The 71,684-nt window shown below is 36.6% G+C and overlaps 6 protein-coding genes across 8 annotated transcripts; 1 reads left to right on the forward strand and 5 right to left on the reverse strand.

The window, feature by feature from the left end:
• Positions 1 to 872: 872 nt before the first annotated feature.
• On the forward strand, positions 873 to 6,727 carry LOC132309166 (microtubule-associated protein 70-5). The gene is made up of 11 exons (XM_059807504.1): positions 873 to 1,169; positions 3,398 to 3,483; positions 3,860 to 3,925; positions 4,031 to 4,201; positions 4,324 to 4,494; positions 4,578 to 4,733; positions 4,881 to 5,027; positions 5,274 to 5,345; positions 5,446 to 6,030; positions 6,129 to 6,277; positions 6,449 to 6,727. Exons 1-11 carry the CDS (start codon positions 1,085 to 1,087, stop codon positions 6,465 to 6,467), a joined length of 1,707 nt encoding a protein of 568 aa, XP_059663487.1. The 5' UTR covers positions 873 to 1,084; the 3' UTR covers positions 6,468 to 6,727.
• Positions 6,728 to 7,057: 330 nt separating this feature from the next.
• Positions 7,058 to 7,495, reverse strand: LOC132278846 (uncharacterized). The gene has a single exon (XM_059780749.1). The coding sequence runs from the start codon at positions 7,493 to 7,495 to the stop codon at positions 7,058 to 7,060; it is 438 nt and encodes a 145-aa protein (XP_059636732.1).
• A 3,034-nt stretch (positions 7,496 to 10,529) lies between these two features.
• On the reverse strand, positions 10,530 to 12,909 carry LOC132309173 (pentatricopeptide repeat-containing protein At4g16390, chloroplastic). Its single transcript, XM_059807511.1, has one exon. The coding sequence runs from the start codon at positions 12,847 to 12,849 to the stop codon at positions 10,723 to 10,725; it is 2,127 nt and encodes a 708-aa protein (XP_059663494.1). The 5' UTR covers positions 12,850 to 12,909; the 3' UTR covers positions 10,530 to 10,722.
• An 11,242-nt stretch (positions 12,910 to 24,151) lies between these two features.
• LOC132309182 (probable N-acetyl-gamma-glutamyl-phosphate reductase, chloroplastic) lies at positions 24,152 to 33,229 on the reverse strand. Of its 2 annotated transcripts, none has more exons than XM_059807518.1 (15): positions 33,091 to 33,229; positions 32,913 to 32,989; positions 32,331 to 32,489; positions 31,330 to 31,437; positions 29,632 to 29,718; positions 29,336 to 29,386; positions 29,142 to 29,213; positions 28,808 to 28,927; positions 27,670 to 27,730; positions 27,493 to 27,573; positions 26,983 to 27,062; positions 26,818 to 26,907; positions 25,385 to 25,513; positions 25,139 to 25,275; positions 24,152 to 24,464 (listed from the first exon to the last, which is right to left on the reverse strand). In XM_059807518.1, exons 2-14 carry the CDS (start codon positions 32,967 to 32,969, stop codon positions 25,168 to 25,170), a joined length of 1,203 nt encoding a protein of 400 aa, XP_059663501.1. In that variant the 5' UTR covers positions 32,970 to 32,989; positions 33,091 to 33,229; the 3' UTR covers positions 24,152 to 24,464; positions 25,139 to 25,167. The 2 variants fall into 2 exon arrangements, with proteins under 2 accessions (XP_059663501.1, XP_059663498.1); XM_059807515.1 differs by having other exon boundaries at positions 25,131 to 25,275.
• Positions 33,230 to 38,000: 4,771 nt separating this feature from the next.
• Positions 38,001 to 39,422, reverse strand: LOC132309190 (protein PYRICULARIA ORYZAE RESISTANCE 21-like). Of its 2 annotated transcripts, none has more exons than XM_059807525.1 (3): positions 39,226 to 39,422; positions 39,040 to 39,121; positions 38,001 to 38,801 (listed from the first exon to the last, which is right to left on the reverse strand). In XM_059807525.1, exons 1-3 carry the CDS (start codon positions 39,235 to 39,237, stop codon positions 38,077 to 38,079), a joined length of 819 nt encoding a protein of 272 aa, XP_059663508.1. In that variant the 5' UTR covers positions 39,238 to 39,422; the 3' UTR covers positions 38,001 to 38,076. The 2 variants fall into 2 exon arrangements, with proteins under 2 accessions (XP_059663508.1, XP_059663513.1); XM_059807530.1 differs by having other exon boundaries at positions 39,213 to 39,422.
• Positions 39,423 to 54,679: 15,257 nt separating this feature from the next.
• LOC132309204 (protein PYRICULARIA ORYZAE RESISTANCE 21-like) lies at positions 54,680 to 55,715 on the reverse strand. Its single transcript, XM_059807538.1, has 3 exons — positions 55,560 to 55,715; positions 55,364 to 55,445; positions 54,680 to 55,107 (listed from the first exon to the last, which is right to left on the reverse strand). The coding sequence occupies exons 1-3, from the start codon at positions 55,569 to 55,571 to the stop codon at positions 54,767 to 54,769; spliced, it is 435 nt and encodes a 144-aa protein (XP_059663521.1). The 5' UTR covers positions 55,572 to 55,715; the 3' UTR covers positions 54,680 to 54,766.
• Between the last annotated feature and the right edge of the window lie 15,969 nt (positions 55,716 to 71,684).

Raw genomic sequence — 71,684 nt, forward strand, 5'->3', positions numbered from 1 at the left:
GAAGCATCAAATGAAACCTACCATGGTTGCTTTGTACCAACATTGAAAGAGAAAACTCAAATGATCAAACGGGTATGAATAAATTATTTGCTTCCTTGTTTAGTTTTATATTTTCTCTTATTAATCCTATGCATATGCACCTAGAACCCCACAATACAAGTAGATTCCTTGGACACTTCACTATCACATGTACTATTCAACTGTATGGTTCTATGCTTCAGGTGTAACTAATCACGTATAAATTATAAAAAAATAAATATAATTTTTCGTTTTCCTTTTTTATTTTATTATGTATATATATATATATATATAAAAGTCGGGATTAAGTGGGTTTTGAAATTGAAAATAAAATTTATATTGTTCGGAACTAACCGAATTTAAATTGAAATTGATTTTTTTATAATTTGAAATCTCGAAGAATACTGTGTCTTCAACCATACTTGCATTTTTCATCAACTTTTAGTGGGGTTTAATGAGATTTATAAATTAATTAAATGACAAATTTTGTAACTTACCCAGTTTGTCTCTCTCTTATAAATATAAATAAATATGAAAGATAATATTAAAAATCTAATCAATAAGGGTAAAACGATAAATAAAAAAGAAAATCCTTTAAATTCCAATCCAAATACAAATCCCATTAAGATTTGGTTCTGAACAAGTCTGAAAAAAAAAAAAAAAAAACAGTTTTTGAAATGTTTTTCAAGAGATAGAGTTGGTGGTGTATCATATAGTTAAGATAATGTGATTAAGATTTATATATATATATATATATTATGAAAAATATAACCGTTACTGTCGAAGTGTAAATAGAGAGAAAGGAGGCTGGTTAGCCGGCTTGGGCGGCTTTGATTTGTTCCTGTCAGTTTTGCTTCATAACAGGGGAAGCCCATCTCTCTCTTTGCGGTCAATTCCTTGGAAGAATGGACTCTTTCTCTTTGTCTTTCTCTTTCTCTCTCACTCATACAAAAAAAACAAAAAAACCAAAGCTAACCCCTTTTAATAGCACCCTTAAACCTGCTTACCTTGTAATACATTGGGGTTGTGTTCTTTGCATTAGTAACCACCAAGAAAGAAGCCAAAAATGTCGGGTTTTGAAGAACAGCTTTCTCTTGCCCATCCTGACCCTCTTGTCTTAGAGCTCAATAGATTGCATAACCAACTCAAAGGTTTATCCACTCTCTTTCTCTCTCTCTCTCTCATACTGTTTGTATGTGTTTGTGTTTATGTTTGTGTTTGTGTTTGTGTGTGTGTGTCAGTGTGTGAGTTTCTGTGTGTTTTCCTAGTGTATAAGAATAGCTCTGAAAATTAAAGGGTTTGTTTAGAATTGGTTTATAGTAATTGGGTTGATTGAAGTTATAACTCTTAATAGTGCTTAAGTTCTGTTACACCATTTGGTTAATTGTTCTGTTCTGAAGCTTTTTGGCCTCTTTTGTTCTGTTTCTTCTGTAATTTAAAGTATAAAAATGTTTTGAATGTTTTAACTTTAGTATGATTATTGAATTGAACTGGTTTGAAGGCAATCTTGGTTATAGTTACTTGTAAAATGCAATTTGTTTGTTATCCTAAGATTTTGAACATACTTGTCTCTATTAAAACATTTTAAAAGGTACCACTTTCTGTAATTGATGATATTGTTGGTAATGGTATATAATGCTGCAATGGTCTTTAGACATTCACTTGTTATTAAAACACTCTGTTTAAAGACTAAACCAGATATGAAGCAAACATAGGAATGATTAATGAGAGCTGATAATGGGACTAAAGCACTTGTGAGTCAGTTGTCAAAGGCTGTCCCAACTTTTGCATAACATGCTGAAGATGGCCCTAATAATGTGGGCCAAACATTATGAGCTGGTAATCTTTTGATGTTGGGTACTGATTAGGCCTTTCCACCTCTAGATATCATTTTAGGGCCAAATTGCACTAAACCCCCCATGAATTATCAAAAAGTTGCAAAATACCTCTTTCTATCATTATTATTTTTGGCTACGAACCCCCTCAATTTATCAAAAGTTACAAATTTTCCCCCTCTACAACTGGAAGTTGAAATTTCTGGGGTTAAAGTGGTCACATGCAAGCAACGCATGTAACCCATGAATTGATTGTTTTGACGAAAATATCTTTAGGCATGCAACAAATACCCTCTTCTCATATCTAAAATCAATTGTAAAGGGTAAAATGGGCAAGAGTATTTTCACCAACATAATCAAACCATGTGTCACATGCACGTAACCACTTTAGCAACAAAATTCTAACTATTGGCTGTCACGGGATAATTTGTAAGTTTTGATAAATTGATGATGTTTGTTGCAACGAAGAAAAAAAAAAAAAAAAAAGAGGAAAAAAAAGAGGAAAAAAAAGGAAAAAAGGGTATTAGAGTGTATTTTGCAACTTTTTAATAGTTGGTATTTGAACCCAAGATATTTTGGATAATTCATGCATCTCTTGGATTTCTGTCACATCCCCTGGAGGAGACACTAGCTTTTAGGTGGTCATGTATATCAAAAAGATGGTATGTCCAAATAATTGACCATAATGATTCAAATGATCTAATTCATTTAATTTTGTTGCCTGTTTTATTGGTGGCATGTACCCTAGTTCAATTAATAGACCGCAGTTCTATCACTCTCTCTAATTAAAGATTAGCTAGCTATATTAGAAAGTTGGTCATCTGGTTCTATATTGGAGAATGAAGTACTAAAATAGCGGCCTTCTGCCTATAGTTTTAGCTTGCATCCTTTAAAATAGTTCTGGAACTCAGAAAGTTGTTTTTGTAGAACTATAAAAGAGAGTTTTATGAAAACAAGTCTTTTTTCAACTGTGTTTTCATAAAACAGTCCTAAAAAACTCTAAACCAATTAGATTTTTGTATAGTTTTATGGTTTTCAATTCTCAAAAAACTAAACCAAATATGCCCTAAGTTTGAAGGTTTTCCATTTTCACTTTCTAACCGATGAAAAGGACAGTAAAGAGCAGATGCACAGTCTGGTTCTACAAAGAACTGCTATGTTCCATAAAGCCTGTTGGAGATGGAAATATTTTAATCTAGAAGTGTAGTATGAACTGATGATTTTCTCACATCATATGGAGCTAGAAGTGACTGTTGGCTTTTGCTGCTTGAGATTCAAGTGCAAATACATCTAAAGAGATAAAGCAAAACTTTAAAAGTGCATATTAGTTTTAGGCTTGTGCAGACAATGATATAACACATCTAATAAAAAGAAATTTTTTTAATTAGTTTTTTAGTGGAATAATTACACTTGATTACTTGATTACCAAGCAGACAATGGAAGACAAGTTATCAATGAACATTCTAGTTTTTTGTGATCTCTCTTATTAGTCACATATTCTAACAAGTTTAATGTTACATGATACTCATTTTAATTTATTCCAGAAAAGGATAGGGAGTTGGGACATGCTCATAACGAAATCAAAGCATTGAGAGCAACTGAATTCCTGAAGGATAAGGCTGTGGAAGAGGTACTAAAATAAATTTATGCATCATCATAAGAATTTCATCACATATTCATTCATGAACATGCATATCAAGAGATGATTGATACATGGAAAATTCTGATTATTGTGTCATACACTTTTGGCTCTGCATTAAGTTTAGAATTGTAGGGAAATTTAATGCTAGGTTAAGTGTAATTTTCTTAATACTTTTTTTGTTTCAATGGAGTGATATCTTCACAATATGCAGTACATATTTTTTGACAGAAGTTAAAAAAAGAAACTATAAACACATTTTATTTGGCCATACCGAAAGCATAAACACCTATGTCTACTGTGTTTATACAGTTGTGTATGCCTCCATCATACTCTATTTATAAGTTATATATATGTGTTTTGTCAGCTTACAAATGAACTTAATAAATTGGATGAGAAGCTGAGTCTCTCTGAAGATCTTATAGAGCAAAAGGTGTGGTCAAATTTTATGTTTCCTGTTTTTCAGTTTCCTGTAGCATCATATAACTGTAAAGTAACCTTTTAAGAGACTCGTTTTGTGTAAATCTGAACAATGCAGAAACTTGAAAACAAGAGACTAACTGATGAGAAGAAAGATGCATTTGCTGCACAATATGCTGCAGAAGCAACTCTTAGAAGGGTGTATGCAGAGCAGAAGGATGATGATCCTGTTCCTATTGAGTCCGTAATTGCTCCTCTTGAGGCTGAAATCAAAATGTACAAGAACGAGGTATATAGACGAAAATTAGAACAATTTATTTAAAAATTCAATGCAGCATGAAACATTAATTTCAATTGCTGCAACACTGTAACACTAGATACTCACACACATGCCTCCTTTGGTTTTTTCAGATTGCAGCACTACAGGAAGATAAGAAAGCTTCTGAATGGCTCACAAAGTCGAAAGAAGCAGCTTTGCTTGAAGCAGAGAGGATTCTGAGAAGTGCTCTTGAAAGGGCTTTGATAGTAGAGGAGGTTCAGAATCAAAACTTTGAGCTGAGGAGACAGATTGAGATTTGCCAGGTACGATTTCCACCTGAACTTTGTATGATTGATGTATGTACTGAATTTGATTTAATTAATCCATTTCAAAATCCCAAATGCAGGAGGAGAACAGAATTCTTGAAAAAACCAATCGTCAAAAGGTTTTAGAGGTTGAAAAGTTGAGCCAAACCATTAAGGAACTTGAGGAGGCCATTTTGGCTGGTGGGGCAGCTGCAAATGCAATTCGTGACTACCAGCGACAGATTTCTGAACTAAATGTGAGACTGATGCTAAATCTAGTAATTGCTAGCATGCCTTAAAAAAATTAAAACCAACCTAGTGTTTTAGGGTTGCTATTACTGACATATTGGATGGGGCTCTACATTTATCTAGTAATTGACCTTGGTTTTGCAACATTTTTGTAGGAGGAGAAGAGGACTCTGGAGAGAGAACTAGCAAGGGTTAAAGTTTCTGCTAATCGAGTTGCCACTGTCGTGGCTAATGAATGGAAGGATGAGAATGACAAAGTTATGCCTGTCAAACAATGGCTGGAAGAGAGAAGGCTGTTGCAGGTATGTGTTCCAGCAGAAAATCCAATTTCACAATTCTCGGAAATCCAATTTCTCAATTCTCAATCCAAAAATATGCAATTAAAACAACTAAATTAAATTTCCAATCTTAAAGATTACAGATGTAGATATGAAATCTTAAAAAGTATAAACATGCATAGCCAACATTATTAACAATTTAGAAAGATTTAAGATGGATCAATAACCTTTTGTATTTCATTCTTATGAATTTTATCCTTGCATATTTAGGCAGAGATGCAACGTCTTAGAGACAAACTAGCTATATCAGAAAGAACAGCTAAGGCAGAAGCACAACTCAAGGTGAACATTTCTTGTCTTGAGTTCAGAATATATGCACTGTTTCTGGCTTTCTGCCCTTTTGAAGCAGCAGACTGCGTTTACTAATGTAAATTTTACCCAGGAAAAACTGAAGTTGCGGCTAAAGACCTTAGAAGAAGGCTTAAAGCATGTGTCAAGCTTATCTGTCAATCCTAATGCATTTTGTGCATCACCAAAACCTGAAAAATCCAACATCTTCTTTGGGATCCTATCAAATAAAAGCGGACTAAAGAAGAGGTCTACATCACAGCCAAGGGCTTCCATGATGAGTAACAAATCTCCTCTGCAGCAACCCAATGTAGAAAATGAAACAAAAGATGCTGGTAGAGAACTGAAACGAGTAAATAGCTTGAATAAGAAAAATGCTTCCAAAGAAAATCTGCTGAGAAAAAGTTTATGGGCATCTAGAAGTAAAGTGGTTGACAGTGATGAGAAAGAGAATACAGAAATGAAAGGGAACACTATCGTGAATCTTGATAGGTTTCATGACAATGAAACCAAAGGTGGCAGCATTGAAGGGTCACAAAATCTAGGAAGTGGAAATCCTGATAGAGATGATATAGTGTCAGGGTTTCTGTATGATAGGCTTCAGAAAGAGGTCCTCAGTTTGAGAAAGTATTGTGAGGTGAAAGACAACAGTTTGAAAACCAAAGATGAAGAAATCAAGGTCACGATCACAAAATACCTCTCTCTCTCTCTCTCACACACACACACACACACACACAAATAAACAAAATACTAAATAAATGTTAAATTTATTTCCAGATGCTCATGAAGAAGGTCGACACACTGACAAAAGCAATAGAAGTAGAGACTAAGAAAATGAAAAGAGAAGCAGCGATGCGGGAAAAAGATTCATTGTCAACTAAGGTAGACAACAACAAAAAGAGTGAAAAAACAAACTCCTCAAAAAGGTAGATAAATTGGCCATCTTTCAGACAGCTTAAATCCTTTTTTTTCTATGTTGATTTCTATCTCTACTTTCCCTATTTCATTATGCTTTGATGATGTGGATTTGATTTTCTTTTGGGGCTGCACTTCCAATGCCATTTGTTAACCTTCAGATATATTTGCGATTGTATTAGGCTCACAAAAGCATCTTGAGGATACTATCGGTCATGAAAAGCTGAAGGTGATCTGGAAATCAGTTGGTTCATCAACCATGTTCAGTGATTCTTTGGATGTATATATGTGAATAAAATTTGATTTGAGTGATGAGCTAAGTCAAAATATTGTTGTGGTATGTTATGAAAATGGAAATGAGCTTGTAAGTTGTAACATCTTGAGGGTGTGTTCATTACAGTCATGTTACGAAGATTTCACATGGATGATATTCAATACAATGTTTAATTGCTTATGTTTTTGAATTACCATATGGTCATCTGCTTCTCAAATGGAAGAATTTAGGTGGTGTGGGAAATGGAAACGAATTTGTAAAAGAACTGGAACAGGAACAACTGAGAAAAGTACGAAGAAAATCTTGAGGGATTTCATATAAACATTGTGAAAAGCACTGGAACCAAAGTCAGGAATACTACATTTGAACCAAATTTCCTTCAATTCCAACGCGCAACATGACTTATTCTACTTTTTTCCATATCCTGATGTGGATGCTATACCTATTTTCTGAAATACAAACCTCACAACTGGTTTCATTCAGTAAACTAGAAGTAACAGAGACTCCAACAATTCTACTATTCTGGAATGGTAGCTAAAAGTGGCCGCCATTTCTCACACTCTTCTTTCAACCAAGAAGACTGAGCTATCTTTTGTTTAAATTGAAACTTCTTTCCACTTCTCAACATCAACTCCAACTGCTGCCTTGTCAACACAATTTTTACTTTCCAGCGTCTGCGACTACTTTCGTCAACCACTTTCTGGTAAAGTGGAGGGCTAAAATGTTGTCGCAACTCAGGCACAAGATAGTAAACCTCCCCGACTTCTAGCTTGGCATCCGGTGGCAATGGTAGGTAAGGCTGGGCATGGTGTACAAGCTTATAGCCATGGTAAAGGCCAGAGGTGATCTTTTTAACCGTTGTCGAGGCCTTGAACACTGCTTCTCCTCCACCAAGAATTAAAACTCTAATCTTCTTCTGTGGCTGTGACAACATTAGATCTATGCAATTGCCCATCTTTTCTTGACCTTAGGACTAAGGACTGTTACATATATATACAAGTTTTGTACATATTGACATCACAAAGTAGACAGTTTAACGTGCAAACCACCTTACCATTTTCTATTAGTTCCTAATTCCTAAAGAAAAGGAATTAAAAAGTTTCTATATGTGAACAAGCAATATTAATCTATTTGACTTTGCTTAGTAATTTTTTTAACACACTATGCTTGGTATTCAGTCATATATATACATAAATTTTTATTTTGAGCTTATTGTAGACGGCTATTCTTGCTATTATATATTAGCGGTGGTCTTCAGAATATAATTTTCCAACTCAATAAAGAAGTGAGTCTTGAAAGAAAATTCACTCCAGAGGTTGACTATTACATTTTCAAAGGAGTATTCTATTCATCTCTACAAAGTCAAAACAGTTGTTCATCATTCATTGCACATTGCACCCAAATAGCACGTGACATGCCAAAGTCAACTTCCATATGGGATTGGGATCATCAGAAGTCGGCAAACATGGTAGTTTGGCACCCAAAACCTCAAAGAACTAAGAACCAAACAGAACCCTTTCCCCAATATACTCCCTGAGGCCACCAACCACCATTCAAGACCATAAAAGCTTACCAAACCATTGGCCACTCATGCCATTTCTAGGCAACGGCCATTTGATTTAAGAGTCATGATATGGACTGTGACAGAGTCAGACAACTCAGACTATTTTGTGAATGTCGACTCTAAATGATTTTCCTTGATTTAAATCAGCAGCCTATCTAGAATTTCTTTGTCTTACATTGGCTTTCTTCATGTCAATCATCCACAAAATGTCTACAAAAGAACACAATTTGTTGCTTAAGAAAGAATGCCAAAAGCTCAATTCGATTCCTCTAGAATCCAAGGCAATCATCATAAAAGGAGCAGCTAGGTTTGCTAAGAGGTGAGATTGGTAACTTTCAATTTTATGCAAGATAAGAATTAATTTAGGGGTTGAAACCATTACCCCAGTCTAATGTAATATAAGTACATGCTACAAGTAAATGTTCTATTTATACAAGTCCATGTATAATGTAAGAGTCGTGTACGCATATTTATACAAGTCTCCTTTCTCATCCAACATAATTCTTCCATTGGAGCATCTTCTGCAGGGAGAGCCAAAGAGAACCTGCAGTTGACTACTCCACAACCATCCGCTTCGTCAATTGCTCCTAGGGATGTCAATTGACCACCCTGCCCACCCGGTTTGACTCTATTAGGATGGGTTTGGGTATATTATGATTCCTGTAGGGCAGCATTTGAAGGGAGAGCGCATCACAAAGCTGCTCTGGTTACTTATAAATTAATATTACAACCACTGATCTAGAATGCAGATTTTCTAACATTACTAGTAATTATTTTTTTAAAAGTAAATATCAAATTAATTTCAATCTAAAATTCAAAAATCACTTTTTACTAAACTGAGCTTTTGTTGTGCCTTAATCCTTCAGCTTCCTCAAGATGTTTACTAAAAATTGTTCACCGACACAATTAATGGGAAGATAATTTTAAATTTGTAACCTGTCTAAACCTCTTGAGACTGCCAAGGAGAACATTTTTGACCATGTCCCTTCCATCCTCGGAAATAGCTTCCATCTATGGGGTAGTACGACTGATGAAAGATTCTCCACTAAATCTGCTAATAAACTCCTTACAGAGCAAGACACTAGCAGGCATTCCTATGACTGGAATTGGATCCGGGGACTACAGATTCTGCAAAAGCTAAAGACCTTATGGATTGCTCACCGTGATAGAGCAGTTACCGACCAATTGCAGGGTTATGTCCAGTTGTAGCATCTGCCAGTTGTTGCGACTCTATTGATACCAATATTCATACCTGCTCAGGAGCCCTGAAGGATATCCTTCAAAGAGGTACAGATTGCTTGACATAATTCTCAACGATTCAACAATCTTTGTTGCCTCCCTAGCAGATTTGAAAAACCAGGGACACCCAACTCTCTCATTTTTAAATCTCCCACCTGCAGGATTTTTGAAGCTCAACACTCAGAGATGTGGTAGAGGTAATCCTGGACTGGCACGATTTGGTGGAATTCTTACAGACAAAAGCAAGTTCTGGATGCGAGGCTTCATTGGGAATATTGGCTATTGCTCTAGATTTGGAGATAGAGAAGGGCTACAGTGGTTAAAGAGAGAGAAAATCAGAGTAGTTATCTTGGAACCCTCTTTGTGGGAAAATGACTAATATGTTGAAGGAAAGAGGTGCGAAGATGAGATCCAGGGTCTGTTAGAGGAAGTAGACTCCTTGTGTCTAACTATTCTATTTACAAGCTATAGCACAAACTTGCATCATGGTTAAGAGGGAAGAAGCCCAGACAATTAGATTTGTGGAGATTGATCTTCCATGGAGCTGACTGCAGGCCCTCTTGCTGATACAGTGGCTGTCTCTTTTGAGAGGACTCCTCTTTTGAAGGTGGTTGTGTTCCTTACCATTAACCAAAAATAAGAAAGAAGAAACTCACCTCCAAGGAAGAAACATAGTGTTGCACAATTGCCTATTAACTTCTACATAATGTATTATAACTAATTCACTAGCAGATATATGGAAGTAATATTCCTGAAACTGATTAGTTTAGCAAGCTTTTTAACGATTTATTTTTTCTCAAGAATGAAATCAAATGCCACCATAGTGCAAAGCAATTACTTTTAAGCTTGGAACCCACTATTAGGCATTGCAAAACTTGGATGATGATAATAAAATCATCTAGTAAATGCTCTCTCATATTGCATTATAGGCACCAAAAAGCAGTGGTGGATGGCAAAGTTTGGCACCCCTAACTGCAGGTAGATAAACCACTCAATCACTGCCACTTAGCTGTCCCTAGGTACCTTACTGCGTTTAACTCTCAAAATTGTAGCATCCCTCTTCCGCATCCCGACAACTATTGCCCAGTTCAATTGTGGCCGATTAATGATACTTTTGCAGGGTCCCAATGCAACCACAGTAGAAATTAGAAATTGACTCAATAATTCAACTTCGGGAACTAGAATCTTAGAAAACAAATCAGCCAATATATAAATAGCCTTTTCTTTTTCATGTATTAATAGAAAATTTTCTCTACCACAATAGCTATATAAGGCCAAAAACATGGGAAAGAAAAATTTGAAAACAGCTTATACCATTTTTATCATGCATCAACATCAGAAGCCAATCCTAGAATATTAAACCCTCATAAGCACATAATCTAAGCAGCAACTAGTCTGGACTCCAACCATGACTTGGCTGCAACCTTGGTCGTCAAAAACCAGCCAACCTTGTCAGGAGCCTCATGGAAAGGGGCATTTAGATCCTTGAGATGCGACTCAAATACACCTGCCAAACCTTTGTCCGAATATTTGTGTTTCCCATGCCCGGTATTGATCCCAAGGAGTGATGGAAGCTCTTCCCCATTCTTCAGTGCATTGGACAAGTCATTCATCCAGACATGTAATGCAGTCAAAGCTGCCCCAAGGGAAAGACTCTTCAGATGTAGAGACCACTGGGTTGGAGATTTGGACTGTATATCTGTATATATTTCAAGTGTAAGCCCAAGGTCTAATAACTCGCAAGCTCTCTCCAACTGATTGAGGTTGACACAGAGATCGATTAAGCAATTGCAGTACGCTTTTGTTACATCAGCACTTATAGAATCAAAGAGTTCAGCAGCTTCCCTCTTAAAGGCATCTCCAATGTTTTCCCCCACCACCAGGAGTTTCACCAGAAAGCCAAGTTTTGAATTAGCCTTCTCAATGCAATCAGCGAGCTTACTGAGTTCTTCTGTCGGTGTTTGTGTCATCACATTAAGAAGACAACCACAGAATCGCTCATCAGGAGTTATCCCCAACTCCAGCAGCCGATTAAATGTCCTCACAACATCATCAGTTTGGTTGGTTTTCCCATAGCACTGAATGAGTGAGGTCAGGACAAAAATATTAGGCTCAAAACCTGCTTCTGACATCTCATTCAGTGTGGCCTCTGCTTCTGAGACTCTTCCACTACAGGAATATATGGTAATCATGGAAGAAAATGTCCAACTGTCAGGTTTGCAAGTCTCCGTACTCTTCATATCCTCAAAAATCTGGACAGCTTCTTCAGCATAGCCCACATCAGCACACATAGCTAAAAGTGTATTGTAAAGAACAACGTTCAACTCCATCCCCTTCTCCTTCATTTCTTTATACACATTGAGAGCATCTTCACCATAGCGAGCTCTACCATAAGCCCTTAAGAGTGCGGCATAAGTTGCATGATTCGGGAAAAACCCATTGTCTATCATCTCCTTGTAGATGGTCTTAGCTTGCCAAGGCCTCTTGGCTCTTCCCATGGAATCCAACAAAGCGTTGTATAAAACCACGTTTGGCTTCACTTTAAGAGCTTTCATCTCTTCATACACGTTCAAGGATCCATCAAAATTCCCAGACATCCCATAAATTTTAATCAGTGTTGAAAATGTCACAGCATCAATGCGCCATTTCTCTGTTCTCGCACGATCATACAGGCTCAATGCCATATTGACATTACCAGCACGGCCATAGGCATCAATCATCACGGAGTAAGTAACATCATCAGGTTCACATCCAAATTGGGGCATTTTCTCAAACCACTCCACAGCCCTTTCTGGCAATGAACACCTCCTTGCACAGCTAATTATTGTAGAAAACGTCACATTATCAGGCTTAATCCCTCTCTCAAGCATTTCATCAAAAAGCTTCTCTGCTTTATCCAAATCCTTATTCTTCCTAAACACCTTAATTGTCACATTATAAAGAATCACCTCTTTATTCAACTTCAACCTCTGCCGGAAGTACTCAAGCACAATCGGTGCTGTATCGGGGTTCGACATGTTATTAAGAACAACTACAGCGTCTTGCTCTATAATCTTATCACCCAAATCAACCAATACATTAAAAACATCTTCTTGAGTTGGGTTACATGAATCCAAAGACTCAGAAACTTTGATGAGAGAAGCATACCTGGAATCATAGGATCGCCGGCGAAGTTGTGAAGCTCTGGGACTTCTGGGGTTGACCCAGGCGTAGCTTTTCGATGAAAATCCGATTTTTTCATCTGGGGATTGAGAATTCGGTGGTTTTGAGGGATTAAGGTCATGGGTTTGTTGTGAATTTGGGTTTTGGAGATTGACTTGGGTGATACGTAGAGAACGTCTTGAAAGAGAAGAGAGGAGTGAGAGAGTTGCAGAAGACTTGGTGGTCATGAGAGTGTAGCTTAAACTTGTGGGTCGCGAAACTGGTTGGAGAGGAGTGAGAGAGTTGCAGAAGACTTGGTGGTCATGAGAGAAAGATGGAGAAGAGAGTTGCAGACAGTGAGCCATTTCTTGCTACCCCTGTTGGCTCGCTCGCTCGCTCGCTCTGCGTGTTTGGCCTTTGCTGGCTCTGGAGTTCTTATCAGGCGAAAATATTTCTAAAACTGCGGTTTTACCTTATTAGCCTTATCTACAAAATACAGCTTCCAACATCTGCAAAAAAAAAAATTTATTTAAAAAATTAAATGAAAAAAAAAAATTAAAGTTAGCTTAAACCAGCTTAATTTTTTTAGTTTTTAAAATTAGTTTCTAACAAATCGTTACCTAGCCAAACTTGATTTGGCAGAGCCAAAAACACTGCTTTTTAGACAGGGCGAGTCTTGACTTGATTTATTTATAGTTCATTTAATTAAAGAGAGTGATTCTGGTTATGAACTTAAGTTCTTTTTCGTTCATCAATATTCACTTGAGAGGATTTTTTCTCTGGGTTGAAAAAGGAGTAGCACAAATAATAATAGCATAGCTAATAAAATTGGAGTAGTTCGGTTTTGCAGAATGAACTTACTGTAATATAGTTAATAATGATTAAGTTAGCTAAATTAATTCTTAAACCCCGTTTGGGATCCTACATTTAAGGGTGTTTTTATTTTAAAATTTTACTTATAAATATATTTCCTAACCGGTGAAAGCACTTTTAAATGGCAAAGATGGCAAAGATTTTAGCTACTAAAGCTTCTGAATAAAGTTAAAAATTTTAATTTTTAAAAATTCGTCCAAGTAAAGTTAATTATTTTATGTAACTGTGTTAATCTTTAAACAATTCTAATCTTTTTTTTTTTTAATTTTTTTTGATAAAGTTATTTTTTTTCCCCTTCTTTTATAAAGAGTTATTTTGTAAAATGCATCACCAATTTACCAAGTACTCTTTCATCGACATCAATTTTGCGACAAAAATATTTTAAAATTGAATTTATAGTTTCTAAACTAGTAACATCACAACAATATATTTACCAAAAAAAACATGAATATTATTTTATTGGCAAGTTTATGTGAACGAGGGTCAAGATTATAAGAAAGCCAAAAAAACATGAATATAATATTATTGGCAAGTTTATGTGAACGAGGGTTAAGATTATAAGAAAGTCGTAGTTTTAAATTGTTTTATTGTAGTTTTATATAAAGTTTGTTATCTTTTCCCACAAATTCTGAGCGCAGAAAAGATTTGTTTTGAATGCAGAAACAATTTATTGATCTACAAGACCGAACTAGACTGTTTGGTTTGGTTTGATTTAGGTTACATTGACAATTTCAACAGGTTTATGTACACATGTAGGTTAAAACAAAGAATACACATCTATCACAGAAACATAATAACGGCTTTTCTTAACCAGTGACAATTTCATACAAAAATGTTGAATCCATTAAGGGTTCTACCATCCAAAACTTTCCAAATCCAGTCATAGAAGCTTAGAACCTTCAATTATAATATTTATAAGCCCTTTAGATGATAATAACAAGGGCAGAATAAGTAAATAATCACTCTCAGATTTTTTTATTTATTTACTTTTTTTAACTAAAGAACCACTAATTCAACGGTTGCCGGTAATATTGTTTCTAGCTGCCTGGCACGCTTTCTAGTGTCTTCCATCTTCTTGGCTTCCATTTCCGGAAGATAATTATAATCTAACAAAGGGCGGGGATCAATAATTATCTTCTCCAGTGATGCCGCAACCTCAAGCAAGTGCAAAATGAGATCAACTTCGCTGCAGCTACTACCATCAAACCCAACCAATTCCACCACCTTAAGACATTGATGATGACATTTAGTTGCCTCTTTTTCAGCCTCTATATTTGCAATTTGATCATGATCATCCCTTATTGCCTGCCAGCACCACAAGAGAAGGCATTATTTGCAGACAAGGTTAAGAATATAACAAACTCTTAAGACCAGTACAGATTTGTAATTTTCAGTACCTGTCTATTCCCTAGCAGAATCAGCTGTCATAGAGGAAGATAGTCAGATAAAAATTATTTACACAAAAAGATTAAATAAAATTAAAAAGAACATACTTACCCAAACTTGTTTCCAACATGCATTTGGTTAATATGAATTTTTTCCAAAAAAGTTGTAAGAAAATATTATTTTGTTAATTTGGATAGCATCAAAGTGAAAAGAAAATGATCATACTTACCAAAACAAACTACCCTTATGATTTCAACTACTAGAAAAATAAATGAATTTGTATTAAAATGAGTTTAAAGTATGATTATTTGTGGATCTACACACGCATGCTTCATGTTGATGCTTAATGAAGAACTTGGAATCCCTGTAGATGAAATTATTTTTGTTGTTAGTGTTATTCCTTGGAGAGACATTGTTTTGCTATATATCGGTTATCACATGCTATGTAAAACTGTGTAAAGCATACTCTAAGAATGACAAGTGCTGGACTTTTCTTGTTTTGTAAACCCTACATGCCCGGTATTTGTATACTAAACACCCATGTCTTTTATATTATGGAGAACATGTAGTATTGCAATAACCTGTGTAGTGTTTGACAAGCTTTTTAAAAAAATATTTGGAACATGTTATCTTTCATTTTCACTGCTTGAATATGATGAGAGTCAACTTGTAGGAAATTAAATTAAACATGTTCATGCCTGAAAGATTGTTACTTGGGGTGCCCAAATGAGGTTTGGTTTAGTTTCATGAATCATTAGAGGTGGTGTTGCTAAAATTCTTTAAACCCTATATCTTACACCTCGGGCTTGGTGTTAAAGATCTGGGGCACAATTTAAAGTCATACACATAATTAAAAAATTAAAAAATAAATCAATAATAATACGTCCATTGAAAAGCATACCTTAAATTACAAAGAAAGGATACTTACCTGAAGAGTAAACTTAGACAAATTAGGAGACGCGTTAATCACAGAAGTTAAACTAAGAAGGCTACCACCAATTTCTCCCACAACAAACAATTCCACTTGCTTGAGATTACTTAGCTCACGGAAATGTCTGGGAAACCGACGAAAGTCCTAACCAAAAGCAAGCAATAGTTGATAATGATGTTTAAAAAAAAAACAAAGAACGGACGGACGAAAGAAAAGCATACAATCACGCAATGATCGTGTATTCTAACCTCAGGAAACACTCTTAACTTGAGCTTTTGTATTTGAGGAGTATAGCTGGAATGTTCGGAAGATCCAGAAACAAAGGATGAGCAGAACTCTCCCCCAATAGATAGCTCAGAGAGAAGAGGGGGGACGTTTTTAAAAGGCACACTTCTATCTCGTCCAATGTAGGTGAATGAAACAAGATTTATTGCAGAAATTTCCAGATTTTCCAAGAAGTGGCAGAAAGATATCTCTAAGCACTTCAATTTGAGTGATGGGCCAGCAATTTTTAGATTCACTAGACATGTTGAACCCACAATGGATAATTCTTCAAGAAACACACAGATGGATAGGAAATTCTCAAGCACCTCCTCCATGATATTAACACCAACCAACCGAAGCGCGGTTAGGGAACAAAAGCCAGCTGCAGAACCAATAGTCCGTGACACATGAAGACTGTTTGGAGTCATAAACCAGAATTTGAAGTTTTCCATGATTGGAAAATTGTAATATTGATTCCATGAACTGAGATGCATGCCAGCCATCACATCCAATTCAAACCTTTGAACACCCTTTTCCATTGCAAACTTAATCCAATCTTCGATATCACGAGGGAATTGCCCACGGAAACAAAAATAAATCCTCATTTCATCTATAAAGGTGCCAAGATGCAATTTCAAGACTTCGTTCACCCAATTTACAAACTTAGTAGACCCTTCATGTGCACGACCATCTACTGTAGGAGATCCTGACTTTGAATAGAAGGTGAAACTACCAGTTACATATCTCCATAAATATCTCCATCTGCGCGACAGAACACTAGTACATGCAGTTTCCTTAAGCGCCAAAAGAGACAGAATGTCAATGAGGATGTCGTCTGGCAATCCACTAATTCCATTATTCATGTGATCATTTCTCTGAACATCCAAATAATTTTAAACACAAGAAAAAGAAACCATCATCAACAAAAAATAATTGAAGCCACTACTTTACTAAAAAAAAAAATTTAAGGGCCACCATACAAACATCACGATTAGGAAAAAACAATTTTATAATTTTAAAAATAAATAAATAAGTACTAGTTTGTCAAAAATTTAAAAGAACCACCACATTAGCAATAACCAATAGAAAATCATAAGAGTTTCGGGTTGTCCATGTAAGCAATAAGGTTTCTTTTGATACGTAAGACAAACGCCCATTGTTAGGACTCAAACATCAATATCCCATATGCGGGGAGGAGTTAATAGCGGTGGAGTTAAGAACTTGATAGTTATGAATGAAAATTGAACTAAAACAAAAGCAATAACTTTTTCAACTGACAGTTAATTTCTGAGGCCGTTGGAAAGAGAACTCACCTTCTGTTGCTTGAAAGAAGATGTACGCCGTGCTATCTTCCACAGTTTTATGGAACTGGCAGGATTCTATAATTCCAACAGAACAAACCAACCAATTAGCACCCTCAATGTTTATTTTTTATCACCCTCGATGTTTCAAACAAACCACATCCCCATCGCAAAACCCTGCAACCGATTAGCCCCACACTCCCTGAAACCCTAACATTCGAAACCCTCTGTCCTGAGTCTCAAAGTCACACAAAAAATATTTAAATAATAACAGAGAGAAGGAGAAGAACAGGAGAGACGCGAATAGAAGAGAAGAGGTACCTGCAATCTTTCCGGAACCTCTCGCCGGTCGTTGCTTTTTCTTATCCGTCAGTAACAGTAAAAGTGCTTTTGTCTGTCATTAAATTAAATTAAAACTATGTTAGGCGCTTAATGCAAAGAATTTAGGATAAAGTATAGCCACACCTCCTGAAATTTGGCAAAAGGACACTCAAATGAAATTTACCTATTTTTTGAATAAAGACACCTTAAAGATTCAAAAATGGACAAAGACACCCTTTTACATGAGAAATTGACCAAATTACCCTTTGACCGTTTAGGAGACCTTTTTAACTTTACAATTTAATAAATTGGACCGATCTACCCTCATAATTAATTTATGCATAAAAAAAAAAGTAACCAAAAAAACAAAAAAAAACTTTATATTGTTCACTTTTTATTTTTATTTACTTTATAAATGTCCCAACTTCTTAAAAATGTATATGTCTAAAATGATTTTTTGATCCAATACATATATTTTCAAATAAATTATATTTTGTTATTACTTCTTTTCTTTTTCTTTTTTATTTTTAAATTAAGATGCTTAATTCTTTCATCTAAAAAAATTAAATCAATCTCTTTCCCTTAAAAATAAAAAAATATGGTACCAATATAACTTTATGCATCTTAAATTATATATCAAATATTATGCATTTCCCAACATAAAAGGGAAAAAAAATTATAATAAAACAAAGGAAGAAAAAAAAAAACAAAGACATGCATAAAGTTATACTGGTAGCTATTTTCTTTTATGTTTGGAAATGCATAATATTTAATATATAATTTAAGATGTATAAAAAAAAAAAAACAAAGGCATGCATAAAGTTATACTGGTAGCTATTTTCTTTTATGTTGGGAAATGCATAATATTTAATATATAATTTAAGATGCATAAAGTTATACTGGTACCATATTTTTTTATTTTTAAGGAAAAGAGATTGGTTTAATTTTTTTAGATGAAAGAATTAAGTATCTTAATTTAAAAATAAAAAAGAAAAAGAAAAGAAGTAATAACAAAATATAATTTATGAAATATATGTATTGAATCAAAAAAATCATTTTAGACGTTTACATTTTTAAGAAGTTGGGACATTTATAAAGTAAATAAAAAAAAAAAAAAAACCACAATATAAAGTTTTTTTTTTTAATACTTTTTTTGTATGCATAAATTATTCATGAGGGTAGATTGGTCCAATTTATTAAATTGTAAAGTTAAAAAAGTCTCCTAAACGGTCAAAGGGTATTTTGGTCAATTTTTCATGTAAAGGGGTGTCTTTGTCCATTTTTTAACCTTCAGGGGGTGTCTTTGTCCAAAAAATAGGTAAGTTTCCTCTGAGTATCCTTTTGCCAAACCTCAAGGGGTGTACTTTACCCTAGAATTTATTTAGGGAAAAAGTTTGAACTAATTACAACTAAACTATGTGTGTTGCCCTTAGGTTTGCCTTTTTTTTGCAAAGACCTCCCATACAGTAATTTTTTTTTTGTCAAACAAATGGTTGAAGTGACCAAAATATCTGTCAATTACAGAGTAAGTCAAAAAGACTGTATTACCTGCGTTTGGTGTGTAGGAATGAAATGCAAGTGGAAATGGAATGGAATGGTCATTCTCATTCTATTGTTTGGTTGTAAATATGAAATATGTAGGAATGAAATGATAATAACCATTTTAGTATTTGGTTGAACTAATTTAAAATTTAGAATAGAATAAATTTCAAATTGAATTCTCCAAAATATCCATATTAGTAACAAATAAATTAAATTAACAAAATGACATTCTCTAACAATTTTAAAAAAATAAATGGTAGCAGTGGTTGTGGTGGATGGTGGTGGAGGCAGAAAGTGGTAGTGGTGTAAGTGGTGGTGTTAGAAGGCGGCGGTAGTGGAAATGGTGGAAGGCGGTAGCGGCGGTGGTGGTGGAAGGCGGTGGGAATAGTGTGGTAATGGTGGTGGAAGAAGATAATGGTGTAGGTAGCGGTGGTAAAAGGTGGTGGCGGTGGCGGTGGTGGTGGTGGAAGGGGGTGGTGGCAGTGGTAGAAGGCGATGGCAGTGGTGGAAGGTGGTGACAGTGGTAGAAAACGATAGCGGTAGTGGTGGTGGAAGGTGGTGGCAGTCGTAGGAGGCGATGGTGATGGAAGGTGGTGAAAGGCAATGACAGTGGTAGTAGTGGAAGGTGGTGGAAGACGATGGTGGCATTGGAAGGGAGTAACGATCAAAGGCGGTGGCTGTGGTGAAAAGCAATGGTGTAAGGTGGTAGTGGTGGTAAAAGGCGGTGGCAGTGATGGAAGGTGGTGGTGGTAGTGGAAGGCAGTAGTAGTGGCGGTGGTGGAAGGTGGTGGAAGGTGGTGGCAGTGGTGGTGGAAGCGGTGGTGAAAGGCGGTGGTAGCGGCGGCGGTGGTTGCGGCAAAAGAAGGAGGCATTGGTGGTGAAAGACGGTGGCGATGGTGGTGGTTGTGAAAAACGGAAGTGATTGTAGTGGAAGGTATGTAGTGGTGGTTTTTGAACTTAGAATATAAGGGTGTTTTGGGAAGTTGATTTTTAAAAAAAAAATTTACTTAGGAATGACCATTTCATATGTTTAGTTGTGGAATGGATTTTCATTCCAATGGAATGGTCATTCCCACTTTAAATTGCATACCAAACAAATGAATGGTTGGAATGGGCATTTCATTCCTATACACCAAATGCAGCGTAAAAATGTCTTGAAATAATAAAATAATCATGCATTAGTAGACCAAAATACCCTTGATGAGTAAATGAGTGACAATACTAATGTATTATTGTGCGTCCTTCTCCCCATAACTGTCTCTAACAACGTTGTTTTTGGGGATTTTTTGTGGCTTTGATGCGTCTGTTACATTCTGGATTGGAGAAGATACATGAAGATTGGGTAGTTGAAGATGACAATAGATGTTTCGGCTTACGATTCTGAACTGAGAAGTGAGTGCGTCTGCAACGACGAGCAGGAATGGGATTTGTAGGTTTAACACAGTAGTTTTTACTCAAGATTTCCCAAATTGGGCCCGGATCAGAGAAGGAAACAAATGAGAGAGGATCCAACTGGGTTACATAGAAAGAGGGTGGTAGTTGGTCGATGGTGGTCGAATGGTTCCCAGTCGGCGCGTAGAGGACAGATGTGGGACGAATGCTGAGGAGAATCACGCCATCCCTGGGGCAGATGTAGTTTTGTACTGTCCACTGAATGACGAAGGCACTCTCATCGTTGAGGTTAATAGCGATGGCGAAGCGGTGGTGAGCTTTGAGCAAATATGGCGATACGGCAGTGAGCTCCGAGCGGCGATAACGATTCGGCGGTGAGCTCTGAGCAATGATGGCGTTCCTCAAGAGCTGTCACGTCATCATCGGCACTCTCAGGGAAGTCCACGTTGTGTCCGGGCTTTCATGACCAGGTTTCTTCATTTTTTCGGCGACAAGGGTCGCCTTTTCCCTTCGCTAATATCGAGACATCGATGATAACGATGGTCGTTGTTTGTTCCATATACTAGGTCACGTTGCCATAAGAGCGGATGAGGCGTTTGTAGATTGTAATTGGGTGTGTTGGATTTTGTCCTCATCATTGACAGTGCGTTCTTTGGTGAGAATTGCAAAGATGGAGAGAGGAGTGAAGGAGATGAATAGTGGAAAAAGGGAAAAAAATGTAAAATATTTTTTGCGACAAATATTAGTGACAAAAGGGTCATTCTTTTTTCTTACTCCCTCCGTCTCATAATAGATGTCCCTTATGGGGAGTAAAACTTTTTAAGGGGACATGCAATTATTGCATTATCCCCTTTAAAAATTACAAAGTTACTCTTTCAAGTTTAAATATATATATATCTAATCAAGTTTGAAATTTTTTAAAATTTTAAGAGTATTTTATGGAAAGATGTGAAATATGTTGTTTAAATTTGGTAAGTGGACAAATATTTTAGTACAACCCAAAAAGGAAAGATGGACAACTATGATGGGACGGAGGGAGTAGATATTTTGCCCATTTGCAATAATATACTAATAAGGGTATATACGTAAATTCATAATCAAATCTGACATTAGGGTGTCTTTGCAACAAAATAACAAATCTCGAGTTTAGTTACAATTAGTCCAAACCTTAGGGGAGGTCATTGTAATTTACCCAATTTTTTACATTTAAAACACTTGTAAATCTGTTTGGTAATAATTTGCTTAATACACTTTTTATTATCAAGTGCATTACTTAAATATAAATATAAAAAAATTCTTATGCTTTGTTTGGTAGAAATGAAGGAAAAATGGTAGAGAGAAAACAGGAAGGAAAAAACAAAAGGGTCTGCTTGTTTTGTAATTTTGAAAATAATTTTTAAGAACTCAGAAAATAAAAAACTGTTAGAACAACCTTTTATAGTTCTCTGAAAATATGCATTTTTATAACTGTGTTTTTAAAAAATAATTTTTAAAAAACTGAACCAAGCAAAAATTTTGTACAATTTTCTATTTTCAATTCTCTGAGAACAGAAAACTGTTTTTACAGTTGCAAACCAAGTATGCCCAAACTTTCTTCCTTCGGTAGAGATGGGACAAGGAGAAAAGAAAAATAAAATAAAATAAATAAATCATCCTTCCTCTTTCACAAATTTTTTGTAATGTCTGTAAAAAAAAAAAAAAAAAAAAAAAAGAAAAGTCAAAGGGTGGTGGTGGGACCCACCACCCACTCACTTTTAATGGTCTAGAGACCATTTTTTTGGATCTCACTTTCTCTCTCCCCGTCAATTTCCTTCTTCCTCTCATTTCACATTATTTTTCTTCCCTTCTTGGAAGCCAACTTTGAATCAGGATTCTAGCTTTATTTCTTGCCGGATTTAAGTGCCGTTTGAGGCAAAATGACGAGCACGACGAGCTCTACGTGCTAGTAGCAGAAATTCCAGCTTTTGGTCTTCTTTGGGAGCTCGAATTTAAGAACCCATTTCTAGGGATTTTGCTCGTTTTGAGGTAGGGGCATCTTAATCCACTCCTTTCTTATTCTATTGTGAATTACACCTCCTTGTTGTGTCAAACATGTTTAATTCGGAGTTAATTGTATCTATGATTGTATGAATGATGTCTAGAGAATTTTCAAGAGCTTGATTATGACTTGTTTCATGTGTAAAGTATGTTTAGATGTTGTTTTATCATGCCCACTATGTGTTAACATGTTGAAAATGACTAATGAGAACATGTTTATTTAGATTGTGCCAAATTTTCCATTGTCATAATATTGAGATTATATGTACATCCATGTACATGTCATTGAGATGCATGAAATAGGAGAATTTGTCTTGAAATGAAAATGGGGGAAATTTTGGGAGAAGAGTTTTGTCAAATAGTTTTGATAAACCCGGTCGCTGCGGGGTTACCAACAGGCCGGAGGTTAATATAGCCTAGAGGGGACTAGGGAGTCGCCCTAGCGTGATTGAGCTATTCGTGCCCCTCGATGAAGCTGCGGGGTTATCAAAGGTCTAGGGACGATAGCCAATCCTCCTCTCGTGTTGCGGCGGGGTTACCAAAGGGCGGGCTGTATTAACATTTGAAAGTGATGGTTTTGTGAATGAAAATGGGGAGTGGCATTAGCATGCATTGCATTTCATTGCATTGCATGGTTTATAATTGGAATTGACGTGCATATTGTTTTAATTCCCTATATTGCATGATCCCTATTTCCCATTGGCCTATGCTTTATTTGGATTCACAAGAACACAAGAATTGTATCTTAAGTGTCACCTACTGAGCTTTATGCTCACCCTACTATTTATATTATTTTTTTCAGGTCTTGGAAATGAACCGGTGGACGACAATCCACCTCAAGTTTGAAAGTTGTTAGAAGGTTATTTGCTATTTTGTATTTTGACCGTTTTATGTATATTCATAGTTGTGGGGATGTAACTAAGTTAGTATTCATGGCCTTGTAACTTAAGAACGAACTTATCTTTTGTTTGATGTAAATAAAACTAATGAAATTATGATATATGCTTCCATGCAATTGTATCATGTAACGTTATAAGACAATCTTAACCATGTATTTTGGGACTATAATTATGATAATTTAGATTAATTGGTGTGTGGATATTCTATCATGACAGGAACTATGTTGAGGTATAATGAATTGATGAATGGGATGCTGGATGATATTATGTGTTTTGTATTTTGGGACAGGTTGTTGAAGGCCCATTTTTAGGGGAGGTTATGCCGAATTTTTTTTTTTTAAATTTTAGCATCAACTAGGGTCGTTATATTTTTTTCCATCCAAATGTAAAGAGAAGACACAAAGGAAGAAAGACAATGATACTATGAATATTTATGCACACCTTCGTGCATAAATATTTCTAGTAGGAACCATTGTGAAAGCTTCTATGTCATAACTTCACTCGAAATTAGTTTTTTTAAATGATATAAGTAGTCAATGCCAAAGTGCTGGTAAATATAAGGATGATTAAGCTTGATAGCACAATTTCTATAAGAATAGCAGTGTGGTAGTTGGAATCAATCTTCCTTTGATTTAAACAGTACATTGGAATCAATCTTCCTTTGATATTTAAATATTTTGTGACATTTTATATTGAATAAGGTTACTAAGATCAGTAAAAATAAGAGTACTGAATGAGACATTTCACACACTTTATATTGAATAAGATTACTAAACAAGATTGTTAATCCTTCTAAACCACAAGGAAAACCTAAGCCCTAACAAGCACATCAGCTACTGCCTTATGACAAAAGGCCTCAGCCCTAACACGCACATCAGCTCACTTTATGATACCATCAGAAGTTTATAAATAAAACTCACAAAAAGTCACTACACATCAGCTCACTTAATGATAACGTAAATTGTTTCTAAATAAAACCTACTTAAGAGTTCACGGTGTATTTCAAACAGTAGCATGAAGCATTCCGTATAGACCTGCAAAAAACCAGTTCAGTAACAGCCCATCAAAGCAGATGCAATTTATGTGGGTCCGACTTTCATACTTGAATATAAGAAGTTTCAATATCAGCCTTACAAAATTGTCAATTTATGGAAAATATTGGAATTTCACAAATATAAAACAGCATGAATGCAATAAGAAGTATGGTTATGTGAATTAATGCCATTGGAGGAGGTATAGGGCGTTGGATGTACAACAAGGAACTAATCAATTTCGTGGTTCCATATTGTGAACGCTGGATGCCCTACCCATAAGACAGAAAATTATAGAATACTTTATTATAGAGCACAGGTACCTATATCTCCTAATTAGCCCAACTTGCGTCTAACGTAAAACTAGGTTCACTAACAGACACATCATGCTACGGAGTATTAATTAGAGGCAGAACCAATGGACAACAGGAAGTTGCAAAGATGGTCTGTCATGTACAACAAGGATGGACGAACTGTGGAAATGCCGAGGGACTTTGTTTAATTCGATGGGGCTCAAGGGAAAGGGAACGCCAAAAAGGTGGATTGAGGCAGTTTCATAGACACAGTGACCTAACTAATAGGCCTTTAAGAGTACAACAGTGCAAAGAGTTCATGTAGCTAATCATAATAAGCTAAAATGAGGCTTTAACAAGTTGAGTTGAGACTCACCTACTTACTCATTGCCAGGATAAAACAGAAGAATATGTTAAGGAAACAACGGCAAGTATTGAAGCCCCGTGTTCTCCGGAATTCCCATCATCAAGTTAAGATTTTGTACAGCTTGACCGGAAGCTCCTTTTACTAGATTATCGATCTGCAATGAAGTTTAAGAATAGCCATCATAAATAATAGCACAAGATGTCCTTTTTTATAGAACTGCAGTAAAATTTTAACATATAAGCATGCTGAAAATTCAGACGTACAACAGATATTATAATTGCTCTTCCAGGTATCCGATCGGGAAACACATTCATAACACAGTAATTGGATCCACGAACATGTCGGGTATGAGGAATTTGACCTTTCTTTAGCAATACTATGAATTCTTCATCCTGCACATACCAATAAACAGAAGAGAAAATTCCACCCATCACCAATGAAAACAAATAAGCTCTCAGAAAATCAGTAAGTGATGTACGCAGATCAAAAATCAATAAGTGATATTACTGATGTATGCAGATCAACCCATCTTGTCTGCACTTTGGATTGCATTCCAAAGATGCCTGGGAAGATGGAGTGGCATGAACAATCACTTAGGTTTGTCCGTCCATTTAAGAAATACAAAACAGGATATATATAGTTGATCAACTGCCATTTATGGGTTTCCACACAGGAGATTTTTTATTTTATTTTTTTCATTGCAAATAATAGCACAACCAATTAAGACAGTCTCCTTGGCCATGCCTTTGAGCATTGACACATACTTGAAAGGTGTAGATGAGCATACCGCGGCAACACGCCAGGTGGCATCATTTTTGAAATATTACATTTGGTCAATGCCGACTAGACCACGCCAGTACCTGCCTGGCATCCCTCTGAAGGAGACCAAGTAACCTCGAGCTACTTGTCCCAAAACGGCATATCTTGTGCGAGGAAGGGGTCGCCACCCTTCCCTCTCCTGTGGAGGGACCCCACTCCAATAGGATGGGTCCCACCTCTCATGCTGCTTTCGAAGCTCTTTCCTGTAGATAGAGCTTCAATCCTGAAAAAGGATCTTCCACCTCGAGTCCATCTGCTTACGAGACTCTGGGTGCGGAGCAGGGATGGGGGTCTGGGGAAATCTAGAAGGCAGAACCCCGAGGGATCCCTCCCCTCATTTCTGGCGTCGGGAATCTGAGGTATAGCGGACAGGTGGCTGGAATCTAAGGAAGTGCCTCGAGGTGAGGCCAGCACAAGGGGGAAAGGATGATTGTTTCCTAGGATCGAGCTCCTACCAGAGGACAGATGGCGCATTAATGTGCCAACCTGTTGACATGACCAGCATTAAATGCAAGATATGACCACTCCCTCGAACTAAGATATAAGGTGCCTCAGGCCACCTGCCGGTGTCCCATCTGTCAAACGTATGGCCATTAAACCTATAGGTAAAAGAGAACCATCATCTAACTTCAGTATTCTTAATCTACGTGAAATAATCTCCTCACTTCAAAGAACTTTCATCAACAAAAGGTTAATAGATGATAGCTTCCTACCCACCGAGATAAGTTTTGCATTGTGAATGTGCACATATGTGTGACCCAAAACTACAGAAAATAAATACATCTAGCCCTATGTGGTCATTTAACTCTGGTGATAGTTGGTAATGGACTAGAGAACAAGTGAGCAAGAGTTGATAGTCATGATGTGCTCCACATACCTCATAGAAGCTCCTCAACTGTTGGTACAAATCTTCAATTGACACTCCCAGAGCCATTTCCACATATATAGTTGATTGCATACCACGGCTCTGTGAGAAAGCATAGTGAGTTAAAAAAAAGGTAAATAAGTTAATTTACACCATAAAATTGAGGGTAACTAATACCATTGGCATCAAGTGAGGAGTGAAGCTGACAGTTATTTTTGAACTTGCAGCATCACATAATCCCTGTTCAATTTCTGGCACTGAAAATACCAATATAAACCAGATTACTGCCTCTTGTACTCTAGGAATAATGATATGCAATTGCTTTAATGTTTCAAGCAATTTAAACGTCTCCTCAACGAACAATTAGAATTTTCAGACAATAATAAACCTTTATATAGATCCGAAAAAGGAAAAGAAGAGGGAAACAAGAGACAAGTTACAACTACAGAGACTATCAATCCACGGATCTAAGAGATCAAATAGCAAACTCCAGTACAAATCCTCCGAGGTGATAACCATTTGGAAACCAGTAATTAAAATGGCTTCTCTTAGTTGATCTTGGAATATCTTTTACAGGACTTTAAGTGAATAAGACAGTGAGGGCACTATAAGAAACTTTAGTTACAATGTAAGACTAAGTTTCTTTTATCACATCCTAATGGTTTGGTTATGAGTATAAATACTTACCATGGCGATGGCTAGTAACACCATAAGAATGAATCCCTTCAGCTATTTCAGTGTATAAATTTGCCTCCTTGGCGCCACGTCCTGCATGGCGTACCAAGTATCAGAAGCTTCTCCAGCATTGTAGCAAGTACAATCAAGAATATATTGCCAAGGAAAGGCAGTGGTCATAATTCTAACCTGCTCCACTCACACCAGATTTTGAGTCAATAATGATATTGTTCAAGCCAATCAGGTTAGCCTGCAAGCAGAAGAAAAACCAGAAAACCATAGGACACTTAATGTGGACTAATGAGAAGAATGAGCCTTAATTGAAAATATTTAGATTTCATGCATTCAAAAGCTAAGATTCTGGCGGAACGGATAGTTCAAATCTAAGTGTGGAAACTGCTTTGTTTGTATTCGAAAGAGTGCCACAAAAAAGAACAAAAATTGTATTACTTCTACCATAATCACTAAATTTCTCTCTTCGCTTTCCCCAATAAGTGAGCCAAACCAAATGAAAGTGGAAAATGTTTTTAATCTATATACACTTTTCTTCTCTTCCCTCAAAACCAATCGGTGTTAAACACCTCCAGATAAAGGAAATTTTCCAATGCGTTCAATCAGGAGATTGTATATTATCCAAACTCATTTAGTAATCAAAGCAACCAAGTAGAGTTCAAAATTAGGGACCCATTCAAAGCAAACTTTTAAAAACATATTAAAAACTATGAACAGAAACAAGGCTGCCACAGTGACTCGTCCAAATATTATCCCAAACTTTGCTTTCCATCAAGTAGTTGAGCAACCAGAATGGCATCAGAAACTGAAACAGAAAAAGGATGTTGAAATAGCCACACCTATTTTTCAAAGATCATCAATTAAAAGCATTATAGATTGACAAGTGTTGCCAAACTAAAGTGTTTTCATGGTAAGGCCATTTAATAATATGTCATTTGGAAGTATTTCCATTTCCTTTCCTGTTTTGGTTTATGTGGGTTCCTACAGACGGACAATTTTTTTAGCGATGCTAAAATTCTTTTGGTTGGACATAATCGAGCATGACTTCCTAGTTTTACCATTAGTGCCTCAGCTACTCATATTTTGGCATATTGACAATTAAAGCCAGTTAACTTGTCATCAAACACTACTTTAATCTAAATAAGAGAAACTATATACATTAAAATTGGTGTACCTGTTGATTCAGCTCCTAGTACATCTCATGAGGAATGTTACAGTAAAGGAATATGGCCATATCATAAAAAAATTACCAAAGTACTGCAAATCTAACACATATCAGAAATCATACTAAGAAGCTTTTAAATATTTAACAAACCTTTATCAAGGGAACAAGAGGAAGTTGAATAGACGTAGGATAACAGCCAGGATTTGCAACTAGACGTGCATTTTGGATTTCTGCTCTAGAAATCTCTGTCAAACCATATACAGCTTCTTTCTAGAACAGGACAAAATAAAATGTCACATGCAGAAAAAAACAATGTTAATTAGAGCAGAAAAAAAGGTAGATAATCTTCAAGGATAATGATGCAGAAGATTCATGCCAAAATGTACCCGTACTTCATAAGACAAAAAATAATTTCATAGATAAACAATGCATCAGAAGCTAATATTATGGAGACAACATTTTTAAGGATAAAAGTATATCTAACCTGCATATCTGCTGCTCTGTGAGGTTGACCATACCATTTTTCATATTCACCAATATCTCGCAACCGGAAGTCCTGCGTAATCATCCTATATTACTTTTTCATGGGTAGAACTCTAAATTTTGACAAAATCATTAGGATACATGTATGCAGATACATGGAAAATGCATAACCAAAAGAACACATCCGGATCATACTGCAGAAAGATCAACAATCTTTAATTCTTTAGGAAGACCTTTGATAATTTCCTGTAAAAAGATAAATTAATGATTAATTATCAATTAAAAAAAAAACGCTTCATATAAATGTATATACACATATGCCAATCAGTAATCTGATTACAAAGGAACTGGTGTCACGGATTAAATGCTTTTCAACTTTCAGAAAGAGAATTCAGGGGGTCGCAAAATTGCTGATTGCACTTATCAAAAATAAAATAAAATAAATTTTCTAATTGCATGAATGAAATCATGTCACAGAATTATTAAAGGACCTGTGTGGTTCCATGTGGCAAACAACAAAACACAGCATCCACATTAGAAAAATCTGCATCCTTGATAGCAACCATGTCTGGTAAATCCTGCAAACATACAGGAAGTCAAACATTGTAATTTCATCTCAAAGCTATAAAAATAGTACTAACTGTTCTAGGAATAAGCACAATTGAAACATTTCAAAAAGGCAAAAAATAAATAAATAAAAAATGTTTACAGAACTGCAATGCCAGAAAAAGAAAAAGAATATATGAAACAAAAATGACTCTTTCTTCATGGTTTTCCACATATGCGAAACTGTAAAAGAATTAAACTGTGCGAAAATTTCAGAATCTCACTATTAATGCATAGATACGTATCAAGGGAATTACTAAATTTACTTTTCGGCCATATCACGGTCATGAGGTTTTTAAACATTAACAAATTGGTGGAATTGAGCTATGGCTCTAAATTAAGCTGTGGTAGAGATGAAATTTTAGTTTCTGAATTTAGAAAAAGAAAATAGAAATCAAGCAATATTCAGATCCCCAATTTCAAGAATAGAAATCCTCAACTACGGCCGAGAAGTAAAGCAACACGACAAAAATAATAACAAGAACAAAAACAGTAAAAATAAGACAACGGAACATGCCAATGACTACATCACTACAACACAGATTTCAGATACAGCACTTTGGTTGACTTGTATCTGTCATAGACGAGACATGATCTAAAAGGTTCAAACAATCGTGACCAAGATACCATGGTTTTTATTAGCACGCAGCAGTAACAATGAGCTTGAACTTTTATAGTTACCAAAATCAATTCTTCCCAATGGACCTAAATCAATTCTTCTTAATGGACCAAGTTAACTGGAAACCACAAAATCAAACCTTACAATCTCTCTCTGATGTGTTGGTTCTAACCTTCCTACAAAATTCTTATATATACAGAATTGATTCCACCATTGGAGCAATTTGAATCCCAAAAATGCCAAAATATTATACAGTGGACAATGAGTTGTAGATTGAACTCCAGAATTGATTCTTGACGCAAATTTTTTTTATTTTTACTATGACTTTATATTTGAAAAAATAAGCTTTGTTTACCTTGACCGTTAATTCTAGTAAATTATTACATAATCAAGCAAAGGAATTATAATTAGAATTATTAATAATATTGGAAATAAAGACAAAATTATTGGCATTTTGGTTTAGTTCTTTGAAAACAGCTTTCTAGAAGGGAAACAAACTATCCTCTGAAATTAGGCCTTTTTCCAACTCCATTTTCAAGTAATAGCTTCTAGAAACAAATTTTCAAACTATTGTCTATTTTTCTAGTATCTGAAAACAAAAACCTATTATTTGAACTAAACTAAACAGACCCTATAATTTCTGTGATCCATCCTAATCAATAAATAGGTTACTAGTCTAGTTGGAGTTCAAGAAACATTCGAGATTTCTGCAACCAACTAAGCAAATGAGCTAGATCCAAATTAATTTTGAATCACCAACATGACTGGTCTGATTTTTACTTTTAGAATTTAGACATAAAAGCAATGGAAAATGATTGTCTTTTGGTAGATCAAGCAATAAATTAGATTCTTTTTCAGGTTAAAGTTAATGAAGAAACAAAAACATGTGAGAATGGGCATTATCATACTACCTCTAGTACAACCTTCAATGAATGAAAACCCATGAAAATATAAAGATTCATACTTGTGAGACCAAATGAGGAAACACTGATCCAATTGATTGGCCAGCTTTCCTATCAGCAGTCATCAAAGTAATGCCGAAGTAAGGATGGTTTGCAAGGAGACGAACAATCTGCATGAAAAGCAACATCTTATCTGTTAAGTGAAATATATTAAAGAATAAATAGACATAAGGTATTAATCGATTACTTACCAAATAAATTATTAATTATTGATTCATCATGCAGTTACAAACTCAGACCATGAACAAAATCAAAGACATAGGTAAGTCTATCCCTCTACATATAATTTCATTTTCTTCTTTAATTTCACTAATGTCTTGCTCATAAATATAGAGTAAGCAAACTGTACTATGCTTTGTCATTCTTAGTTGCCAAAAAACATGTCCCGTCATTATACCAAATTTGGAACCGAATTCAATTAGAAGAGGGTTTGAAAGGGAAAGGGACCAAAAGGATTCAGCATCAAGCCCCTTATAAATTGTAGGGTACTGAACAATGTGCTATTATAATAGGAATTTGACGATTTCTGCTTTTTTATGTTGTGAAAAGAAAGTAGAATGGTGAAACTGAAGTCTTTTAAATTAAAACCTAATCCTATTCAAATATGACCATTATAGGAGTTATAATGGGACTCAAATCCATCCAAGTCCAGTTATTTATTGAATTCCCATATTCCAAATAACCGAAATCCAAACTTTTTAATCAAACCCTTCTCTTTCTAGTTAAATCCCTTCATTCCAAATACAATGCGAATGTCTCCTAGAAACTTCATATGCATGTCATTTTAGCACCCAAACCGAACAAAGGTCTTTAATCTAAAAACTTTTTCTTTTCTTTTTTTTTTTTTTTTTTTTTTTTTTCTTTCTAAAACCATTTCTGATTTATATTTTCTGTCTTTTCCACTGATTCATCTAAGTATCTTCAAAGGGTCAAGGTTGGCGGGTCATCAATTCAACGACAAATAATAATAATGACAAAAAATATTATGAGGGGCATTTTATACCTCTGAACCAGTGTAACCACTGGCTCCAAGAACAGCAATTTGAACAGTATTTTCAGGTGTCTGAGTTTTGACCTTCGCAAACTGCATCCTCTGTGGGGTCGAGGAGGCTACCGAACATTTTATATGCAGTTTCCTGACACTTGAAATTTTCGGTTCATCCTACAAATCAAAAACATAAATTCAGAAATATCAAACACTAATAACTTCCACTAACTCCTATCTTCAAGCTCACTCCTCACTTTTCTATGTATATTATATACTCCTCACTTTTCTATGTACAAATATATAATATAGATGTAATAACCATCAATCACAAATTCACAATATATCTATAACAGAATTATAATCCAGAGTAAAAGACAATTATCTATTCCACCAAGAAAACAGATGAAAGGGAAAGAAATTATAGAGTTTCAGCTCTCTGTTTGAAGAATTAAACTCAAGCCAAACCGTACATTTCATTAGACAGAGTCCAATTTAGTTTCCCAATTTCTCAGAATCCAAAAATTGGTTTACAATATTTTCCTTTCAGCATTTTCTCGGCATTTAAACAGATCAGAATTTGAGTACAAGAAAAGGAACCTTCCGGAAGCATTTCCGACCGATACAAGTCGAATTCGAAGCGGTGACGGAGCTCATTTTTTTTTTTTATGGAAAATCTGTAGAAATCATGAACATAAAAAGCTTCAATCAAGTAAGGATTTTATATAGAAAAATCGGAGTGCGTTGTTTCAACAAGTTATGAGATTTAGAGATGTACCTTTAGGAATAGGACAACTTAGAACCACAAATTAGGTTTATTTGAGAAAGTGAACTGCAACGATTTGGATGAGGCCGTTGAGATTTTCACTTTCTGCAAAAGAACAAAGCATCTTTCAAAAAAGGGTCAGTGACAAAACCCTAAATGGAATGAGAGAATATTGGGTACCCCAGGGTACCCCGTCAGCATGTCCACCTGCTACCCCAATCCAATAAAAACATAACATCTGGTTAACTTTCCACATCAGCTTCATACTAAACCCACTAACACTGAGGCGTCGTTAACTTCTCTACTTTCTCTCTCTACTCTTTTCTTCTTTCTCCTCACCGTAGTAAGCATTGGGATTCAACAAAAATGGCAGCAACAATCGGTACTCTGCTACCAACTACCAACAAAACAAAGCCCTAGATTGTTTTGTCACCGCCCTTGACCCCCAATCTCTGATCCTCTCACAATTTTCCGATTCTGAAAAACCCAATCTTCTGCAACTCACAACAGAAAGCTTCGTCATGGAGAGAGGACCCAGATACAAAGCGTACGCCGATTTGAGAGAATCGAAGCTTAGAATGAAGAACATGAGACAACAACAGCCTCAGGAACAGGAATTCAATCTTTCACCACCAAAGAAACAGGTGAGATTTCAGAAGAAATTTTCGGCGACCCCGATTGGGCGAAAAGGTCCTCTATTCTTGCGCAATCGGTGCCCTAATTATGGTGATTCCCAAGACGTTCACGCCGGAGAGGGCGGCGATGTAGTTAGGGCAATGAGGAGAGAGAAAGAAAGTGGGATGGAGGGCTGATGTAGGTTTCATAATTTTTTTTTTTTAACGAAGTTATCGCAGTCGAGGCCGGACCACTTGCAGTAGTCGGCGCCGGTCCAGTCCGATGGGGCTGGGGGGAGGCTGGTGGCGAGCTTGGTTATGACGGCGGCCTCGTCAGCTGAGGAGAGAGAAAGTACGATGAGGAGCAAAGGAAAAAAGGGTAGAGAGAGAGTAGAGAAGTTAACGCCGTCTCCGTTAGTGGGTTGAGTATGAAGCAGATGTGGAAAGTTAGCCAGATGTCATGTTTTTATTGGTTTGGGGTAGCAGGTGAGACGTGCTGACGGTGTACCTTGGGGTACCCAATATTCTCTCGGTAAACCTGTGTTTTCTGGTCCCATGGAAACTCTGTACCACCAATGGAAAATGGTGACAATGTGACATGGCTTGGGTCGTAAAGGCCCAGGCTCAGCCCAAACCTGGACCAGTCTCTTACAAGTAATCTGGCACCCAAAGGCCCATGGAAGAAAATCAAAATCCTCTCAAAACAAGTAGTAATCTGGCACCCAAAAGGCCCATGGAAGAGACTAAAAATCCTATCCAAACAAGTTTTTGACATCTCAAAATAATTTGAGTACGTGAATAACTATTTTGAGAATTAACATATTAAAAATTAAATCTCAAAATAAGTTGTTCACTCTCAAAATAAGTTGTTCAATACGTGTGCAACAGGCTGTAGTAAAGAAAATGTAAGTTTTTTTAGATATAATATCATAACCGTGATGCACGTATCGAAACATTAGGGACGGACCAGACCATTAAGTTAAGAAGGACAAAAATAATATTTTTTTATTAATTTCAGAGAGGCAATAATAATATTTTAAGAGTCTATAAGTGGAAAAGAACAATTTAGTTAAGACATATTAATAATTAAAAAAATTCAAAGGGCATTCCCCCTGATCTGTGAATGTAAACCTTCATTCATATATAAGTGGAGAGTAATACATAAAACCATCCATTTTATCAAACATAGGATTAGATGAGATAATGAGAGGTAAATGGTCATTTGGTTGGGGAGAGAATATATATATATTTTTTCTTTTTCTTTTTCTTTTTCTTTTTTGGTCCTACTGGATAACACAATTACAAAAATTGCTCTTTTACAGAAATTTGGACATGTTTAACCTTCTACTCTAAAAAAGTTTAAAGAGATTCCATAGGACCACATGTATGTAAAGTAAGTCCTAGTGCTATGGTTAACAATTTGAAAAAATTTTCATATTTTAAATATGATCCAATTTTGTTTTATGGACTTTAAAAAATGAAATTTAATTTGAAACACAGGAAAATTTATTGAGGAGAAGTGGAGTTTTAACTTCTTAATGTTATTTATTAGTTTAGGTATTTGATATAATTATTAATTTATTAAGAGTCTTGTGACTTAGTGGTATTTTTTTTTATTTCTAATAATGGGAGTTTAAATCTTCAAAAGAGCAAAGTAAGTAGTGTGTGAGATTATTGCAAATGACCCAAAAAAATAAATCAATAAATAAAAGAAAATTTATTATTATTATTATTATTAATTTTACTTTTTCATAAATACTTCAAATTAATAAATTGTGGTCACCAAACTCAACCCCCCCTCATTGAATTGGTCCAAGGGTTGTTGCAAACTTGCACCCGAAGTAATTTTCACGCACCGTGCACTTTACAAATAAAGATGAAAAGACGACTCGAAAAGAGAAAAATAAAAGTAAATGCACTATAAAATGACTAGTACTTTAGTAAAGACTTCTATTAATATTTAATAAAAATCTATAGTACCTTTTTTTTTCTTTTTTTCCATTTCCACAACATTAATAATACCTTATATAGAACCAACATACCCCTTTGTATAAAAATGAACAACCACTGCTTACAACAAATTAGGGCTTTTGTGACGATGTTTTAGTGACAAAGCCTATTTTGTCACTAATAATGATATTTAAATCTGCAATTTTGATATTCTCTGTCTCCCTATCTTCCGCCATTACTGAATCCCTATTTCTCAATACATAATAGAGCATAGATTAGAGTAGATTTGAATATTAGTAATTTAATATATATATATATATATATATATATATATCAATGGATCAGTAGTCTAGCGGTATCAGCTTCTTACTTTCTAAAAGGAGGTCAGAGAAATTTTAGAGGTGATCCATGATAAATTAAAGAGAAACTCCCAACTAGATTGAAATCTTCTGAATTGATGCTTTTAGGTTTCTTTTACCATTTTTCCCATAAAGCATTTTATATCAAGGATCTAATTATAGAGTGAATACAATTTGAGTTTTCTTATATAGACTAAAAGAATCTATAACAGGATTGAGTTGATTAAGCTCCACAAAATCTTTTCTTTTTGGTTAAGCATTATATGTACTGGTTGTTGGTGAGCAGTGTATCTGACTGCAAAATTCGAATTAGTTTCCCTGATCCAAGCTAAATCATCAACCATAAATAATATTTGGTTTTGGAATTGATGCTTTTCTCAAAGATTAATCATTATGTGTACAAATTAATCCTTATCCTAGATATTATTAGTTTATCCATGTGGTTGAAGTTATATTCTGTAACACCAACCTTTTAATTTTTTTTTGGAAGTCAACAATTTTTGTCTTAGAAACATTGAAAGAATGATACAATGAATTCGTCCCCTTTCCTCTTTCTTTTGTTTTTTTGGTCCCTTTCCTCTCTTTTTGTGGCTTAAATGTTCTTTTAACTTCCACCTTTAAAAACTATTGTTGAGTATAAATCCAATGTGTTCTTTTAAGTATTAAAAGGTTTTTTGCTCAACAAAATTACCCATTGTCATTTTTGTTTTTAGAGTTAGCTAGCGATGAACTAGGCCATAAGTGGAAAATAAATAGTTATCCAATTGGTTTCAGTAGTATTATTAACTGAGCCATTTAGATTGTATGCTCAAGTCAATCTTGTTAGTCAATCTTGTTAGTGGGTATTAAGTCTTTTAATATACAAGAATGGGAGTGGGAGTACCCTCTACCCAAACTTAATTAGTTAAATTATTATTATTATTATTATTATTATTATTATATATATATATATATATATATATATATATATTGAAACTTCTCTTATGTGAACTTACATATAGTTTGCGAAATGTCACATATGGTGTGTGATGATGACTGATGCTTACTATGATTAGGTACATTGCTATTGCTTACCCTTCTTAACAGTTTAACTTACTTTCCTTTTTTTATTGCATTTAATAGTTTTAAAAAAATTCAATTTTGTTGCGGCTTCTCGAGTGGTTTGGTGCGGAATTACTATATTCAAAGGCGAAGTGCATAAAGTCAAAAACAGTTTGAAAATTTTAAGATTTTAGAAGACTAGTATGAAGGCATGAGAGTTTGTTTGTTTTTGTTATTTTATTTTATTTTTAAGGAATGAGAGTTTATTTTTTACTTGTTAGTTTGAATTTGGGTTGTACAATTGGGGAGTTAGTTTTCTTTTGTAATCAAATCGAATATTGTAATACAATTTTGTAATGATATTTGATGTTTTATTCAACATTGTTTCAATTTTTGTGTTGAAATGAATATAATTTAGTATAGAAATTTAATTGAGTGGTAGTTTTGAGTCTTATAAGGGCATCTATAGCGACTAAACCAAATGGTGCTAATAATTTAGAAATTAATCACAAAAAGACTTCAGCAACAAAAGAAGATCGTCACAACCTAGTCTATATTAACAACAATTGATCGTCATTAATTCATATATTTGTCCTCAGCATTGCGACGGAGAGTTTCGTCACTAAAAGCATACCTATCAATGACAAAACAAGTATCGTCACTAAAAATCTAGATTTAACAACGAAACTATAGTTCAACCAAGACGATTATATAATACAATTGGGGAGATAGCTAAGTTTCGTCGCTAAAGAGATATAGTGACGAAAACTTGAGCTACTTGAGCTTTAGTGGCAAATTATTTCATTACTAAACCCCTTAATTATTTGTTGTAGTACTAACAATAATATTACTAATCTCTCACTTTTTTTATCTTTATTTATTTATTTATTTATTATTATTATTTGTGCGCAATAATTACTAGTACTTACTCTCATAAAAAAGTGAATAAAAAACCACATGCCACAAAAAAAAATTTGGACATTTAATGAGCGTGGTCAGGACCCCAACTACAGTGACCACCCAGTGCACCATGGTCACATGATTGTGCATTCTGCTGGATTACCTACTGTGTAGCAATCACAATCAGTCATGTAACATGGTCTTCCATAGCAAGAGCATGGTTTTCTTGGGGGATAATAACATGGTGGTGGTGGTGGTGTCCTTCCAAACCCATGATAACATGGCCCCCCAGGAATGCCTTCAGAACATGGCCCACAACATTCCTGAGTCGGGATATATGTATTCACTGGATCAGGTGGCGGTGGCGGTGGTGTCCTTCCAAACCCATGATAACATGGCCCCCCGGGAATGCCTTCAGAACATGGCCCACAACACACCTGAATCGGGATATATGTATTCACTGGATCAGGTGGCGGTGACGGTGGTGGTGGCAGTGACGGTGGTGTCCTTCCAAACCCATGATAACATGGCCCCCCGGGAATGCCTTCAGAACATGGCCCACAACACACCTGGGTCAGGATATTTATATTCACTGGATCAGGTGGCGGTGGCGGTGGCAGTGGCGGTGGTGGTTGCTTAGAATCTTGTTTTGGGGGACCGTCGTCTGCAAGTTTGCCATTTGTCTTGGGCTTGTTGTCCTTGTCATTGTCTTTCTTTTTCTCGGGCTCTTTGATCTCAATACTCTTGATTGACTTCCCTCCCTTGCAGCACAACTTGTCACGAATTTTCTCGGGGCTGCAGCATATTACGGTGATCGTCACCGTATTTTGCTTTTTATCATACACCTGGTCTCGAATTTCTCAATGTTCCAAACATGATTTAACATCACAAAAAAGTTAAAGTCGGTTCTTAAAATCAAGAAATTACATAAGGAATTGATATATAAGAATTAAGTTAGGCACCATTCATCTTTTCAGTATTAATTATGATGAATTGATGATGAGGAAATGTGTATATATGTAGTATAATATGTGTGTGTGTGTCAGTGTTTATAGAAATATATATGCGATCAGGGAGGTACGCATATAGAGACTCACGAGGAAATTTACACAGTATTTTCTTGATCTTGTTGCAGCAGCAAGAGCACTGAAGACCGACATGTAGTATCATTGTTGTAACCTATAATTTACATTACAGAAAGGAAAATTAAGAACAATTTTATGCATATAATCAAATGGGTACGTACTGTATAAATAGAGGGAGAACGTACAAGATTCACAAACCTTTTCAGCCATGGTTGTGACTTTGATTGCTCAGAAAATAATCAAGCTGTTGGAGAATACTGGTGTGTTGATGATGAACTGTGTGTGTTTGTGTGTGAGAGAGAGAGAGAGGGGGGGAAGAGAGACGGACAGAGAGACATAGACGTGTTCTTCTTATGAAGGAGATATGTCAGTGAAGTAGGCTTTTTATTAAGAAGGCAGATGTAGGTAAAATTAATATAGTACATGATGGCCAATGAAGTGGTGACGCGTGTACAGATGATGGTGATGTGTCAGCAAGATGTCACGGGCCTGACATTTGGCCACTTTGAAAGTCCCATCACCTTCAGGCTTCCACAAATTTAATCATTCAACTTTTACAAAGTAACTTACATTGGTTTATCACAGCAATAGTGTCAATTCGTTTTCTTACAAGACAAGCTAGCCCACAATATATGCAATGCTTGAAGTTTGCCCTACTTCATTAAGTTTTGTCCATCAACACCTTTTTAAATATCTAACAATTATTAATAGGGAACAAAATTCCGACGAGAGCAATTGGGGAGTCTGGGGTGGTATACCAAATTATTGATATACCCAATCAATAACAATACATTATTTTTAAAATAATTAATCTACCTATTTGCAAAATTAAGAGATAATATATTATATTTGACTGGGTGAGTACATTTATGACGGGCATGCTTAGCGCACCAAATATTTAGTTCAATAATGGGGTAATTTTGGTATTGTGATCTAATGAAGTCAAGAAAGAATTCAGCTTTTAAAAGGTAGCGTGGTAACCAAGCAAGCGTGAGCTATCTCTTTCTGTCTCCGCTTGATCCCAGTTTCCGGTTGATGAACAAGGGAAAAGATAGAATAACATCGTACAGTTGGTATCAAGTTCATTAGAATCTATTCGACTTTTGCCAAGGAGGGAATACAAATTTTTGTGTAGGTCACCCTTGCATGTGAGGTTCGATATATTGGTTAACGCATTATAAAAGTTGAAAGATACTTGTACCATGCACAAGTCATTATTATTCCACTTAATCTCTCTCTCACACACACACACATATTATATATATATATATATACACACACATATAATACTTCCCGTATTAATTACAACGCTTATATTGGATCTACCCGGTTTTAATGCAAACACAGGTCGTGAGCTCAACACTCTTTTCTTTCGTTGCTATGATTATTATTGAATGAAACAAAATAATTATCCTCATTGTTACCTAATAAAAGAAAAATAAAAATGAACCTAACCTCTTTAGATCAATTGAATAAAGTCGATTTGACATAGTAGTGACATAAAAATCACGTCTTCTAGTTCAATCTCTTTCATCAAACTTCAACTTCTAAATCTCTTTCATCTCTTTAGATTGTTTAATTATTTCCATTATTCTTCTTTTATAGTTTTTGACCGCTTGATAATGAAAAAAGAGCTCCTTCTTAACAAGAATATTCACATTTAACTATACAATTTTGAAAAATTATATAGTAAAAAGAATAATAATAATAATAATAAATAATTAAATATAGCATTCAGTGGTTAAATATGAGTAATCGAAACTCTCCCGTTACCATTACTCTAAAATAATGTCATCCCATCAACTACAAATAGTCACAACTTGTGGGTCTCAGTGAGTTAGCGGCGTTCATTAGAGCATTTTTCATTTATTATTATTATTATTATTATTTCATTTAGCAGCTAATTAAGTAGCCTAAGTGCCAAAACCGTTACCAGCCCTATTAATTAATCATGTTGTGTCATAGAGTGGACATCTTACCCTTCGTCAACATACCCAACCAAATTTTATAGGTAACGATTCCATCATTTAAATAAGAAAAGTGTTCAATGGGACTATTAAATCTTGAACATCCAATTATTTAAATCTCAATCACTACAATAATAATAATAAAAAAATACTGCCATAGCTACTTGACAGCACTTATGACAACATTTATATTTGCAATCATAACATGTGTTGCCATAGGCATGGCATGAATTGTATTTGCTGCCATATATGAAAAACATATGACAACAAATATAAATTCTGCAAAAAATGACTCTTATTTTTTAAGGTTATAAAGTAAATGAAACATTTTTTTTTAAAAAAAAATCAAATTTTAATAATCAACATCAATCCATTCATAAACCAAATTTACTAATTAATAAACCCAATCCACAAAAATGACACTTATTTTTGAAGGTTATAACAATATAGTTAAACAAGAGCGAATTCAGGAACTGTCAATGAGGGCTAATATTAAACATAATTTTTTTTTTTATAACATAGTCTAGATAAATATTTAAAATCAAATATTATAAATTATCTATCTAAGTTGTGCTTGGCGAGTCTTTAAAGACTCGAATTCGTTGATAACGGACTCCAAGTTAATTTTCTAAATAAGGTCTCGTTCAAAATACCTAAATCAAAATACCTAAATCAATGTTAGAAACTTAGAAATGACAACCCATTTATAGATCTTAGATAAACAATTCAAGGAAGAAATTCACTCATACCAAATTTAAACAATAAACATACAAAATCAAGATAACCAAAGAAAGGAAAATTGTTTGGCAGCTTTGGCTTGGGCCGTTTGGTTGGGCTTCTGTTTAAAAATTATGACTTAGATCTTGAGCTTGTTTGAATGGACTAATATTTGGGGATTAAAACTACTACTAATTTGTTTTGTTTTGGAATTGGGCTAAATTTACCTATACTAAATTTTTTTGTTTTGGAATCCAAAATTTGGTTTACAATATTTTCCTTTCAGCATTTTCTCGGCATTCAAACAGATCAGAATAGAAAAGGAACCTTCCGAAAGCATTTCCGACTAATACAAGTCGAATTCAAAGCGGTGACGGAGCTCATTTTTTTAATGGAAAATCTGTAGAAATCATGAGCATAAAAAGCTTCAATCAAGTAAGGTTTTTATATAGAGAAATCGGAGTGCATTGCTTCAACAAGTAATGTGATTTAGGGATGTACCTTTAGCAATAGGACAACTTAGAGCCACAAATTAGGTTTCTTTGGGAAAGTGAACTGCAATTGTTTGGATGAGGCTGTTGAGATTTTCACTTTCTGCAAAAGAATAAAGCATCTTTCAGAAAAGTGTCAGTGACAAAACCCTAGAATGGAATGGTAAACCTGTGTTTTCTGGTCCCACCGTCCCATGAAAACTCTATACCACCTGTGGAAAATGGTGACAATGTGACATGGCTTGGGCAAAGGCCCAGGCTCAGCCCAAACCGGGACCAGTCGTGCTCTTACAAGTAATCTGGCACCAAAGGCCCATGGAAGAGAATCAAAATCCTCTCAAAACAAGTAATCTGGCACCCAAAATGCCCATGGAAGAGAATCAAAATCATCTCCAAACAAGTTATTGACATCTCAAAATAATTTGAGTACGTGAATAACTTATTTTGAGAATCAATATATTAAAAATTATATTTTAAAATAATTTGTTCATTTTCAAAATAAGCTGTTTAATACGTGTGCATCACGATGTAGTAAAAAAAATGTAAGTTTTTTAAATAAAATATCGTAACCAATGTATAATTCCACCACTATTGTAGGGCCGCCTGGTTGCGAAGCTTATACAAGAGATGTTTTTATTTGCATTCAAGCCTTTTAGAAAGAGTTGCTACATTAAATAAGCGTTTAGGTGAAGGAAATATGACAACTTTACCAATCAATGATTTAGACTCAACCGGGGGGCCTATTTGGGTCGTGTTATAAATGCCCTAGCTAACCCTGTTGATGGCTTGGATATCAGGAATACAAGAGAGAGAAAAATTCTCTCCATTAGATTCATTATTGTACAATCTTGCTTCACTTGAGTCTTGAGAAAAAATAAATAAATAAAAAATAATACACTCTTTATTTCCTATTGCATTCCATATTTCAATTATGTATAACTTAATATTCACGGTAAAAAAATTCCATTCTTGTAATAAATTTGTGGGCAAATCATTGGGGACGGACCAGACCATTAAGTGAGGAGGGCAAAAATAATATTTTTTAATAATTTCAGAAGAACAATAGTACGAAAAATAATAATTTAATAAGACTTATTAATAATTAAAAAAAAAAAAAAAAAAAATCAGGGGGGGAGGGCAATTCCCCCTGTACGTAGGTCCGTCCCAACAAATCAAAACCCCTTCTTCTTGTATGTGAATGTAAACCTTCATTCATAAATAAGCGGAGAGTAATACTCATCATTCTCATCCATTCATTTTATCAAACGGGATTAGATGAGATCATGAGAGAGGTAGTCTGGTAGATGGTCATTTGGTTGGGTGAGAATATATATATATATACATATATGTATGTATTTTTTTTTCTTTTTCTTTTTTGGTCCTATTGATTAACACAATTACAAAAATTGCCCTTTTACAGAAATTTGAGCATTTGTAACCTTTAACTCTAACAAAGTTTAAAGAGATTCCACAGGAGCACATGTATGTAAAGTAAGTCCCTGGTGATATGGTTAACAATTTGAAAAAGTTTTCATATTTTAAATATGATCCCAAAGATATTTAATTTTGTTATATTTACTTTTTAAAATGAAATTTATTTTGAAATACGGGGAAATTTACTGAGAAGAAGTGGAGTTTTATCTTTTTAATGTTATTTATTAGTTTAGGTATTTGATATAATTATTAAATTACTAAGGGCCTTCCGGCTTATTGGTATTTTTTTTACTTCTCAAAAAAAATGAGTACGAGTTTGAATCTCTAAAATAGCAAAATAAGTGATGTGTGAGATTATTGTAAATGATTAAAAAAAAAAAAAAAATTATTAATTTTACTTTTTCATAAATACTTCAAATTAATAAATTGTGGTCACCAAATTCCACACCCTCATTTAATTGGTCCAAGAGGTGTTGAAGTAATTTTCACAAACGTGCACTTTACAAATGATGAAAAGAGGACTTGAAAAGAGAAAAAGAAAAGTAAATGCACTATAAAATACCTAGCACTGTAGTAAAGACTTGTATTAATATTTAATAAAAATTTATAATACCTTTTTATTTTTTCCATTTCCACAACATTAATAATACCTTATATAGAACCAACATACCCCTTTGTATAAAAATGAAGAACCACTCTAGCCTCAATATTACTATTTTTTTTTTTTTAATTTTTTGTTTTTTAGTGCAATAATTACTAGTACCCCACTCTCTTAAAAAAAACCAAATTGTCACCCAAAAAAAAAAAAGTGGACATTTAATGAGCATGATCAGGACCCTAACAACAATGACCACCCGGTGCACCATGGCCACATGATTGTGCATACTGATGGATTACCTACTGTTTAGCAATCACAACCGGTGTCGTCCTTCCAAACCCATGATAACATAGCCCACAACACACCTCAATCTGGATACATGTATTTACCGGTGCCGGTGGCGGAGGCGGCGGAGGCGTATTGGGCTTGTTGTCCTCCTCTTTGGGCTTTTTTATCTCAATACACTTGATTGACTTCCCTCCTTTGCAGCACAACTTGTTACGAATTTTTTCGGGGTTGCAGCATATTACGGTGATCGTCACCGTATTTTGCTTTTCATCATACACCAGGTCTCGAATTTCTTGTTGTCCCAAACATCATTTAACATCACAAAAAAGTTAAATTCAGTTCTTAAGATCAATAAATTACATAAGGATTTAATATATAAGAATTAAGCTAGGTACCATTCATCTTTTCAGTATTAATTGTGATGAATTGATGATGAGGAAATGTGTATACACAGGGACGGACCCAGCAGGGGACTAGGGGGGCAGATGCCCCCCTGAATTTTTAATATTTTTATTTTATACCTTAATGTTTTTAAAATTTATGAAAATGCCCCCCTAAAATTACAATTTGCCCCCACTGGATTCTTTTTTTTTTAGCATTTTATACTTCAAATTTTGATAATTTATGAAGATGCCCCACTATAATTATAATTTGCCCCACTGATTTTTTTTTTTTTCATTTTATACTTAAATTTTTTTAAAATTTATGAAAAAAACCCTACTAAAATTACAAAAATAAACCCATAATATAATTTTGTACCCACAAATTAAAAATTCGCCCCCCCTCACCAAATTTTCTGGGTCTGTCACTGTGTATACATGTAGTATAATATATATATATATATATATATATATATATATATATGTATGTATGTATATGTGTGTGTGTCAGTGTTTATAGAAATATATATGTGATCAGGGAGGTACGTATACCGGGACTCACCAGAAAATTTACATAGTATTTTCTTGATCTTCTTGTAGCTGCAAGAGCACTGAAGATCGACATGTAGTATCATTGTTGTAACCTATAATTTACATTACAGAAAGGAAAATTTAATTAATTAAAGAACAATTTTATGCAAATAATCAAATGGGTACGCAATATATAAATAGAGGGAGAGCGTACAAGATTCACAAACCTTTTCAGTAATGGTTGTGACTTTGATTGCTCAGAAAATAATCAAGCTGTTGGAGAATGAATACTGGTGTGTTGATGATGAACTGTGTGTGTTTGTGAGAGAGAGAGAGAGAGACAGACAGACAGAAATAGACGTTCTTTTTTTTTCTTTTTCTTTTTTTAAGGTACATAGACTTTCTTCTTAGGAGATCTGTCGGTGAAATTGGCTTTTTATTAAGAAGGCAGATGACTAGGTAAAATGAATGGCCAATGCAGTGGTGACACATGTATTGGATGTTGAAATTCATGTGCTCGTAGATGGTGGTGAGATAAGCTGACTCTTCTTGATGTGCGTCACTTTGGCGCGGCACGGTCGTACGGCACTTGAAAGTCCCATCTCACCTTCCACAAATTTAATCAAATCAATGTTATATTATGATATATATTCAACCTTCCACAAATTTAATCAAATCAATGTTATATTATTATATATATTCAACCTTCCACAAATTTAATCAAAACTTTTACAATCACACCAGAAACACCATATCATCCTCTCTTCAATTTAATATTGGTACATTACCAATCAAATACCTAAGTTTACCTCTGTCCTCTTCAGCTTTAAATGCATTGGACTGCCAAACCCTTGTACAAAAATTACTGCAAGAATAGGCAACTGGACATCAAGGTTCCTTTCTTATACTGGAAGAGCATTGCTTATCAAGTCAGTCTTATTTTCTATGCAATCATATTGGACTCAAGTTTTTATACTTTTTATGAAAGTAATTGAACAAATTAACCAAGTGTTAAGAAGTTTCTTTTGGTCTGGTGTGGAGCTCAAGAAGACAGGTGCTAAGGTGGCATGGACAGCAATTTGTAAACCAAAAAACCTTGGGGGTCTTGAATTTCCCTGCCTTGATCTCACTAACAGGGTTTCTAGCCTTAAGCATCTGTGGAAACTTTGTTCAAGGAAGGAAAGCCTTTGGGTTGACTGGATATACAGGTATTTAATCGAGATAAAATCTTTCTGGACAGTAAGGCTACAAGCACAAGTTCAGGGTTTTGGAGAAGGCTACTCAAGCTGAGAGACATGGCTAAGGGACTTGTCAAGCACAGTGTAGGGAAGGGGAGCAACATCAGCATGTGATTGAATTTTTGGTTACCAAATGGCCCTATTGTACAGCAGCTCAACCTAACTGAATTGGAAATTCTTCAACTAGACCCCCAAGTCAAAGTTGATAGCCTAATTTCCAATGATCAGTGGGTGATTCCACCTTCTCTTCTGCAAATCCCTTTCTTTCAATCACAGGAATTCAACTCCCAGCTGCAATCTATCCCTACACCAACAACTGATGAGGATCAAATCCATTGGCTCCCCAGTTTGACAAATGAGTATTCTCACAGGCTCATTTTGGAGTACTTCTCTCATCCCTCTTTTGTCTTTGCTTGGACTCACCTAATATGGTTCAAACATCATATTCCCAAGCATGCTTATATTACATGGTTAGCATTGAAAGAAAGGTTAGCAACACTGGACACAAAGCCAATGATGAAGAAGCACTATACAAATGCATGCTATTTGTGCCTTGCTGATTGTGAAACTGTAGATAATTTATTTTTCAAGTGCAAATTCAGTTGTACCATTTGGGATTTTGTACAGCATGCTGCAGGCTTTTACATTAAACCAGATACATGGAGAGACCTGATTGCTTGGTGCTCATCAACATGGACACAACAGCATTTCATCACTCACAAGCTCCTCCTTTCTTGTGCTATATACTTTATGTGGCAGGAGAGAAATTCAAGAGCCTTCAGGAACAAGTCTGCAACAACCTACCAAATCATTAATCTCATCAAAGGATGCATCAGAGCTAGATTTGCCTCTCTCAAGTTAAGAAATGCTGCTGAATTTAGTAAGATTGGCAATGTAGAAGCTATGCAACAACTCTTCATACAAGGTTGTGCGTATGCAAGAGGTCAATCATGGTTTCTACTGCAACAATGACTGCTTTCGTCTGTCACAACTCTTGATAGGCTCAGATTAGTAATAGTTCTATAGACTATGTAACATGTTGGTGTTTTGTAGTGTTCTAAGCCATGGAAGTTCTCCTTCTTTGGTTGCTTTGTTGTACATATTTCTTATTTATAAAGCTTACCCTTTTAACAAAAAAACTTTTACAACCTAACTTATGTTTAGAGTTGCAATCGAGCCGAGTCTAGTCGGGTAAGGGTTTGTTTAAGTTCGGCTCAATCATGAAACTATAGTGCTCGAACTCGACTCGAGCTCGACTTGAGCTCATTTGGTAATGCTCAAGCTTGGCTCGTCCAACATTAATGAAATTTGAACTCGGCTTGATAACTCATTAGGGCTCGGCGTGACAGCTCGTTTGTGCTTGGCTTGAGATTGGTTATTTTAATTTTTTAAAATGGCCTTTAAAAATCAATACAAGCAACCTTTTTTCTTTCATTCTGTTTTATTTTAATTTTTTTGGTAGAACATAATCATACAAAGAAATAATTTAGCATAATTATAGCCAAAGCATACCCCAAGCATTTTCGTAGGCCATCTGCACCAGCCTCTCGGAATTTTGGCTCTCTAAAAACGCCACATCAACTTTTTCAAGAGCCACATCAGCAATTCCAAGAACCACGTCAGCAATTTTCGCTCTCTAAAAACATGCATTCCATCAAGCTCTTCGAATTTTTGCTCTAAAAAAAAAATAAGTATTTGCATTTTATTTGCTTTTCCAAGAGCCACATCAGCAATTCCAAGATGTTTAATTTATGTTACATTTTATTTGCTTTTAAGATGTTATGACATTTTGTGTACTAGAATTTTTATTATGTAATGCTTTTTTAAGATTGAAAATAATGAATTCGAATAAGAAAATAAGTATTACAAAATTCTATGGGAATAAGTAGATGAATTTATAATTTTAATTATTTTTTTTACAAAAATTGTTAAAAATTTTTTATTTATTTTTGACCAAAATAAATAAGGATTACAAAATAAGGATTAAAACTAATGAATTGGAATAAGAAAATAAGGATTAAAATTTAAAGCAAAAAATAAAAATAAAAAATAAAACAAATTTTAAGGAAAAAAAACAAAAACAAAAAAAAAAAAAAAGCTTTTTGAATTTATTTTTGGCCCAAATAAATATTTTTTATTATTATTTTTAATAAACAGTGCCTAAACAATATATTTTTTATTTATTGAACTTTATTTTTTATTTTTTTTTTTCCTAAAAGGAGCTAAAAATAACCTATTTTTAGGTTTTTTTTTTAAAAAAATTCTGCCAAATAGTGCCTTAAAAAATAAAATAATTTGGCGCACTATGCATAAGCTGGAGAGTAAAACAAAATAGTGGTAGCCCAAAACAGCGCCGTTTTGGGCTAAGAAAAAAAAGAAAAAAAAAAGAAAAAAACAACAACAACAATGATCGTGGGCCGGCTCGTTGAATACCGCGAGCCTGCCCGCGATCGCTAATGGGCCCCAACACTTATAGCTAGCCCGTTGCACTTCATACAGTCCATTCGCTCGCCCAAATTGGGCCTTGAAGAGCCCTGCTGCGGATGCTCTTAGCCAGAGAATAATTTTTAGACTATTTAAAAAAAAAAAAAAAAAAAAAAAGGTTAACTTCAGTTACACCCCCTGTAGTTTGTTTAATCTTTGAGGAGACCCCCCACGTTTGTAAAAATTCAGTCAGACACCCTGTCAGACATTGGCGGCTGACAAAAACAAATAAATAAATGTAATGACTAATTTATCCTTTTGTCGTTTCTGTATATACACTTAACCAAATAGTCAATCTCTTGAATCAAACATGTTTTATAACTCTCGGTTAGCTTTATCTCTCGAACCAAACAATCAATCTCTCTCATCCCTCATATCTCAGTAGCAAAGTTAGGGTTACAAAAAATTGGTTTTGGCTCGCCGGAAAGCTCGTCATCTACGAGCACCTCCATCACAACTGTATCCTTGCGTCATTGGTGCGGTTCATCTTCACTGTCGAGTTGTAACGGCCGAGATAATCCATCATTAAAGAACACATTTGAGTCCTCTTGAACCATTTCGCCGAACCCAGTTGCCTTCCAAATACCAGATCCAGTGACTCTATTTGGTCTTACGCCGTTTCTATATTTTCTACCTCTTTTACAGAAGAAATACCACTCATTTTCTCTCGCTGGACTACCTTCTGCATTTTTTACAAACTAGTTTAGCACAAATCCATCAATATATATATAGAGAGAGGGGGTTCTATAGAAGAGCTCCGACTCACTTGTATAGATAATGGAACTGTTCAATATCTCGAGTCGTCTATCTTGCCGTTGGGTCTCTTCAGGTGTGGAACTCTCCGTGTCCTCGAACTCAACAAGTACCAACTCAGCGTTAACAACTCCATTGCTGCGGCTTTCGAAGGTTATGTGAATCTGACAACTCTAAAACTCAACTCGGTCCAAGTAACCCCCGAGAGTCTTTTCAGAATCATATGTAACTTTGAGTTCATGGAGAATTTGAGCCTGTGTTCTTGTATTGGATTAGACTATATTAAGATTATTTCTAATCATAAGTACTTGAAGTTCTTGGAACTTCGGAATTTGGATCTTTATAAGATTGAAATATATCTCAAGGGTGTCACTGAACTAGTGCTTGATAATGTTAAATACTCCAAAAGATGTTATATTAACTGCCCAAACCTTCGAGTTTAGAAAGAGAAATAGACAAAGTTTAGAGAGAGAAACGGAGAGTTTGGAGAGAGAAATGGGTTTGCAGAGAGAGAGTGTGTGTGTATGTGTGTTTTGAGGGGAGTGTTTGCTTAGATAGATAGTATGTAGCCAAACATAACCATTAAGGGGTAATTTGGGTATTAAATTTTAATTTTTTGCTGGTTTCGGCAAAAAAATATCTTTGAAGAGCTTTGACCGTTGACTAAGGGGGAGACTGATGTGTGTCACAAAAAGTAGTGGGTTTGATTGAATTTTTGCAACCGTGCGGGTCTCCTTGAAGATTAATATTGGACAAACACATGGGGTATAACTGAAGTTAACCCCAAAAAAAAATTAACAAATCAGTAAGAATAAATACCCAATTTATGTAAAGATATTTGAGAGAGAAGATAAAAGAAGTGAGAAAGTAAAAAATTTGACTTACAAAGAAGATCGGCGTTGTTGTGGAGCAAAATGTGCAATTGAACCAGTTGTGTGAGTAAAGAAATTGAGGAAGTAAGATCACCTGTTTAATCCCTTAATTTGGACACCAAATCAATGGTTCTGCAACGGATCTTTCCACTTATTTTTGCTGAAGGGATAGGGAAGCAATCAAGCAAATAAACTCATCTTGAGAGCCTACAACATGAGCGACTCTCAAAAAATCATGAATATGAGATATCAGATCTGAGAATTAAAGAGGGAGGAGTGGGTTTCAATTTTTGTTGTGTATCAGCGCATCACGTGGATATTCAGACTGAGACAACCCAAGTTCTACTAGACTATGATGAGAAATAGGGTGTGTGGATCACATGGGTGATGGGTACCTGTGGCAAGCTAGCAGCAGGTTTGAAAAATTGAGTATTCTAGGGTAATGGGTACCTGTGGCATGCTAGCAGGTTTGAAAAATTGAGTACTCTAATTTTTAGACTAGGAAGACTATAATGGCATGGCGGCAGATTTCAATACTTTTATGGGATAATTACACTTACCTCCTCTGAGGTTAGGCGTAATTACATGCGGTACCCTTTACGTTTCAAAAATTACATTAACCTCCCTCCAAACTGATCGACATTCTATTCCGGCCATTGACCATGTTAAATGACTAAAACACCCTCAGGTATTTTATTAATATCACATAAAGAATATTTTTTTTTTTGAAATTACCATATTGACCCTAATATTTTATTAATATCACAGTAAATTATTTTTTCTAAATCAACTAATGGGTCATATATATATATATAATTTTAGGGCAAATCATTTCAGCCTCCCCAATCTCCTCCATCTCTAGTCTCGTACTCAACTCTGAACTTGCCCTCTGTCTCTGCAACTGCAATTACAAAATCTATAAGAATCCGAAGTTCAAAACCCATATATTTCAGTTAATCTATCTGACGGCAAGAATCAAAAGTTCAAAACCTATTACACATATCAAAACCCATATCGGCATATCATTTCAGATTGTTCAAAAAATCAAAACCCATATCTTTCAGGTTCCATTGTCCACTATTCCAGTTAGGGTTCGCCGTTCGCAAGCTCCAGCCGTTGTCTCTCAACTCTTGGCTTGCCCCCCTCTCTCTATTTGCAACTGCTAGCTTGATGTTGTGGTGTGATTGGCTTCTTCTGCCTAAAATCAATGAATTCATAGTTTGACAAAAACAGAAAATTCAAACAATTACCAAATCAAATCCAAAAAAATAATAATTCAAAATTCAATGAAATTCTTCCAACAACCTGCAACATCCGAGCCAATTCCTCATTGGATTTCACCAATTCGGCATCAGCAGCATCTGTCGGCAAGAATCAAAAGTTCAAAACCAATTACATGTATCAAAACCCATATCGGCATATCATTCCAACAAAAAAATAAGTAATGAAACATTCACCTCCTCTCAACCCCTTTGCCCACAAAAAAAAATAAAAAATAAATGCCTGTTTGATTTATACAATAAAAAATAATCTCCAACTCAATCAAATATCCAGCCAAATTCGGAGTCCATCATTATTCCAAAATTTTCGTCCAATTCGAAGTCAATGACTCTTTCTCCTCCAAATCTGCCAACTACACACAACCAAGCAATTTCCTTAATTGGGCCAAAAGTCAATCATCAGCCCACTTCCCAAACCATGCATCTTACACCACAAACTGTGTCTCTAATTTTAGAAACCCACAATTTCCATCCATCATTCTTCTCCCACTTCCCCAAAGAGCATACCATAAATTCCTGCGGCGAGATGCTTCATCGATTTCGCGACAAGATGCTCCATCGATTCCGGCGGCGCGATGATTTGCAGCTATGTATAAAGACCAATATATATATATATATACCAGTATATATATTATGTACAGAGAGTTGTGCTTTTAAATTGGTTTTAGAGTGAGATGTCAGATGTGTATACAGAATTGTTTTGAGGGTATATGAGTAATTTTCAATTTAAAAGTAAGGGTGAAAATGTCTTTGTAATTATGGTAAGGGCAAATTTGGTATTTCATGCCAAAAATTGCTGACATCATTATTGACCGGCGTTGACCGTCACCGAAAGGGGCAAAGTGTTACTCCGGAGCTAACTTTGAAGGAGGTTGGTGTAATTATTAAAACGTTAGGGGTAGTGCCTGTAATTAGGCCTAACCTCGAGGGAGGTGAGTGTAATTATCCCATACTTTTATATATATATATATATATATATATATATATATATATATATTATAATTGATGGTATGTATACTGACCTCCTAATGTACTACGGGTATAGAAGGGCATTAAGACAGCTTTTAGAGCCATCAACAGCTTGGAAAACTTTAAGGGCATCACATTCCTTGGGACTTTTGCGCTTATATATTCCCATTTCTAGGCCTTTGCATTTTAAAGCTTGGTATGAAGTAAACAATTGATGAATCTTTTTCCAGTTATAGAAAATTTCTAATCTTGCTGTGAAAAATAATGTGAATTTATCTCAAGGCAAATATATATAATATAAATATAAATATATTTATTTATTTATATTATAATCGAGTATGTTTGTGAACGGTTCATGGACAAACGAGTCGAGCCTACTGATGTTCAAGCTCGGCTCGTTTATAAATCGAGCCTCATAATTTGATTCGAACTCGGTTTACTTATTCACGAGCCGAACTTGAGCTGAGTAATTAACGAGCCGAGCTCGAGTAATTTGCGAACAACTCGGCTCGGCTCGGCTCGGCTCGTTTGCAGCCCGTTATGTTGGTTTATCACAACAATAGTGTCAATTCGCTTTCTTACAAGACAAGCTAGCCCACAATATATGCAATGCTTAAAGTTTGCCCGACTTCATTAAGTTTTGTCCATCAACATCTTTTTAAATATCTAACAATTATTAATAAGGCACAAAATTCAGACCAGAGCAATTGTGGGGTGGCATACCAAATTATTGATATACTCAACCAATGATAATGCATTGTCTTTAAAATAATTAGTTTACCTATTTATAAAATTACGAAATAATATATTACATTTGACTGAATGGGTATACTTATGATGTAGCGTGTCTAGCGCACCAAATAAATACTATTGAGATAATTTTGTAAAAAATTTTGTGTCCGGAGATGTGGGCATGGTAGACCCAGAAATTTATACTTCGGGGGCAAAGTGCCGACCTAGTATATGAAAATAAAATTATGTAATATTATATAAATAGGTCACCCTTGCATGTGAGGTTTGATATATTGGTTCACGCGTTATAAAAGTAGAAAGATACTTGTACCAAGCACAAGTCATTATTTAGAGACTATTAATTACAACTATTAATTACAACGCTTATATTGGATCTACCAGGTTTTAATGCAAAAACAAGTCATGAGCTCAGCACTGTTTTCTTTGGTAAGTATGATTATTATTGAATGAAACAAAATAATTATCCTCGTTGTTACCTAATAAAAGAAAATTAAAAATAAACCTAACCTGTTTAGATCAATTGAATAAGGTCGATTTGACATAGTAGTGACATAAATTTTATCATGTCTTCTAGTTCAATCTCTTTCATCATTTATTTTTTATTTATGTTATCAAACATCAACGTCTAAATCTCTTTCATCTCTCTAGATTGTTTATAAAATACCTAGTACTATAGTAAAGACTAGTATTAATATTTAATAAAAATTTATAATACCTTTTTCTTTTTTCCATTTCCACAACATTAATAATACCTTATATAGAACCAATATACCCCTTTGTATAAAAATGAAGAACCACTCTAGCCTCAATATTACTATCTTCTTCTTTATTTTTTTTTTTAATTTTTTTTAATTTTTTTTTTTTTTTTTTTGAGTGCAATAATTACTAAAAACCACATTCTCACCAAAAAAAAATTTGGACATTTAATGAGCATGATCAGGACCCTAACAACAATGACCACCCAGTGCACCATGGTCACATGACTCACATGATGGTGCATACTGATGGATTACCTACTGTGTAGCAATCACAAACAGTCATGTAACATGGTCTTCCGTAGCAATAGCATGGCCCCCCAGAAATGCCTTCAGAACATGGCCCACAACACACCGGGATCGGGATATATATATTCACAGGCGGTGGCGGTGGCGGTGGCGGTGGCGGTGGCGGTGGCATTGGCGGTGGCGTTGGCGGTTTGATCTCAATACTGATGATTAATTTCCCTCCCTTGCAGCACAACTTGTCACGAATTTTCTCTGGGTTGCAGCATATTACGGTGATCGTCACCGTATTTTTCTTTTCATCATACACCTGGTTTCGAATTTCTCAATGTCCCAACACACGATTTAACATCACAAAAAAGTTAAACTCAGTTCTTAAAATCCAAAAAATTACATAAGGAATTAATATATACGTAGTAAGAATTAAGCTAGGCACCATTCATCTTTTTTCAGTATTAATTATGATGAATTGATGATGAGAAAATGTGTATATATGTATAATATAAATGTGTGTGTGTGTCTGATTGTTTATAGAAATATATATGTACGTGATCAGGGAGGTACGTATATAGGGACTCACCAGAAAATTTACATAGTATTTTCTTGATCTTCTTGTAGCTGCAAGAGCACTGAAGATCGACATATAGTATCATTGTTGTAACCTATAATTTACATTACAGAAAGGAAAATTCAATTAATTAAGAGCAATTTTATGCAAATAAATCAAATGGGTACTTAATATATAATTAAAGGGAGAACGAACAAGATTCACAAACCTTTACAGTCATGGTTGTGACTTTGATTGCTCAGAAAATGATCGAGCTGTTGGAGAATACTGGTGTATTGATGATGAACTGTGTGTGCATGTGTGTGTGTGAGAGAGAGAGAGAGACACACACAGACGTGTTCTTCTTATGAAGGAGATATGTCAATGACATAGGCTTTTTATTAAGAAGGCAGATAATATAGTGCATGATGGCCAATGAAGTGATGACACGTGTATCTGATGATGAAATTGATCTGATCATAAAGAATGAGGTTGTAGATGGTGGGGGTGACATCAGCTGGCCTACGACATATTGCTGAGTCTTCTCCATCCACTAAACCCATTTGCATGTGCTGGGCTTAATTTGAAAGTCCCATCTCACCTTCCACAAATTTAATCAACATGATGATTATTAATGCCAGCAATATTGGTCTATTATGCCAGCAATATTGTCGAATCGCTTTCTTATAAGGCTAGTCCCAACAATGCAATGTTTAAAGTTTGGCCTACTTCATTAAGTTTTTGTCCATCTAATACCTTTTAATTATTTAATAATTATTACTAGCACATAAAGGATATGTGCATGGACGAACCAAAAAAAATTATATGAGAAGGGCAATAATACAATAATTTTGTAAAATTTTCCATGCCCAAAGATGTGGACAATGGTAGACTTGGAAATTTATAATTGGAGGGCCAAAGTGCTGAACTAGTATATAAAAATAGAATTATAATATTATATAAATAAATTATAATATATTATTATTTACATAGAACTATAGAAGTCTTTTACATCTTTTTAATAAATAAGAAAATTAAGATAAAATCATATAAACATATTGATGAACAAAAACTTTAAAGTTACAAAATAGTGAAACAAGGAAAAGGAGATATATATATATATATATATATATGTGTGTGTGTGTGTGTGTGTGTGAAAGATTAGGTGGAATAATAATGATTTGTGCATGGTACATGCATCTTTCAACTTTTATCATGCCAAAACCTCACCCATGCTGGGGTGGACCTATTTGGAGACGGAATAGGGCCATGGACTATCCAAAAATTTTGAAATCCTTATTTTGTGAGGTCCTAAAATACTTAAAAATCAAAAAAAAAAAAAAAAAAAAAAAAAAGCTACGCAAAGCTAACAAATCATTTCATTTTGAAATCTTTTTTACTATATTTTTTAAATTCACACACACACACACAAACATATATATTCCGTCTCCAAATAGGTCCACCCCAGCATGTGTGATGTTTTGGCACGGTAAAAGTTGAAAGATGCATGTACCATGCACAAATCATTATTATTCCACCTAATCTTTCACACACACACATGTACATATAATACTTCCAATATTAAGTGACTGTTAATTACAACGCTTATATTGGATCTACCAAGTTTTAGTGCAACTACAGGTCGTGATTCCAACACTTTTTTCTTTCGTAACTGTGATTATTGAATGAAACAGAATAATTACACTTATTGTTACCCTTAAAAGTAAAATGATAAATAAATCTACCGAATTTTTTAGTTCAATTCAATAAAGTCGATTTGACACATTGGCATGAAAATCATCTCTTTTAGTTCATCTCTTTCATCATTTATTTATTTATTTATGTTATCAAACATCAACTTCTAAATCTCTTTAGATTGTTTATTTCCGCGTATACTTCTTTTATAGTTTTTGACAGCTTAATAATAGAAAAAAGAGCTTCTTCTTAGCTAGAAAATTCACATTTAATTTTTAAAATTTATAAATAATTAAATATATTATTCATTGGTTAAATATGAGTAATCAAAACTCCCTGATACCATTATTCTAAAATAATATCATCCCATCAACTACGAATAGCAACAGCTTGTGCCTTGTGGGTCTCAGTGGTGTTCATCAGAGCATTTTTCATTTTTTTTTTTTCTTTTTTTTTTTTTTCATTTTATTATTATTATTATTTCATTTTGCAGCTAAGTGCCAAAACCGTCACAATACCTATCAATTAATCACGTCGACACCTATCAGTTAATTAAGACATTCCTTAAAGTTACAAACTTAAATAATGTCACCCCAACATAAAATGACTAAATTGCCCTTATCCAAAAAAATCCTTCCTTCTTCCAATTTGATAATGTTTGGGAGGAAAACCAGGAGGAATAATTGTTAATTTATCTTCATCAACATCTTCAACCTTGACACGTTTGGAAGAAAAATCAGAAGGAACAAAGTCATGATTGTCATTCCATTTTCCTCTAAAAACCCGTGGCAATCTTTTGTATGTCTTTGAACGTTGTTGCCTCACGACGCCCTTGACTGCATCTTTGGAGGCCAACATTGATTGCTTCCACCACTCTTGAGTATCGTTTGGTCACATCAGATTCAAAGAGCCGGTATGGTATATATAGTTCAGCATCCATAATTGCTCACAAATCCAAGATCTCCTCAACCTTCTCCGATCTCTGCCGTCCATCGCTGCCGCCGCCGATCTCACTCCTTGCCGCCGTTGATATTCTCTACCGAGTAGAGCAAACAACAGAGATAACTTCAAAGTCATGATTACAGGTTCCTCTCTGCCGCCGCCGATCTCTCTCTCACTGCAATTTTAATCTGCCGCCGGCAATTAAACAAAGTTTTCTAGTAACCCATCTCAGTTCTTCTATAGTTCCTGATCTGACAACTCCAATGGAAACACCATCATCAACAAGAAGGATCACCGATCACAAGCCTGTGTGTGTAAGATAGAGAGAAAATTTGGTTTTGATACGGATTGGGGGTTTGAGGGTGTGGAAGAAGATGAGGCGATTGAGCAGTTTGTGTGTGTGTGAGTCGGTGAGAGATCTGTGTGCGCGCGTGAGAGAGAGAGAGATGAGATAATAGGATAGTTTGGTCCTCTTAAGTGAGGATTAAAATATTTTTAGGGTATATTAAACATTTAATGTAATTTAAGGTTGTGTTTGCCTCATTTCTTTAAAAATAGAGTGTCATTATTTAAATTTGTAATATTAGGAGGTGTTTTTATTTTAAAAAATAATAAAATTGTATATGAGTATTAATACAGCAAACGTCATAAGTATCGTATTAACACGTTGTGTCATTGAGTGGACACCTTAGTCTTCGTCAACGTGCCCAACCAAATTTTATATCTAGCATTCCATCATTTAAATAAGAAACGTGTTCAATGGGACTATTAAATCTTGAACGCCCAACTATTTAAATCTAAAAGGACAACATTAATTAGAGGTCAAGTCATCTCATTTCATTCAGTATGGACAATAAAGTTCCCATCAGACAGGAAATCAGTGACATCAAATTTTTTTTTTTTTTTTTTTTTTTTTCTTCTTCTTTCTTTAACAAGCACACTATATTTTATCATTTATTAAACTCAAATTATCACCATTTACATTAAGAGATAGAGAAAATATTACTGAATTAAAAGACCATTAATTCAACGAATTAAATGGTTTAAAAGTTAATAGTTCGACACATCATACTATGTATTATTTCTTACACTATGCCATTTCAAGTATTATAAATTATTGTGAAAGAAACACACCTACAGTGACCTAAGGGACATGCAATTAATTTAGGGCCACTTTGGTTGGAAAGAAATGAAATGAATGTAATGTAATGGAAGGAGATGAAATATTGTGTTTTGTGTAACACATGGAAAAGAAAAGAAAGGAAGCATAGGGAAATGGAGGGATTTCAACAAGGCAGCAACATTACTTTTGTTATCCTTCCAAAATTGGGAGGAAACAAAGGGCAAAGGCAACATTTTATAATTAAATTTTGTAAATACCAACATTGCCCATATATTTATAAAACACAACATTAGAATTACAGATGTGTCCTATGACATAATTAGTTATTTACCCATTTAATTAGCAAATTTCTGGGAAACAAATGCGCCAAAAGAAAGAAGGCTGGAAACAAAGGATGCTCGTTTCTTTTGCTGTTGATCTTCTCTTGCTGGTGGTCTCTATTAAAAAATAATAAAATTAATTGTAGCCATAGATTTTCATATTCTTCAATGGTGCTCTCTGTTTTCATTAGTTTGTTAAATTAGTTTTTCAATGCATTCTGTATCATTATAGAGTACATGGTAGTTTTCCTCTTCACTATTTTGAGTGGTGTATGTTTCCTTGAGTCAGAGTTTGGAGGAGGAGGATAACTTCTACTCCTTTTGATTTTCTACGTATATGGGTTAATTCATTCAATGCAAAAAGAAGTACATCAGCCCAAGAGATAGCACAGTGCTAACTGAAGGGCCAAGGCCCAAATACAAAGCAGGCCCAAAGGCCACAAAGAAACTATGGAACAATCCACCCAGCCCAACAAGGCACTTGACAGTTATAGCCAGTAGTTAAATCCAGTGATAAAGGAGCTACCTCTGACGGGTGCAATTGGAATCCCTAGTCTGGTGGTTTCTCCAGGGGACGGATGATTGATTCAGGGATATCTCACTCAAGTGAAATTCTTCTGGAGTTGAGGGAATCAGTGATTGAGGAGATGAGAAGCTTAGCTCTGACTAATTCAAGTGTGAAGTGAAGGATTGAGTTAGGTGAAGTAGCTTTCTTTTGAAAAATTCCGCAATTCCTCTCATTCCAAATATGGTAGACGAGAGATACCAAACTCATTTTGGAGACAGAGTAACTATGAAATTCAGAGACACCGCGCCAGTGATGGGAAGCCCAAACCGTGAGATCCCTCCAAGATGATGGTTGAATATGAAATCCACATCGTGTTTGAATAAATGCCCACAAGGGCCTGACAAAAGAACACCTGAAGAATAGGTGGTCATAAGACTCCAATTCAGTGCTGCAGAGTACACATAAGGTCTTGATGTGGTATTTAATTCTGCCCGTTATGTTCTACCATGGTCTTATATTCATAAAGTTTATTTCAATTACCTATGATAAGGAAAATTTAAACAAGAGATAAGATGACGTTGTAAGAATAACTGAAGATACAAGAAATTCCTATATCTCAACCAAAAAGATCTCCCTTTCTTTACCTTACTCCTCCTATTTATAGAGATTTACAAATGTCGATGGACTGCTGGATCTAGGCCCGTTCCTCCATGAGTTCTGGTCCTCTTTGATGGGCCTATGCGCGTTCGGCCCATATGGTAGTGCCTTTTTATGGGCCTGACCCACCTGTACGGACTAAATGTCGCGTTTGCAAGTCATATCCGGCCCATGTCCTATCGGGCCTCCTCAACTGCCCCCATAATTACCCCTTGTTTAATAAGGGGGTAATTATTGAAGGCGCCTCATCATGACGTTGACGGCTCGAGAAACCCACATGGGGGAACGGACGGTCAGATCCAGAATCAATGTTCCGGGGCTCGATGAATTTCTCACCTTCCTGACGCTTCGGCCCTCGGGTCCCCCTCGCCTTTATAAGGCTCTAGAATACCACTCCATGCCTTTTTACCGTCTCCATCATCAGTCAAATCTCTCTCTTTTTAGAACAGCGCTAAGCTTTTTCCGGTGAAATCCTTCAAGAGTCGTTCTTCCAGCGGTCTTGCAGTGCTCTTTGTTGCTTTCTACCTCAGAGGTTAGTTTTGTTCCTTTTTACTTTCGGCAGGCTTCTTTTTACCCCTTTTAGATCCTTCAAACACTTCCACCATGGTTGTAGAACTAGATGTTCTTCGTATGAGACTTAGACTTCCTGACAACATCGAAGTTAGGGTTTGCCCTAAGGATGTTAATATTATGACCGGTGCCGGCCTCCTGCCCGGCGAAGTTTTATTTACGAACCTTCAACTGAACGTCGTTAGGTTCCCTCTGCACCCCTTCTTTAGTTATGTCTTCAATAGACTGGGGATATCCCCCCTGCAGGTAAACCCCAATTTCTTTAGAATTATATCCGTTATGCTTCTGTTAATTCGTGACAGAAGTCTGGACCTTGACCTCATAGATCTTCTTCTGTGTTATAAGGTCAGTAAGATCCGAACTAACGAGCCTTTCTACCACCTCTACCCGTTCGAGAAGATGTCCATATGTACGGACACAATCAAATCTGAAAAGGGTTGGAGGGATAACATCGTGGGCATTAGTGGGGCTTGGTCTTCGCCGGCTGCAGAGGGTTACCCAATCCCGAGCGCCTTTGGCGTCTGTTCTGTTTCCTCATATAAGAAATTCAAATCTCACAAACATGATTGCCCCTGCGAAACATGCGTTCCCCGCTTTTGTACTTTCTTATGCCGCTCCTTAGGAATACCTTGTGATGACTTGAGCTACAGTGTTTGCAGGGATATGAGTAATTACTTGAAGAAATACGTTCTGAACGATATTCCTTCCTGCTCAGACCTCCTCACTTCAGACAACCTCCTAGCGCTCTCATCCCTCGGCTACAACATGAGCAGGCTTCAGATTCCTTCTTTTGGCAGGAAGAAAAATACTCCCCCAGCCACTCCTGCTGCTGGGGCAACCCCTCTCCTGCATCAGCCTCTTCCTCAGCCACCATCTCTGACACTATCCCGAGCACGGTGGCTATTGACTCTGTTGTCAGCACCCCTGCTGCCAACCCGAGCGCGTCTCCCCAAATTACCACAGCCCCTGCTGCTGCGGGGGGCGCTCGGGACAAAGAACGAGGCAAAAGGCCTCATCCTGACAGTGGAGTCGATCCTGAGGAGGAACCTCTCATAAGAAGGACCCGGGTCTCCGGGCCGGGTGCTCTCTTGCATCGCCCGGTCAGAGCTCCTGCCCCCTCCGGGCCTATTGCAGCTGGTGCCTCTGCTTCTGCTTCAGGCTCCCCTTCTCTTCCCACTTTACCACCATGGGCCCCTCGATACACCCGAACGGATGGGACGTTCGTGAAACCGAACGAGACCATACTGAAGGATGGCCAGACCGCCATGGCGTACTATAGGAGCATGTGGACTCCGAAAGACCTTGAGGCGGCGAAAGGCTTATCCAAGAAGGATGTGTTCAGCCGCTTTCCCCAATCTGCCATGGAGGTGACTTTTATTTTCCAACTCATGAATTCTCTCATATTATTTGGTCTTGCCTTCGCCCCGACCAGACTATTGGCTTAACCGTTATTAATGTACATCTATGCAGACTTTGTTCGAAATGATGGCTATGTAGAAGCAGGTAGAGATGGGGAACGCCAGGGCTCGTAAGTTTTCTGATAGCCTGAAGGTGGCCAATAAAGAAAACGACCTTCTCGCCAGCAAGAATACCGAGGTACTGGCTCGGCTTGAAAAAACTGAACAAGAAAGAGATGTCCTGAAGAAGGAGAACGACTCTCTTCAGGATGAGAAGGATGCCCTTCAGCTTGAAAAGAGCGTCTGGCAGACTGAGCGTGATTCAATCAGAGACGAAAAGGCAGAGCTCCAGCGCCTTCTGGCTGATGAACAGTCTGCTCGGATGGCTTTTGAGAAGAGAGCTCTGGACGAGCGTACCGCTCTGATTGATACAATCAGCAGAGTGAACGGTGGGATGCTGGCTCTTCATGCTCGGTTCTCAAGGGTCGGCGCTCTTAGATATGCTCAAGAATTCCGAGAAGGTTTCTCCGACCGAGTTCCGGATGAGGGACAGACCAGCTCCACTCCAGATGAGGTCGACAAGGATTTAGGGATCGACCCTCTGGGGGTCTATGTTGACCCAGAACCCACCGAAACGGAGCGCATATTTGATGAGTGCCAGGACATTGCTTCCTCAAGGATCATTACAGCTCCTCCTACCGCTTTGCCTCTAACCGCTCCTCAATCGTCAACTGTGGTACCTCCCATAGCCACTACTGACGTTGACCCCTAGCAGAATGATTCTGTCATTCATCTTGATTCCCCACCTCGTGAGGGTGAGACGGCTGATGGGACCGAGGAGGCGGGTCGGCACAACCAGGATGCTGTCAGTACTGAGGCAGCTAGCTAGGACTCCTCCGGACTCTTCGATTCCATACTTTTTTGTAACAATGTGACTTGAATATCTCATTTTTTGTAAACTCAATGCTTATTATGAATGAAATGACAGAACTCTTTTTCCCCTTTTCCTTTGTGTTATGCTCTATTCAACCTATTTTCAATACATATATACCTTTTCTCTCTTTTCTTTTATATTAACTTTGTCGTGTGCTTATTTATGGCAAGTGCTTGGCGTTCGGCTTGCGGTGCCAGCTGTCACTCTTCTTGCTCAAGTGCCTGGTGCTCGGCTAGAATGCCACTTGCCACTTGGCTTTTCATTTTATATCAAGTGTCTGGCGTTCGGCTTATGGTGCCAGCTGCCACTTGTCTTGCTTAAGTGCCTGGCGCTCGGCTAGAATGCCACTTGCCACTTGGCTTTAAATTTTTAGCAAGTGTCTGGCGTTCGGCTTGTGGTGCCAGCTGCCACTTATCTTGCTTAAGTGCCTGGCGCTCGGCTAGAATGTCACTTGCCACTTGGCTTTAAATTTTTAGCAAGTGTCTGGCGTTCGGCTTATGGTGCCAGCTGCCACTTATCTTGCTTAAGTGCCTGGCGCTCGGCTAGAATGCCACTTGCCACTTGGCTTTAAATTTTTAGCAAGTGTCTGGCGTTCGGCTTATGGTGCCAGCTGCCACTTATCTTGCATAAGTGCCTGGCGCTCGGCTAGAATGCCACTTGCCACTTGGCTTTTAAAAAAAATTCTTTTATTATTTTTTTTATTTTTTATTTTTAGCAACCCATCGAAGAGGAAAGTTATTTTTGTAAACTTCAGTAATTTGCACATTCATACGTACTTGATTGACAACAAACAACATCCAATTGAAGCCGAAACTTAGCTTTTATTGGTAGTACCTCTTCAGAGACGTGGCGTTCCAGGGCTTGCTGACCAACCTTCCCGCCATGGTTTCCAACGTATATGCTCCCTTGCCTATGACTTCTGCAATTCTGTATGGGCCTTCCCAGGGTGGCATCATTTTTTTGACTATCCCCACCTTTCTTTTCAGAACAAGATCGCCAGGGGCAAAATCCCTGTGTTTCACTCTTTTGTTGTGATTATTCGCCAATACTTGCTGATATGATGCTAACCTTATAGCTGCAGCGTCCCTCCTTTCGTCTATCATATCGAGGTTCAATCTTAACATCTTGTCGTTCTGATTTCGACTCCATGCTAAGCTTCTGATAGTGGGGACCAAGTGCTCAACCGGTATAACTGCCTCGGTACCATATGCCATTGCAAACGGGCTCTCCCCAGTCGGCCGCCTTGGGGTGGTTCTGTAAGCCCATAGAACGTTCGGGAGCTCATCCAACCACTTCCCTTTATGGTCTTCCAGCTTCTTCTTAATGTAGGCGAAAATGGTTCTGTTTGTGATTTCTGCTTGTCCGTTGGCCTGAGGATGACTTACTGCAGCCAACTTCTGGTTGATTCCATACTCCTCCAGCAGCTCTCTTACTTGCCTGCTGTCGAGGTTCGTGCCATTATCCATGACTATTGATCTTGGAACGCCGAAACGGCAGATAATATTGTTCCAAATAAATCGTCTCACATGAGTCTGAGTCACGCTAGGATATGGTTCTGCTTCCACCCACTTAGTGAAGTAATCCGTGGCCAGTAACACATACTTGTTCTGAGCTCTTGCAGTTGGCAGAGGACCGACCACATCCATCCCCCATTGCGCGAAAGGCTATGGCGAGGCCATTACGTGCAATTCCTCATGTGGTTGGTGGATCAATGGTCCATATCGTTGGCATTTATCGCACCTTCGAGAGAACTCCTCCGCATCTCTTGACATGTTTGGCCAAAAATACCCTTGTGTCATTGCTTTATGCGCTAACGATCTTCCCCCAGAATGATTGCCACACACACCCTCATGAATAGCTCGCAATACCTGCTGCGACTCCGCGGGGGTGACACACTACAAGTATGGGCCAGAGTAGGATCTTCTGTACAGCTGGTTATGCACGATGGCGTACTTTGTAGCATTCTTTTTGAGTTTCCTAGCTTCATCCCTTTGCATAGGCAAAACGCCATCTCGAATATAAGTAATGATGGGGTCAATCCAACTCGGTTCATACGGTATGACGTTGACTTGCCAAGGGTCAGAGTCCAAGGGTTCTTCGAAAATAGATGGCTGGGTCAATATTCCTACTGGAATCACCCTCGCCAATGTTTCACCGGAACTCGAAGTACTACATGCTAACCGGTCCGCATCTGCATTCTGTTCCCTCGGTAACTGTATGAATTCAATCTTTGCAAAGTCCTTGACTTTATGCAGAACGGCAGAACGATATGCCCCCATCGTGTCATCCTTGGTCGCGTACTCACCATTTACCTGCCGAACAATCAACTGCGAGTCACTATAAACAGTCAAACTTTTGACCTGTAGCTCTCTGGCCAACTTTAACCCATTCAGCAACGCCTCGTATTCTGCTTCATTATTGGTGGCTCGGAACTCAAGTCTGAGTGCTTGACTCAAAGAAGTACCCTCTGGGGTTTGCAGTTTGACCCCAATTCCAGCCCCCATCTGGTTAGAGGAGCCATCCACAAAAAGTTTCCAAGAGCCGCATCTAAGGTCTTCTTCCGTATCCTCGGAATCACATTCTAGTAGGAAATCGGCTACCGCTTGCCCTTTGACAGCTGTTCTCGGCTCATACGTTATGTCAAACGAACTTAACTCTATGGCCCACTTTGTCATTCTGCCCGAGAGCTCTGGCTTATGCATAAGCGTTCTGATTGGAAAAGTTGTTAGAACAGCTATAGGGTGGGATTCGAAATAATGCCTCAACTTTCTTTTTGCATTTACAAGTGCAAGTATCACCCGTTCGGCCTTTGAGTATCTTTGTTCTGCATCTGTCATTGTTTTGCTTACATAAAATACCGGGTATTGCACCCTTCCTTGCAACGAATCAGAACGGCACTTGTCGCGACACCAGATACTCCAAGATATAGAAATAACTTTTCTTCTGGATCCGGGGCTGACAGGACTGGTGGATTCTGCATATATTCCTTCAAATGGGTCAATGTTTGTCGTTGCTCATCCCCTCAGACCTGTCTTCCATGGCTTCGAATCGTGTCAAAGAACGGCTTGCAGCGATCTGACAATTTTGAAATGAATCGACTTAATGCAGCTATTCGTCCTGTGAGGGCTTGCACCTCTCTGATCGTCTTTGGCTCGGCATTCTTAATCAAAGCCTCTGCTTGAGCGGGGCTAACTTCGATGCCTCTGCGGTTGACCACGTGTCCCAAAAACTGACCGGAACTCACACCGAACGAGCACTTGGTTGGATTGAGCCTCATCCCATATCGCTTCAGTACATCAAATACATCTTGCAGATGTTTTAGATGATCATCCTTCTTCCTACTCTTTACCACCATATCATCAATATAGGCTTCCACAATCTTTCCTATTTGATTCTTGAAAATTTTGCTAACAAGTCTTTGATAAGTTGCTCCCGCATTCTTTAGTCCGAAAGGCATAACTTTGTAGCAGTATGTTCCTCGCTCGGTTACAAAAGAAGTTTTTTCTTCATCTGCGAGGTCCATAGGGATCTGATTATAACCTGAATAAGCGTCCAGAAAGGTTAAACGCTCATACCCGGTGGTGGCATCCACTATTTGATCAATCTTAGGCAGCGGGAAGCTGTCCTTCGGACAGGCTTTGTTCAAATTGGTGAAATCAATGCATACTCGCCATTTCCCATTCTTCTTCTGCACGACAACGACGTTGGACAACCAATCAGGGTAGTGTACTTCTCTGATAAATCACGCATCAAGCAGCCTATCAACTTCTTCCGCTATGATTTGATTGTGTTCTGGAACAAATCTTCGTTGCTTCTGTTTCACTGGTTTGAAATTGGGATTGACACTCAGGGAATGACAGGATACGGAGGGATTAATTCCAGGCATGTCTAGGTGACTCCATGCAAATACGTCGGCATTGTGGGACAAGAAGTCCACTAGCTCTTGCTGCTCTTCTCTGGTCAGTCTTATTCCTACTCTGGTAGTTCGTTCTGGCCTGGACTGATCGATCTGCACATCCAGAAGGGGCTCTTCGGTCAAGTCAACTAACTCCTCCACCCTGTTCTGCTCGGGCGGAGGTTCCTGTAATTGCTATCTGGGGCTTGCCGGTCGGACGGACACCTTCCCTTTCCCAGCATACTTTAGTGTGACGAAATAACACTCTTTGGCTGCAACCTGATCCCCCCGAATGTCTATCACTTTATCTCCATCGGGTCCGAGGCACCTCATGACCTGATGCAGAGTTGAGGGTACACCTTGGACTCTGTGAATCCATCCTCTTCCCATCAGGAGATTATACGAGGGGTGAATTTCTACAACCACAAAAGTTTCCATAAGAGCCCGTTCTGCAGCTTGAACTTCTACTTCCACCATTCCGACGGGCTCCACCCTCTTGCCATCGAACCCTAACAGGGGATTTCCAGTGGGCTTGAGCCTCTCTGGTTTAATCTCGAGCCGATCAAATGTGTCCCTCAGCATGACATTCGCACTGCTCCCGGGATCGATCAGAACTCTGCGCACCAAGCAGTCCGCCACTGTCAAACTGACTACCAACGGGTCTTCATGGGGGAGTTGAACACGCTGCAGGTCTGTCCTGTCGAACTTTATCTGCATCGACGGGATCTGCTGGTGTAGAGTATTCACACTGCTGACCCTTTTCTTCATCTGCGCCTGCCATAGGCGCGCTCGGAGTAGTTCATCTGACTCTTCGCTAGGCTCGGGTCGACCGTGGATAGCATTGATTATACGAACTGGTTGTGAATTGTGGGAGCTTTGTTTATGACTCCTTTTTATTTGTTCCACCGGTCGATTCTGCTCTATCGCCGAGCCTTGAACATAACTCGCGAACTCCCCTCTAGCTATCAACATCTCCACTTGCCTCCTCAAATTCCTGCATTCGTTAGTCTGATGACCGAAATCGGAATGGAAAGCACAATGTTTAGTCTGATCCTTCTGTTCGAGGGGTTGCCTAATTGGCAGTGATAGATGAAACTTATCTTGGTTCTCCTGATATAGCCTCGCCAGAGTGACCTTCAGCGGAGTAATCAGCTCTTCCTCCCTGGACCTTTTTTCTGCCTTCCAGGAGGTCTGACGTTGCAGCTGAGCCTGCTTGTAATACCCCGTATTTTATTTCAGAGTTTAGTTTATTAAAAAAAAATTCATTTATGTGAGGATTTCTTTACCTATTATTGTGCATACTACATTGTTATATTAAGTTCATTTAATGGTGCATGTAAATTAATTGTGTATATTAAAATAGTAAATTTATTCATTTAATTGTGCATGTATTATTATAATTAATTTTATTTGTTGATTATGTTTAATTAAGCAATATTAGTTAATTAAAGCATTATATTTATGTTATAAAGTATGATGATGATATAATGTTTTCTTATGTAATAGTAATAATAATAATAATAATAATATAATAATAATAATTATAAAAGTTTATTAATAATAATATTAGTAATAATAATAATAATAATAATAGTTATAATAATAATAACAGTATTAAACCAATGTCATGATGAAATTAGAGATTAGGATAGGATTGCATCAATGTTTATAGGTGGAATTGAAGCCTTATGATTGGGAAGATGGTTAGTAGATGAAAAAAATTAGATATTTGTAATATTTATATTATATATTTTGTATATAAATTAGCTAGCTTACCTTAGAAGAAAAGAAAGGGAGTTAGAAGCAAAGTATAAATTCTAGTGAGCTATTTTATAAGAGTGAAAGGAAAAGAGAGAGAGAAAGAAGCTTGGACCGGTGTAGGCGATTTTACCCGACTACGCGCAGACCGGCGGATTTATTTTAAATCCAAAAAGGCAAGTTATTATCTACTTTTCCCCCTTTGAATCCATAAATTATTCATTTAATTTATTTCGGATTTTTAGAGACTAGAAACCATGCTAGGAGTTTCAATAAATTATTTTTAGTTTATTAAAATAATGTGTTTTAATTATTAAAGAGGTTAGTTATTTATTTATTTAGCCTATGTAATTAAAATATAGCTGAAAATAATTAAATAAAGCTTTAGGGATTTTTCTAGAATTTTCTATATTTTTCCGGGGCTTTTCTGCAATTTCCGGCGACCTTCCGGCGAGTTTTCCGGTCGCCAGCAATGGGGGAGATGACCGGAGTGATCCGGTGTGATGCGGCGCACCATAGGAGGGTATACGCGCGCATCTGGACCATTAATCAGCAGCGATTGATCCGGTGCACCGCGGTCCATGTTACCGCGGTACACCCGGATCCGTGAGCGTAGGATGGAGGGAAGGTAGGTGGATCAATCCAGTGTAGCGCGCCCACATAGAAACGGTACAACCGACCAACCAGCACACGCCGCGTCAGCAAGGTACCCTTAGTGCGCGTGTGCGCGCGTGGAACGCTCCAGACGCGCGTGGGAGCGCGTGCGCGCGCGTGGCTGATGCCAGACGCGCGTGGAGGCGCGTGGGAGAGTGGGGAAGGTTGGGCTGCGCGTGGGGAGGCTCTGGGAGGCGCGTGAGGGAGCGTGTGGGGTCCCTACAGCTGCTGGAAATTACCAGAATACCCCTAGGGCCTGTTTTGTAAATTCCAGAACCTTAAACTTGGATTTTTAGGTACTGTGTTGGTATTTACGGGTTTAACGGGCCACGAAATTATTATTTTAACACCCGTTACTTATTCTTATGACCGATTAATCTTTTCTAAGCATTTATTGGCTCGTTCACAGTACGGATACTAATGTGATTTATTTAACGACATTGTTAAATATAAATAGTGTTATTATCGTATTAAATGGTATCAAACATTACTGTTAAATTAAATAAGGCCATGGTTTTAGTCAGATAAATTATCCATGATATCTTATGGGATGTTTATACTGTTAATTGATATATAAACCATGATTATTATGCTGTGTGCATTTCAGGGAATAAATGGACTGTTTATTATGTCGCATTTATATTGTATGGATGTGTTGCCATATAGAACCATGTGAGCTGGCTAATAAGTTTAGACTCATTTATACCTTATGCATTCGTTGCTATAGACAGATGTGTGGCTGTCGGGGTATGTGGTTTAATATTATTGGCATGTGTTGCCTAATGGACATGCTCAGTCTATTTAGTAATATTATTGGCATGTGTTGCCTAATTTGTATGCTCAGTATATTCATCAGTACTTTGAGAGGTGTTATCACTGTGTAGTTCGTTATAGTCTGTGATGTCAGTATCGTGCACCATGTATAATAGCTGATTTCCCGGGTAGGGAAAGGCGACACTTGACCACCTAGTGTGAGTCTAAGTGATCACCGTCTATTCTGGTTGAGGTCATGTTATACATGGGATAGTTCCCTTAGGATGTATACAGCTATAGTACTCAACCGATTCCTAATGATTAATTTATTTGATTCTCTGATTTGGGTCATAGTAGAGAGGACTTGCTCGTGGGGTTGACCCACCATTGTTGTTATTTCAGGATACGGTCAGTATCCGTTTCAAGGCTGAGGTTAGCAGTGTGGGACCACCATCCGAACTCATCTACTCTTACGATCCAGTTCAGGGTAGAAGTTTTATGTAATACTTCAGTTTCAGTTTTTTATTTACTTTTGACGTTGAACTCTCAGGGTTATATTTAGGGATCCCTGACGTAGGATTTCCAAGTTGTAATGAAGTACTGTATTAAATAAAGGATGGATGTATGTTGTATTATTTAATGTTTCTTTCCTGTCTAAATTCTTTTATTTCCATCATTTTGTATTCCATGCTTGTATATTGCCAATTGTTTTTGATATCCCTCGTTTTTCGTGTATAAGCCTGATTAACTTATGCGTGGAAAATGTGGGGGTGTTACAGTTGGTATCAGAGCATTCCAGGTTCGAGTGTCTTAGGGATCTGTGATTACTATACTTCCGCGTTGTGTATTCTGATAATTAGAGCCTAAGTATTAGGGTTCTTTGTATTCTTTTAGTCGGTCCATTATAATGTACTGACGTTAGATTTTTCTGAATTTAAAAGAAGGATGTCTCGGCGTGGGACAAGGAATGCGAACCGTCATCACAGTATTTCCCCAACTCAAAATGAGAATCAGGAATTTTCCCCTCAAGTTACTGATATCATTGCACGAGCTGCAGCAGCATGAGTAGCATCTGCTCTACGAAACCAGCAACCTCCTCCGATAGTACCTGTTCCTGAACCAGTGGCACAGCCAATGTCATGGGACAA

This window comes from Cornus florida, unplaced genomic scaffold (genome assembly GCF_030987335.1).
Source record: "Cornus florida cultivar Cherokee Brave unplaced genomic scaffold, ASM3098733v1 CherokeeBrave_3.0.0_Hap2_Chr01, whole genome shotgun sequence".
Lineage (NCBI taxonomy): Eukaryota > Viridiplantae > Streptophyta > Magnoliopsida > Cornales > Cornaceae > Cornus > Cornus florida.

Bases quoted from the DNA above. Each gene is read 5' to 3' on its own strand.
- LOC132309166 (XM_059807504.1), top strand. From the start codon at position 1,085: ATGTCGGGTTTTGAAGAACAGCTTTCTCTTGCCCATCCTGACCCTCTT. The intron at 1,170-3,397 runs GTTTATCCACTC...AATTTATTCCAG, and splicing joins ATTGCATAACCAACTCAAAG to AAAAGGATAGGGAGTTGGGA. The intron at 4,495-4,577 runs GTACGATTTCCA...TCCCAAATGCAG, and splicing joins GACAGATTGAGATTTGCCAG to GAGGAGAACAGAATTCTTGA.
- LOC132278846 (XM_059780749.1), bottom strand. From the start codon at position 7,495: ATGGGCAATTGCATAGATCTAATGTTGTCACAGCCACAGAAGAAGATT.
- LOC132309173 (XM_059807511.1), bottom strand. From the start codon at position 12,849: ATGGCTCACTGTCTGCAACTCTCTTCTCCATCTTTCTCTCATGACCAC.
- LOC132309182 (XM_059807518.1), bottom strand. From the start codon at position 32,969: ATGAGCTCCGTCACCGCTTCGAATTCGACTTGTATCGGTCGGAAATGC. The intron at 31,438-32,330 runs GTATAAAATGCC...CTTTTCATGCAG, and splicing joins GTGGTTACACTGGTTCAGAG to ATTGTTCGTCTCCTTGCAAA. The intron at 27,574-27,669 runs GTTAGAATTATG...TACGCCATGCAG, and splicing joins ATCTGGTGTGAGTGGAGCAG to GACGTGGCGCCAAGGAGGCA.
- LOC132309190 (XM_059807525.1), bottom strand. The intron at 38,802-39,039 runs GTGAGTCTCTAT...TGGAACATTGAG, and splicing joins AATACTGTGTAAATTTCCTC to AAATTCGAGACCAGGTGTAT.
- LOC132309204 (XM_059807538.1), bottom strand. The intron at 55,108-55,363 runs GTGAGTCCCTAT...TGGGACATTGAG, and splicing joins AATACTATGTAAATTTTCTG to AAATTCGAAACCAGGTGTAT.